General features: G+C 34.7%; 3 protein-coding genes across 7 annotated transcripts in view; 2 read left to right on the forward strand and 1 right to left on the reverse strand.

Annotated features, from left to right (window-relative positions):
• The first annotated feature begins 17199 nt into the window (after positions 1 to 17199).
• On the forward strand, positions 17200 to 50617 carry LOC125659725 (DNA replication complex GINS protein SLD5-like). Its single transcript, XM_048891495.2, has 7 exons — positions 17200 to 17363; positions 21331 to 21477; positions 23851 to 23904; positions 28603 to 28700; positions 31364 to 31452; positions 31772 to 31862; positions 49754 to 50617. Exons 1-7 carry the CDS (start codon positions 17277 to 17279, stop codon positions 49848 to 49850), a joined length of 663 nt encoding a protein of 220 aa, XP_048747452.1. The 5' UTR covers positions 17200 to 17276; the 3' UTR covers positions 49851 to 50617.
• On the reverse strand, positions 39560 to 43523 carry LOC130050069 (uncharacterized). The gene is made up of 2 exons (XM_056148646.1): positions 43038 to 43523; positions 39560 to 42340 (listed from the first exon to the last, which is right to left on the reverse strand). The coding sequence occupies exons 1-2, from the start codon at positions 43264 to 43266 to the stop codon at positions 40674 to 40676; spliced, it is 1896 nt and encodes a 631-aa protein (XP_056004621.1). The 5' UTR covers positions 43267 to 43523; the 3' UTR covers positions 39560 to 40673.
• A 13717-nt stretch (positions 50618 to 64334) lies between the features above and the next one.
• LOC125658125 (protein phosphatase 1 regulatory subunit 3B-like) overlaps positions 64335 to 72089 on the forward strand; it is a 24948-nt gene continuing 17193 nt past the window's right edge. The window contains exons 1-3 of one of the 5 annotated variants that reach the window (XM_056148648.1): positions 64335 to 64473; positions 64894 to 65028; positions 68418 to 68586. In XM_056148648.1, coding sequence (XP_056004623.1) covers positions 68511 to 68586 — 76 coding nt within the window. In that variant the 5' untranslated portion in view covers positions 64335 to 64473; positions 64894 to 65028; positions 68418 to 68510. Of the gene's footprint in view, positions 64474 to 64497; positions 64840 to 64893; positions 65029 to 66396; positions 66431 to 68417; positions 68587 to 72089 lie in introns of those variants that run through there. The other 4 variants (XM_048889243.2, XM_056148649.1, XM_056148647.1 and 1 more) reach the window with 4 other exon arrangements.

Here is a 72089-nt window from a genome sequence, read left to right on the forward strand (position 1 = left end):
ATTAACTCTGAAATATATAACAAGAATATCACATATAATATATATCATGAATTAAAACATATAGTATAAAAATATCAACAAAGAAAACTCATTTGCTCAGCAGTTTACAACCAAGAGTTATTCCCCTTAATAGTGCTTATAAAGATATATTGACTATTGATTACTATATGGTATAAATAATAAATAGATTTATCTTACTCGACTATTGCACTTAATTAATCATAGACTATTAATAAACTAGATAAGAATATTCAGACCTTATCATAATGCAAAGAATATACAAAAAATGCAATGTCATACCTATGTGTGACACAGAGCCAAATTTCTGGTCAGGTCCAGAATATTCTATATGCTGGTAATAAATCTATATAGAAATAATGAAATATCAAATACTTGTGTGAAACTAATGTTACATTACTTATTCACACAAGGAAATCATAAAAAGTAAAAATAGCTGAATACTACTCGAACACTCTGACATTCACACATAACATATTTAAACTACTACATTTGATTCAATCATGATTTATAGTTTTAATATACATTCATACTGATATACATTTTACTCTTTAGTTGTAACTGATAACTCAAAGATAATGTAGAAATGCATATGATCACTCTTACTCAATTACCATCATAGAAAATGCATAAAATCTAACTATTCAGCAAATGTATTAATTCAAAGTAAGCACATGTACTTTGAATTATATATGATCCTAAAAACTCAAAAGAAAGTCATATTTACTTACAGTCGAATTGTACTAGGAAAATCTTCTGGAAAACACTTCTATATTCTTAGAAGACAATTCAAAATGTGAACAATAGTAAAGAGAGGGAACTTAGACAACCAATGAAATTGGAGAGTTCTATATTCTATAAATATTTACATGGTGCTATTACTGACCATTATGATCTCATAATCTATAAATAACTTTAGAGATATTTGCATATACTATTAAGTTGTACATAAAATAAATTAAAAGTAAAGACAACTTTTGTCATGTAGTAATCTTCATAATCTAAATAATGAAATAATATATTTACTTTAGAAAAATATCACCCTGTCACATAAATTACGACATGAATCTTGTTTGATGTTCTATATTTTCTTGTTATCATTGTACGTTCATTGTATGGAAAAGTACCACAGTGCCATCGTCGTCATCTGATTTGATTGACTGATTCGTTGGTTGTATATTGTTTAACGTCCCGCTCGAGAATCTTTCACTCATGTCGTAAACAGTTTCCTCGAAAACCCGTCTTAGGAATTTAACACCCCACCCCCTGTGGTAAATCGTACTTCATGATTATTATGTGGTAAAAAGTAGGAAATGAATCTGGAAAAAGAATGACCTACAAAGTCCCAATCGCACTACAACACCCACCATCTTTCCTAGTCTGTACTAGTAACTTGCATTCTCATATAAATTGGGATCACTTCTAGATGTTTTCTTTGTTGTTTTTAGAAAATATGTGAAAATTTGTATTCATATTTATAGCTTATCCTCACAAACATGAAAAATGGAAGTTTGAAGTTTGCAAACGAAGTAACATTGATTTTGTTAGATGTACAAGATAATATCTATATTTCCAATGCTTTTGCCGTTGATATCTTTAAAAATTGTAATATTAATTTCATCCATTGTCTCAAGAATGCACTGCAGTTGTGAACAGTGCGCGTAGGAATCTTGATAAATATATAGTGCGTCTATTTTGACGGCTAGGAATGCCGATAGAAATGAGAGTAGAGTGTAAATATAAAAGATAATTTAAGTTTACGAACTCACACGAGGGGATGGAATATAAGAAAAAATATGTACATGTAAGGAAATTTTTTCAAGGAAAACAGACACACAAACAATTTTTAAATATCAATAGCCTGTAACGTCATATTCCAGAGGAAGAATCAACAGACCGTAACGTCATATTTCAGAGGAAGAATCAACAGACCGTAACGTCATATTCCAGAGGAAGGATCAATAGACTGTAACGTCATATTCCAGAGGAAGAATCAACAGACCGTAACGTCATATTCCAGAGGAAGGATCAATAATCTGTAACATCATATTCCAGAGGAAGAATCGGTTTACCGAAAATGCTAGCGAGTTTACTTTCTGACTATTTCAGCGTGAAATCTATTAGATTTCAAAGAAATCAAACATTGTTTGAATTTTAGGATTTGAAATGTCTGTCCTAATCCTTGCTCAATTTTGTTTTGATTTTTTTGTTTTTTGACTTCATGTGACTAACTTTAGTGAAGAAGTAAGAAATTCCTCAATACCAGTGACAACACGACTAGAGTCCAGGAACTTAGTTTATAATACTAGTACATGTACCTGTATGTTCGATCATACAAAATAATTGAAATTTCCATGTGCATTGTAAGAGTTATACATAGAGCTTTACATGCTGTGATAAAGAAAGTAGTGATACTCTGCTACTCCACGCTTTTCACTGTAAATCATTGCGATGATGCAATTTGACTAGAATGATGCGATTACAAAACTGAGAACGTTCATAATTCATGTTGTTATCGGGTGAAGATTTGTGTAGATTTGTTTTCCCGCTCATTAAGATTAGATATTGTCCGAATGTCTTCATGCCTTCGGTGACCTTGATGCAAAACCCTGTTTTCATATTCCTCTATGTATGAAAGGTGAAGATAACGAACAGTGATCAATTTCATAACTCGTATTAGCAGTATGAGATAAAGAGTTGGGCAAACACGGACCCTTGGGCACACCAGAGGTGGGATCAGGTGCCTAGGAGGAGTAAGCATCCCTGTCGACCGGTCAAACCCGTCGTAAGCCCTATATCTTGATGAGGTAAACGGAATTATCCGTAGCCAAACTCACTCTGTCAAGAACGGCCTAACAATCGGTATGAAACACGTCAGGTGGCAGGGGACAGTTTCTTTGGTTTTGAAACATGTGGATAGGGGGTATACACCAAAGTCAGATTATGACAGACTAATGAAAAATCACATTTCCATTTTATGTCAATACTTGTATTTCATATTAGTGTAATTAATAAATTATGACCCTAAATTACATGTAATCTATAAATACTGGTGCTGATGCACAAAACATGCTCTGAGCAGGTTCCCCTTTTTTGCTTTGATTTTCCCTCATTTGGGCTAATCCACACCACCCCCACACCATCACAGTACCAAACATGGGGATTTAGACACTGTGCACAATCAAGAACCCTATCTGCCCTTCTCAAAAATCTACCTCTCATATGGGGCCATCCACCTTCCCTCACAGCTACAGACCTTTTGCTAGACCCTGCATGTTTTCACCGGAATTTCTTCAGCAACTGACCACGTGTCTTAGTTTCGTATTTGCACCCATCTATATGCTAGGAATCATGGTGACACCTACATGTTGTATATCAACATTTTTACTAAGCACTCAGCTACATTTGACATGCATCCTAAAATTATTGTATACATTTTTACACATGTAATATCACTTCAAATACGGGGTAATTCCATTTTTTGAAAAAGTTGACCGGGCCTATAGTGCGAAACTGTCCCCTGCTACCTCAGACAGCATTTGACCCAATGATAGGTTGTACTGGCAAACTAGATTGTTATAACGACCATAGAATTTGCAAAATGTTGACTTTAAACGAGACTGTTGAAACTCCTGCATCATCAACTTGTTTGTCAGTAACCTGCCTCGATTTACAAACTGATCATATGCAGAATTTTTCTTTAGAAATATTTGTACGATGATGTCATAAAGCGTAAGAATACACTATGCAACATGACAATTCACAGTCACGGTGTATGTCTAAGCGTAGTGGTTGTAACATCATATGGTGTAGGAATACATATGAATTGATCAAGTACACTAAGATGCTTACTCCTCCTAGGCACCTGATCCCACCTCTGACCAGTACATCCAGGGGTCAGAGTCTGCCCAACTCTTTATTTTGTATTCCTTATAGTAGTTATGAGATTATCTTCATCTTTCATATAACAGAAAGGTTTTTCCCCCCACTTTTCTTAAAAACACTAACTGATTAAAGCACATTTTATGGAGAGTAACACATTAGGTAGATATGAAAATAGTTCTTATTCTTCAAAAAGACTTTTTTACCTACATATTCAGGTGAGTGTGTGTGAACTGTGTCAGACATCTATTATCACCGAGCTATATTGAAGTGATGATAGCATAGATTATCCGTATTGACCCAGAATGTTGTAATGATACAAAATATGCTGCATTTATATATTTATGTATAAGGGCAAATGCATGCGGCATTATACGTCACGGAAACTGAAGGTAACATTCACTAAATATAGCGGAAACATGGATGTGAACTACAAGCAAGAGGACAAGGGATTACAATATTTTTCGAAGTACTACCAGTTGTCGGCTTACAAAAAATCTTGTCCGCTAGATATCATCAAAGAATGTGATTCTCCGAAGATAAAAAGGTCAATTAAAATCGAGAATACTGGACATTCTGGCACTGACGCGGAACAGAAGACGTGTGAACCCAACAAAGTGAGCTCGTCTAAATTCTGCTCAAAAACCAGGATAGCTACCGAGAAATGTGTGACATCACAGAAAAGAAGCCTGACTCAGAGATCGCTGTCTTTGGATGAACCGTGTCGTCTGCTGAAGAGAACGGAATCAGGGACGCAAATACAGTGTTCGAATGGAAATACGCACTATTTGTTAGAGTACAGAAAACGACAGCGACAGATGTCAATTTGAGTGCAAGACAAACACTGTGTAACTCTTTTGCTGTAATGTATATATTCCAAGTTTTGAAATATTATAAGGATGCTGATTACATATGACTTTGCTAATGGAGTGAGTATAAATATTTCAAAACGATGGAATTCCTTGAGATGATGGTTTTGTTTATTTGCAAACGAATAAAAATCATAGTTTGATAGGGATACGAAGATTTTATTTTTTTTCCTTCTGAACTTTCTAGGAGAATAGCCACGAAATTCAATCAAAATAATTTAAATTGGTTTCAACTCCAAGCACTGTATTGATTTCTTAAAATCTTTCTTCGTTCATGGTTTGTGTACCTTCAAGTTACCATGGAAGACAACTTGCAGACGACGATTTTATGCATAAATTGTTTCTAAGATGCACCAACATGGTAGCTTGCCAAATAAGGTTTCTTGAGGCTTCGTTCTGAATTTTAAAAAAAACACCTGAGAGATGTTTTACTACTTGTAGTGATTTATGTACATGTAAAAATGTTATATCTGATTGCTCCTTATGAGCCATGTTGTTACGCTATGTTGTTTACATTGGATTGCTCGTCCCGAGCAATCATTGTTTGTGTATGTAGCATTGCTCCTTCCGAGCAATCATTGTTTGTTTATGTAGCATTGTTCCTTCCGAACAATCATTGTTTGTTTATGTAGCATTGTTCCTTGCGAGCAATGCACATTACCTATATGCATAAGACTTGATGACCATCGAGAGAGTCAGATTCTTAACTGTTGTCGTGATTGTTTGGCGATGGATGTTACCTAGATGTAATGATTATATTTCTGTAGATAAACTTGGAACTTTAACTACGTGTTTTTATTGAACTGAAAGGAGTATTTCCTTGAAGGACTTAATTTATAATTTATGTAATTGAGGAATGGCTTTATCAACTTTGGATTAACAGAATTAATAAGTAATTCTGCGCCGTTTACCGCTCGACGGCGCTACATACTTATTCAAAAGAATATTGAAAATATACCAGAAGAATGTAGGAAAGTTTTTGCATTGTCAGTGAAATGGATAGAAATCAATACTGCGTACAAATATGGTGTTGCTTTTCTGCGAGCTTTTTGGTTTAATGATGCAAATTAAATATAGTTATCGGGTGTATAGTCTAATCAATCTGTCAAAATTTCAACTAAACACAAACTAATTGCCACAGAACTAATTATCACTTACATGGATAATAAAGATATTTATTTGTACAAGTAATAACATATTAAAACTATACAAAAGTACAATTTGAGGAAAATTGAATTTTGGAGGTACATATTGGTTTTTCACTGAAACATCGCGGAAATCTGGAAAAGTCAATAATTATATCAAATCAATTGGTATCCAATTATTCAAAACTCAAATTACAGGATTTTTCTTTCCAGTGATGTTCACTGGACAATAACAGCAACACGACATAACAATGATATAATGCGTCAACCATGTTGCTATCACAAAGACACTAACACCAACACGACATAACAATGATATAATGCATCAACCATGTTGCTATCACAAAGACACTAACACCAACACGACATAACAATGATATAATGCATCAACCATGTTGCTATCACAAAGACACTAACACCAACACGACATAACAATGATATAATGCATCAACCATGTTGCTATCACAAAGACACTAACACCAACACGACATAACAATGATATAATGCGTCAACCATGTTGCTATCACAAAGACACTAACACCAACACGACATAACAATGATATAATGCGTCAACCATGTTGCTATCACAAAGACAATAACAGCAACACGACATAACAATGATATAATGCGTCAACCATGTTGCTATCACAAAGCAAAGTTCGATGTGCAGATGGATGGCAAATCTGAGAGTAAAGAAATCATGTACATGTATTATTTGAGTTAAAGAAATAAGAACAACTTCAATACATCCAAAGATGTGTCATTGTTTGATACTTTCTACCTATTTACACATACTTAAAGGGTACATGTTATTTGAGATGTGACTCTGTACCGTATTTCTTTTTTCATATCCGAAGTGGGAATAATTAAGATGAAACTGTTGTATAAGAAAGGTATGGGTATTGGTAATGTGTCAGCTCGGCTTCTGATGGTGGGTAGCCCAGTTGTTAATTATCACACCGTAGAGGCAGCCAATGCCATTATGGTTCTTTCACGTCTTAATAAAGAAACTCAAGTATCGCCTTTCATTAAAAAAAAACAAAAACAAAAAAAAAACGATTATTCACTTAACAAGAAAACTTGCTATCAGTTCGGGTGTTATCTACTTAGGTAAATCCAGTAAGATGTCTTTGCTCGTGACCAGTCAGTGATTCACCTTTTGGCGTACGGGTATTTCCATAAACGTTTTGAATAATTCAATGTCCGCATTCAGAAAGAGGCGCACTGCCGAACTATCCCCTTAAACTTTGTGTAGAAATGGAAAAATCAAGACATAACGAAAGCAGTCGATATATATTGCATTACATTTAAAAGAGTGAAGTAAGTACCAAGCGCTTTGAGGAAATTGTATCATGAGAAACATGTTAAAAATTCGTGTAGAAGCTAACAATCACAATTTTTCCACTTTCCAATATTTTGGTCTGCAACAGATATATGTAATATGGAAAATATCAAGAGAACAATCTCAGGTTTAGAAATGTACCAAGCTCACATGTATGCAGTATGTGTACAGTGACGATCGAAACCTTATGAAAAACTGTATGGCTTAATTATCAACAGTATTCATGATATTGTACAATTTCAAACAAGATATGATTTAATTATGATATACTAAAGGAATTGACAATAACTTATGACTCAATTCAGACTGTGTCGCTTTGTAACCCTAACCCTAACCCTGTATCGCAAATAATTAGAAAGAAAGGAATTTTATCCAGTTTGGAAATGTTTCATTGCCTTGATAAACACAATTCTCTGACCTACCCGCTCAATGTTTCCGTATAACCAATACAACCTATCATTGGGTCAAATGCTGATTAGCGTGTCTCACACCGATTGTTAGGCCGTTCTTGGCACACTGGTTTTGACTACGGATGACCCCGTTAACCTGATCAAGGCATTGGTCTCACGGCGGGTGTGACCGATCGACAAGGGGATGCTTACTAGGCACCTGATCCCACCTCTGGTATGTCCATGGGTCCGTGTTTGACCAGCTCTTTATTTTGTATTCCTTGTGGGATTTATGAGATTGATCACTGTTCGTTATCTTCGCCTATCTAAACGATTTCCATGTATTTTGTTACCGTATTTAAAGCTATGTAACTGACGGGAATCAGTTAAAGCATGTTATAAGACAGGGGCGTAGCTTACACATTATTTTTAATTGGCATAATATATATATTTTGATGTAAAATATGCAAAACATGAAAAGTTTGATACATTCCTACCCCCATTTCGGTGCTTCTCTCCTCTAAATAAGACCCAATGTTTTATGAAATTACCTACACATGAAAACAATGCTATATTTTTGTAGCTACGCCCCTATTAATCTCGGCTGAGATCCGGCTCGTCTGAATATTTGAACTGACACCTCCACCGAATCTCGGAGCTGTCTTTCATAATTCATGTCTGGAAATTTCCCTTCAGCCTCGGTCAGTTCGCTTCAAATAAGTGATTTGACTGTTAAACTAACTCTCTATTCCCATTCATTTTGCATCGCTTACCGTCTAGGTATGACAATCCCAAAATCAAAATAGCCACTGAATTTTCCGTTCAAATGATGACTCCCATGCATATGGCACAATATTTTATCTCCTGAAATTGAAGAGTTCCTATAGTCTGTTTTATCTAGTTACTGATCCATTGCATCTCCAAATACCTTCTTCGAGCACTTATATATCACTAATTCAAAAAATAATTCCATTTGCAGACTGATATAAATATTTTTTTCTTCAGCTGTTCACAAATTTTTAGTTGAAACAAGTAGATTTATTTAATCATTGTACATATCTCGCATGACATTTGTAATACTTTTAGGAGAGGGACTAGTAAGTTGTTAGAACTTGTTCCCAATCCTTTTGATTTGATTAATAAAATGCACTCACAGCAAAATAACAAATTATAAGAACTCTTCATTTCCGGGAGATAAAATATTGCGCAATGGAAGTCATAATTTGAACGGAAAATTTAGTGAAAGTTTATTTCATGGAATTTACATACTTAGAAGGTACGTAATGCAGCATTAATAGTGATACAGATTTAAGGATGAAATTATTAATTCTTCTTCTGTATATTGTATTTAAAAGATATCCGGTAGATTTGTTTCTTGTAACAAATGTTTCAGAGAGAGAGAGAGAGAGAGAGCACGCACATCACTAGCTAGCTCACCAGAGAGGCAGTAGATTGATTAACGTCCTTCTCGAAAATCTTTAATTCATATGGAGACGTCGCTAATATTTAGGCCTATGCTCGGCACTTATGCCCACTGAGCAGGGAGGTATCTTTATCGTGCCACACCTGCTGTGACATGGGACCTCGGTTTTTGTGGTCTCATCCGAAGGAGTGCTCCATTTAGTCGCCTCTTACGACAAGCAAGGAGGTACTGAGGACCTATTAACCCGCGTCCCACGGGATTAGACAATATGACAGTACTCGTACAAGAGTAAGGTTTCATGAGGAAATCGATGTTAGGAATGAAACAAACCGAAAGGGTACCTGAGCTGGAGTGGATACTGGTAATATCATTGAGAGGTGTTATCGCAGACCATCTGTCCAAGGAAAAGAACCCGAGACTAGGAAACTAAACAGAAGGGGGTCAAAGCCGCAACGTACGATGGGAGTGGTTCGTGGTTGGACTATAGGACCCATTTTAATACAGTTTGCAAACTTAATAAGTGGACAGAAGAGGAGAAAGGTTTATTTCTCGCGGCATCTCTTCGTGGTCAGGCTCAAGTTGTCCTTGGAAATTTACCAGATGATAACACCGATTTTTATTACTTTGTACAGGCTCTAGAAGAACGCTTTGTCCCACCCAATCAAACAGAGTTGTATAGAGTCCAATTAAGGGAGAGGCGGAAAAGAGCAGCAGAGACTATACCATAATTGGGACAAGCTGTCAGAAGATTAACAAATTCTGCGTATCCAAAAAACCCATCTGAAGTAAGGGAATCTCTGGCAATGGAACAATTTCTGGATGTCTTGCCAAATAAGAATTAAACTAGCGCGCCCTAGATATCTGAACGATGACATAAAGCATGCGGTAGAACTAGAGGCATGCCTAAGGGCAGAAGACAAAGTTACAGGGCTTATACCTACACCAGTTAAGGGAAGAGGTAACTACTGGTGAAGATTCTAATGGACTGGATGGCATCAATGGAAAAGAATATGGCAGACATAAACAAGGAAATTCAACAACTCAGTAAGGGCGGAGGGCAGACCTAGTCTTTTAAAGGGTCCCCTCGATCAAGTAAATATATGGATACAATAGAATGCTATGGATGACATACGAAAGGACATTATATAAAGAATTGTCCAGAGAAAAACAAGTGGTTCTATTGCTAAGAAGAGACACATACTGAGAAAAAAGTACAATTATAGGGGTTCAAATGGTCATCTAACTGGGAGAACTGAGTCATGCTCAAACAAGCAGGAATGTTCATTTATGTAATGGTTAATGGTATAAAAGTGAAAATTTTGGTGGACACAGGGGCAACTGTCACCATGTTATCAACAGCGTCAATGAAGGAAGTAAAAAAAAAAAAAAATTGGGAATTACAGGTCCAAGAGCCTGGCATGAAAGTTTTACTGCAATTGATGATGAATTAATATTGGAAGGTAAAGCCAGAATTGAGATGGAAATTGGGAAACATCTTATCAAGACGATAGCTTTGGTAGCTGATCTTCAAGTGGAGGGTATATTTGGATTGTATGAAAGGTGAAGATAACGAACAGTGCTCAATCTCATAACTCCTATAAGCAATACAAAATAGACAGTTGCATGGGCAAACACGGACCCCTGGACACACCAGAGGTGGGATCATGTGCTTAGGAGGAGTAAGCATCCCCTGTTGACCGGTCACACAAGTGAGCCATGTATCTTGATCAGATAAACGGAATTATCAGTAGTCAAAATCAGCGTGCCAAGAACGGCCTATATAATAATCGGTATGAAACAAGTCAGACAGCATTTGACCCCAATGATAGGTTGTATTGGCAAACTAGATTGTTTTAACGATAATGGAATTTACGAAATGCTGACTTTAAAGGAGACTGTTGAAACCCCTGTAACATCGATTTGTTTGTCAGTAGTCTGTCTCGATTTAAAAATTGATCTTACGCAGAACAAGCTCTTGCGTATAGTATCGAATCAGTTGAGAGATATAAACACCATATGCAAGGAATAATGGAATATTACTATATAGGTGTGGAAAGTTGACGATGAAGAAGCTGTTCACAATCATCCCGTTTATAATAAAGTAGAGGTGTTAGTTTGCCGTTAATATTTATTTTCAATAAAATATCTAAGTATGAAGGAGAAGTGGACGACTCTGTGTTGTCTTTTATTTCGAGTTCACAGGGATATATCGAATCGACATATGGACGAAAATTATTATTGTTGATAGATAAAACGTCGTCGATATATCTAAATGTCGCAGTGAAGGACACAGCAAGAAATATTTACTTCTCACGAAGAAGTGTTTGAATAAATGCTGCTACATATGAATGCAAAATCAGGTCAGCTAACAAAGGAACACAATTCGTGCCCATGGAAATTCAAACAGACTGTGGGAAGACCTGATCACCAAAGACTACGAAGATATTGTCAACGAGGAACTCCAGCATATTTTATTTTCAACTTCAGAGTACTTGAGCGTGGAATCAGAGCGATGTTTCACAAAGTAATTTTTTGGATGACTGATCACTAGATATGAATATTTCCATTTAAAATTCTTCTTCTGAAGAATCACTGGATCAGAAACGTTTACATTTACATGAAAGCTTCCTGACATAGTGCAGATTCAAATTTGTTAAAAGCATGTCCCCCCCCCCCTCCCACACACACACAGGGGAGGGGTGATGCCACAATAGCGGATCAAAGTTTTACTTACAAATATATGACTTAGAGAAAATATTTAAAACTCTTCTCAAAAACCATTAGACCAGAGAAGTATACATTTACATGAAAGCTTCCTGACATAGTGCAGATTTAAGTTTGTAAATATTTTGGCCCCGGGGTGTGTTGGGGCCACAATAGGGATCAAAGTTTTACATGCAAATATACAAATCGTTAAATATGGGTCAAGGTGACTCAGGTGAGCGATGTGGCTCATGGGCCTATTGTCTTATAATTGCATTTACATTAATCCCGCAGAAACGAAAACATTAATTCCGCAAAAACGCATATATATACAGTTTGAAAACCCGGATGAACAGACCGCGCTCTTGCACGACCTGTGATGATTTCATTTATCGCGAAACTACGCAGGTTAGAGATTCACATTGTAATCTTATTATTTACGTTATGCTGATTTGGAATCAAACGATGGAGGTTGCTATCAAAGGACATGTACTTCCTTATTGTGATGCTTTATAACCTGGGGTTAGGTATAATCAATTGGAAAACGTCCATAATGACCCCCGTTCATATATTGAATTGGCTGGGGTTCCAAGTGAACTCCATGAACATGTTTGTGTCTCTGCCGCGGTCAAAAGTAGACAACCTCTTCAAACATATCAAACAGTATTGCAATCAAGCTAAATTACAATTCAAGAACTGACAAGTTTAGTCCATGTAGGTCATTGAATTCTATTGGGCATCACCATATGAGGTAAATGCAAGAGATGTAATTCACTTCGAGATTCAGAAACTGAAAGATTACAGACTGAGAAACATTGCACCCACCAGGCCCAGCTAACTAAAGCAATACATTTATCAAGAAAGGGTGTGTGTTAAGCTGTCCAACACACTAAACAAGGAGCAAAGAAGAACACGATCTACATACAAGTACTCTTATCTGAAAGCAGCGAACATAATAGTCAAATAAATGACTTACGAAAAATTGAATATACATACCCATTTGAAAACTTAACGAAATGTGGGTGGATAACGATTTTTGTACCTGAATTTAATTACCAAGGAAGGAAGTTAAACAGTTGAAATATTCAACAAGTTTTAGAGTTTGCATTTCCTCTATTCTGATGAACGGAATTTCACAACATTAAAATTTCAATTCATTTCATTGGCTAAATGTTTCTCACGTTCGACAAAGAGAGTACTAAATAACTTGACATTTGATAGTTTGAACATGTGCATGTTTTGCGTCTCATTCAAGAATTATTCACTCGTATAGAAATATCATCAGCTTCAGATGGAGTGCTACAAATTTCTTGCAAAACAAAACACCCCATAAACTATATTACTGGATTTTTCATATGGTATTTGTCACCCCTATGTACATATTGTACAGTCCTCAAATTGGTTAGTTTTTAATGACGTGTTGACATAAAATACATCTTTTAGCGCGCACAAATTTACTTTTCTAAAAAAATAAATAGATTATGATGTTTCTTATGATGATCCTAGTGATCTTTTCATCTTATGCATACCTCCGTTGTATTGAACATATTTTATTGTACATACATGATATACAAAAGGATCAGAAACAAGTTCAAATAACTTACGAGTTCTTCTCCTTAAAAATATAACAATATAATATTGTAGAAAATTAATGTACAAAAAACATAAATTGAACATCAATTGAATCTTTTGGTTTCATGAATAAACGACTGAACATAAGAAAAAATACACTTGTTTAACTCAGAAGATAAAACATTATTACCCCAAAGTAGAAGGTGAACATCCATAATAACTAGATCATTTAACCCCAGTAAGCTATCCATTAATTTATATCTAGCATTTGAATATTTACTGCAAATAAAGAAGAAATGATAAGCGTCTTCTTTCATACCACAAGAACATAACGGAGAATCAACAATATTGCGTCTATATAGATCGTAATTCAAAATACAGGTGTGTCTAAGTTTGGTATGAATTATATTCAGAAAACGAGTACCATAGGAAAAATATGCCGGTGGTTTGGAATTGTTGATATTTTTGGAGCTAACACTCTTACGAAATTGCTTAACTGAAGTAGCTTGTCTTGATTCTATATCAAGTGAATTCCATTTTGATAAAGCATCAGGTACAAATGATTTCTTATAAAGTTCAAGTCGGCATTTTGGTATTTTATAATTGTCTCCATAACGGAGATTGTACTTGGATGTATTATTTATTTTTCTTGGGATCGTTTCTTGTAGATACTCAGGAACATCATTATTATGAACTCTGAACATGGTAACTAATTTAGCGGTTGTTCGTCTAAAAGACAGAGGCTCTAAGCCAGTTTCTAAATATAAAGAATCTCTAGATGCTAATATAGGAAGGCCAGTAATTATTCGCGCTGCACATAGTTGGACTTTCTATAACAAATCACTATCATATGCATTACAACCATCCCAAACCACTGAGGCATATTCTAAAGCTGGTCTACTTGTTATTGTATTTATATAATGTGACCAACCCAAATCACGTGAAATGAACAACCCTAAATGCTTGTGCACTGGCACATATTCCAACTGACAATTTTGAAAAAATAATTTAGGAGGATCAATATCCTTATTCAATGTAAAAAATACAGCTTTTGTTTTAGAGGGGTTAAATTTTAACAACCATTGTTTAGACCATTCATCTAGAACACGAAGATCATGATTCAACGTAAATTCAATTTCATGTAAGTTCTTAGATGCATATTGAATGGAGTTATCATCAGCAAATAATCTACAAAAAGACAGCATATTTTCAGCAACATCATTAACATAAATTAAAAACAATAGTGGTCCAAGAACAGAACCTTGGGGGTACCCCTGCATTTACACTTGCACTTGAAGACAAATGGTCTTTATACATAATTTTTTGGCTGCGACAAGAAAGATGATCAGAAAACCATTCAAGAATATTACCTTTGATCCCATAAGTTTGTAATTTAAATAGAAGACCTTTGTGCCAAACTCTATCAAAAGCTTTAGATAGATCACAGAAGACCATGCAACAAGATTTACTATCGTCTATGCTTTTTGCAATGTTGTGATAAGTTTCTAATAGTTGAAAAACTGTAGAATGACCTGGTAAAAAACCAGCTTGGTATTTGTAGAATAAGTTGTTTTTATGAAAAATATTATATAAATGTTTAAAAATTATTCTTTCCACAACTTTGCTGACACAGCTTAAAAGGGACACAGGTCTATAATTACTAGGCAAAGAAGGATAATCCTTTTTGAAAAGAAGTAGAACATGTGACTCTTTCCAGAAGTTAGGAAAAGATTTTTCGCGCAGAGATTTATTGAAAAGCATACATAGTGGTTTAGAAATGACATGTGTTGTTGACTTTAGCATCCTATGACTTATACAATCGGGCACAATAGCCTTGTTGACAGGAAGATTGGATATTATATCTATGACCTCTTGTTCTTCAATAAAAATATCAGTAAGGCTGTCATTGCCTAAGTAATTTGAACTGGGCAAAATGTGGTTTGTGTCGGCGATATTTGATATTGAGGAAAAATATTTATTTAATACTTCTGCCTTTTCTCTATCTGAAAAAGCTACCATATTGATACCATCATCGGAAATATATTGGATGGGCGGAATTTCATTGCCGGCTTTAACCTGGAACACGCTTTTATTAAGTTTCCAGTATAATTTGTTATTATTTTTTGAGTAGTCATTCAAATGTGTTTCAATGTTATCATAGTAATTTAAAATAGCGTGCTTTTTCATGTTATTAACTTTATTTCGAACTTTCCTATATTCTTCCCAATGTTCTTCCTTTTTTGACTTTAAAGCTTTATTACGTAATCGGTCTCTAGTCTGTATTGTTTTTCTTAATAAGGAATCGAACCACGGTTTATCATTCGGTCGAATTGTAACTGTCTTTTCAGGAATACATTCCTTCACAAAAGATAAAAAAAATCTCCCAAATTTTTTTTTTTGCTAGTTCTATTGTATGTGCGTCATTGATAATTATTTTCCAATCATATTCTTGTATCAATGTATTTAATTTATCAATATTAGCATTTTTGTATACCCAAACTTTGCGTTTGTAAGCACACTTTAAGTTATATTTTAACGAGACTGAAATATATGTGGCTTTGTGATCACTAATTGAAGATTCTACTTCTATTGTTGGATAATACATCTCGGAGTGGATGATAACGTGGGATATTTATAAAGTCTACGTTGAGATCACCTACAATTATTATATTTTCGCTAATTTCTTGGACTTTCTCAATGGACCACGACAGATTGTTCCAGAATCCACCATCTGAATTAGGAGGATGATATATGCAGCATAAAAAGTAATTACAAGTAAGATTATCAATTTCAATCCAATGCATTCAGTATTAGGGGGCTCAAAATCATAGCGACGATTCCCCTTAAGCATATTTGACAAATAAATCATAACTCCACCTCCAAAGGAATTTCTATCTTTGCGTAAAATGCAATTAAATCCATCCAATATTAAAGCGTCATTAGGAATTGCATTGTCTAAATGAGTCTCAGTAAAACATAGTATGTCAAAGTCATGCACAAAAGTATTTAAATATGCTGTTTTGTTCCTAATGCTTCTTATATTTAAATGAATAATATCTAGAACATTAGTAATACTAGTCTCAGGTCCGGGGTTGACTTCAATATCTCCACACAATAGAAGGATGTATGTAAAAAAAATTGATAATAAGAATTAATATAAAGTGAAAAATTGCCCATAGAAGATAAGCAGTGCACAAAGTTTTTGCATATCAACATTGACAAGGTATATAAGTATTCAAATATAAAGACATGAAAAAAGGCACGTTTAAATACCTCCGTTGTAATTGAAGAATGATTACTGTAAAATATTTTTTGTACCCCATATACTACTAAATATGATATGGGCGAATAATGACAAGCTAAAATTAAAAATTATTTTAAAAATATACAGAATTTATTATCTGACCATATCCATTTTGTTTTCGAGTTGTTACACACATGCAGAGATTGAAAACTTGAAAATATGTACATTTGTGTATGTACAATCAAGCACTGATTTGATAATTATTCCAAAACAGATATAAAAGCTCAGTCAAATTAAACTGTTCAGGTACATGTTAATTTTTTTTTATTGTTACAATTATTGTTAAGGAATCTGCTAAAAACTAAAGAGTTTGTCTTCCATTTCCATTGCAGGCACTTGTGCAATATTTCAAACCAACGCGGCGCTATTTGCCTAAAAACACTATAAAAATGTATGCATCAGATGAGAATGTATTCGTAGTACCGTCATATTTAGCAAGCTGCAATACAGTGTGACCGTGTTTGAGGGCGAAGCAAAACGTATTGGTATTAGTATCTATATCCATAATAGGACAAAAATTCACGTACGACTTAACAAAATCAGAACTCTTTTGTATGTAGAAACCACATTTGTTAATTTAGGCGCGTTAGTTGGAATTTGTTCAGAGACTGAGAAAGTTACTTGTGAAAATGGCAGATATTGATGAAGTTGATGGTGCTAGCGATGAAGAAGTTGAAGCAATGACAGCTGGTGAAGTACTTCAAAAGCTGGAGGAGGTATTTTATTTTGACGCTGACGTCCCGGTCAATACTCCCCAAGTGGTCAATAATGGTCAATTGTGATTTAAACTGTCTATTTTCCTATTTTTGTACATTTCTTGCAAAGATAAAGATAAATTAAGTCTTTTCATTATATGGATCAATTGTTGATTAATATTTTTCATTAGATAATCAAATGTAATTTTATAAGTTTAATATATTTGGTTTGCTGAAACTGACCGAAATATCTTCAGTACCTACCAGAGGGTCACAGTTCTATAGCATAGCTTGACGATTGGAGATAGACCTTTTACTACATGTACATACCTGGACAGATTAAGAATAAAAGGTAGCTGGACATTACCTGAGCACAGGAAGCAGAGTTGACAGGTGTTAATAAGCATAGGCTGGGACCAGAGATGACCAGTGTACCTGTTATTGTTATGAAACATCACAAACACACCCCTTAAATGTTTATTCAGCAGTTAAAATGAAGATTAATGAAACAATACTTATATAGGTAGTTCTCTTGTTAAACTAAGGAATTTGAACAGAAACTTTTACATCTTCCCCAATTCAACAGAGTCATTTGTACATTATTTATTTAATATTATGACTTATAAGTATATTATAAACTGATAGTGCATGTTATGAATTACAGTATTTACCATAATGGTCACTTAAACATTTAAAATAAATAACACAGACAATAATGACCAAATAATCTTCAATCAACCAGTATTAACCGGTTTTAACCAGTATTGACCACCGGCCCGGTCAATACTCATATTGACCACTTTTTTGCCAACCCTGGGTGTAGACCGACCAACTTAACTTGTACTATCTGAAGCTCTCTGCTTCTCAAATACAAATAGTACAAGTCATGTCCTTGGTGAGGGACCAGACTAAAGGGATTCGAATCATACACCCAATGATTGTCAATACATGCCTGTGACATTTCATGTTTTTAGATAATATGGATTACGGTGTGACCGTGTTTGAGGGCGAAGCAAAACGTACTGGTATTAGTATCTATATCCATAATAGGACAAAAAATATCCTGAAATTAACATCTAACAATGGATGAGAGAGCTCTCTATCCAATCATCCTAACACCTTGTTACATTACTTGAGACATTTGATCCGCCTATTCATTGAATGTGGGAATTATTACGCAGTTTATGTAAAAAGTGAATTGTGATGACATATTCAGAATTGATGTTGAGCAAATTTACAAACATAGGTGACATAGTACAATCGCGTTAATCGAGGAGTGATTATACAGTCGTTTGCCTAGTTCCAGATCACATTTTCATTAACGATTGCTAGCGGTATAATCCACGAAAATGATGTAGGTTTCAATCGTCTTGTGAGAAGATCAGTAGTTACTCAAATGAAAAATGGGGGGGGGGGGGGGATTGAAAATTGTTGTAAATATCACCATTTTTTGCATTTTCCATAACTTAGTTCATAGGTCAGTTACGAATCGCGTAGATGTTTGAAACAACTGCAGGCCGATATGAACATTGACTGACCCGATCCGATATTCAATTGGTCCGCAACTTAAAACAGTACGTGTGTTTGTTTATTTCACTTAAGATATACCTAGTTTCTGTAAAAATCAAATCAAATAAGACCACTGGTTTAAATTAATCTTTACATTATTGACGTCATATTGAACAATATGTTAAAAAGCTTCACATTTAGGCATTGCCAACAAAGTTGTCGGTCCTGTTGGCAAGCCCGGTAAAATTTTCGCTGGACCAATCATTTTCTAGAAAATGTCGGTCCAAATGATCGTTTGAAAATATCGGGTGTGATCGAATTATTTTAGAGCTCGGGTTCAAGATTCACAAGTGAAGGTCACTCAAACAACATGGCCACACGGCCGATCAAATATATAAAAGGTTCTCTACCTGGGAAGAAAAGACTGGTCATGGTAGCTCAGTTGTAGACCCTTCGCTTCATAACTGGAAGGTCGTGAGTTTGAGTTCTGCCTGTGCCATGGCCACGTCAAACCTAATATGTAAATATATCCTCGCCAAACGCTTGGCATTTAGCAGTGAGAGTTACAGGTCTTTCGGATATGACCTCTAATGTTGTGACAGGTTTTAAGTTACACATTAAAGAACCCTCACTACTGCAGTCTTGAGTCAAAGTACAAAGCATAGGTCTAAATTTGTGGTGTTTCACCTACAGCTGGTCACGTCTCATTATGAGGGGAAAATTTCTGACGGGACATAAAACAAACAAACAACTTGGTAGGAAAAGAAAAAATGCTGAACCTGGACCACTTAGAGAATTATGAAGCCTTCCGTGTTGTTCTTGAGTTCCAAGATGGTTGGAAAACTGAACATTTTTGGCTGGATATTATGAGTGTGAGACACGTTGCTGTTAAAACAATAAAAGGCATTTTGGTGCAGTTCTTTTTTCTTTGTTCTTTTTATGCAATACAAGGTACTTGTATCTGGTCGGACAAAACTTTATCCGGTCTGACAGAACCTTAACACTGTCAGACCAAATGTCTGACAATGATGTAAAAATTTCAACAACTCTGAGTCAATATTGCAAATTCAAAATTCTCTTAATTATATTAGCATTAATGATTATCTTTCTCTGAGTCTGTTTATGATAAAATGTTATATCTACCCTGGATAGTAATCCTTCACCATTTTCTGTGGAGTTGGTGAGGGTGGCCAGAAGAAAAAAATAATAATGGAATTTGTGACCTTGACGTAAAAGTTTGACCCACTTTTGATAAAAAATTTACCCATATAATGTCTCCGGAATTATTTATGAGTAAGTTTTCATATTCTGTATATAAGTATCTGATGGTAAGGTCCACATACCATAATCAATCAACTTGTTACTGTGGTCTTATCCAGAACAGCAAGATCATGTTAGTCATATTAGTGTTGAGGCATCTCTATGTGAATTTATTTTCAGTTATGTTGTGATCCTTTGGGGCTACAATATGGGGTCAAAGTTTTTCATGGGAGTAAAGATTGATAAAAAAAAAATCTTTTAAGAATCACAACAGCTGAACAATGGCAGGGCCAAGGTGATTCAGGTGAGCGATGTTGCCCGTGGGTTTAATAATGTTGTAATAATGCAATCCATTCACAAACCTAGAATGAATCAAGTTAATCTGAATCATTTTATGTCAAATGTTTTCATAGACATATATTTTCATTTTCTTAAACCGGTTGTGGTAGGTCATGAGTTCGAGCCCTGCTCGTGCCATGGCCGTGTCAAATCTAAGACGTTAAAATAGGTAGTGATTGCTCCTTCGCCAAACACTCGGCGTTTAGATGTGAGAATCACAGGTCTTTTGGATATGAACTTAAAAACGGAGGTCCCGTGTCGTGGCAGGCGTTAACATGATAAGGAACCCTCACTGCTATGGCCCTGAGCGCTATGGAGAGGTCTAAATTTGTGGTACTTCACCTACAGCTGGTGGCGTCTCAATATGAGTGAACAATTCTCAACAGGACATAAAAACAATTCATCATTTACTTAATTTTGGTATAATGAAAACTTGATGATCTGAAATGAATATTGGTGAAAAATACTTCATGTCCTATAATTAGTGATGATATGGGAGTATGACAAAATAGCCTATTAAAAGTTGGAAGGTTTCTGTACAAAATGGTCTTTTACTTTTCTGGTAGATAGGTCATGTGTTCAGTCTGAATCCCTGATTTGGCACCTTGGAACACTGCTCTACAATAGCCTGTATGGTTTGATTACTGACCAATGACTGGCTAAGTCACGAAATCTATTTTACAGGAAATCCTCTAATTGACTAAATTTTCGAAAAAAGTGAAACACTCTGTGTTCGATCTGAAGTGACAGAAAATATTTATCCCAGGTAGGGTGGGGTATTTTCCTCCCTTTTTGACCAATTTTCTTCCGATTTCTAAAAAATTCAGTCGCATCTTTGATTTTACATTCATGTTTATCTAACAGTGTTTTCTTTCTTTAGGCCTGGCTAAATGAGAAATTTTCTCCTGAGCTATTGGAGGCAAAAACAGATTTAGTTGACTGCATGTTAGAACAAATGACAGAAATGGAAGAAAACATCAAGAGAGCAAAGAAAGGGGACTTCAAAGTTGTACTTCATAGAATGGAGGTAAATGTAGAGATTATGATTCAGGGTACTTGGTAGGCCAAACAACATTTATTATAAACAAAGTAAGCATTATTGTGGCTAAATATTGCAAGATAACCTCAATCTGAGTAGGGCATGTCAAATGTTGCAGTATTTGAATTATTCATGAGACTGGAGTCAATGACATGAATTATTCATGAGACTGGAGTCATTGACATGAATTATTCATGAGACTGGAGTCAATGACATGACCTGCAGTATTTGAATTATTCATGAGACTGGAGTCAATGACATGACCTGCAGTGCTGTCAGATACTTCTCCTGTGTAATGGTTATATATATAGAGAAGATCTGATTTTAATTAGATTGAATTCTAACAAGTTATTCCTTTTAATTTTCTAACATCTGTCAGACGGAACATTAAATAAAGGATATCCTGTGTCAAGGATCACAACCCCTTAGCATGCAAAAGATCATTTCCCTGATTTTTTAAGAAGTATAAGGCTCACTGGGGGCCATCAGGGAAACTCAAACACTCACAACCAAACAAATTTCAATTAGTTTACCGCCATAAAATGGCTGAAATATTGCCAAAGCCGCGCAAAACTGTAATAAATCAATCTTAAACAAAACTAACATTTTGTTGAAGCATGACTCCCAATTTTGATTGGCAATAGAACCCACATCATATATGGTTTTTATTTTATCGAGTGTTGAATACAGGAAGTGTATTGCTGCTTTTCCGTGATTGTTTGTTTCATACACCATAAAATCAAAGTGATTTTTAATGCAATTTGATGTTTGTTTTACTTCAACAAACTGTTATGAATGTTTCTTCAATGAAAGAGACCGTTATGAACAGTGTTTGTATTTAAATAATATCTTGTGTGTATTGAATATATTAAAATATTATATGCAGTATTTTACAATGTGAGTTTTGATCTCTGTATCAGTGCATACAATATTTGTAATCCATATTTTTTATTTTCAGCTGATTTTTTAATGTGAGTTTTGGTCACTGTATCACCATGGGTATCAGTGCAATATTGGATTTACACGATATTTATCTATATCGTGTATTTTCAGCTGATTTTTAGTCGAGTTGCAATGAAGTTGAACTCGGCTATTGGTTTGGTTATGCGGGCGGGTTGGTGGGTGGGCGGTTGGGCGTCAACAATTGGTTTCCGGATGATAACTCGACAAGTTTACAATCTAATCAAATGAAACTTTGATATATTGTTGGGTACCAAGTAAGGAAGACTCCTATTGATTTTGGAGAAAATAGGTTAAAGGTCAAGGTCACAGTGACAGAAAATAGAATGAAAATTTCAGAAAAATTTGGTTTCCGGATGATAACTCCGAAAGTTTAAATCTGAATCAAATGAAACTTTGCTATATTGTTATGTATGAGGTCAGGAAAACCCCTATTGATTTTGGAGGAAAAAGGTCAAGGTCACAGTGACCAAATATAGAATGAAAATTTCAGAAAAATTTGGTTTCCGGATGATAACTCCGAAAGTTTAAATCTGAATCAAATGAAACTTTGCTATATTGTTGGGTACCAGGAAAGGAAGACCCCTATCGATTTTTGAGAAAAAAGGTCAAGGTCACAGTGACCGAATATAAAATGAAAATTTCAGAAATATTTGGTTTCTGGATGATAACTCAGAAAGTTTAAATCCGAATCAAATGATATATTAAGATATTGTTGTGTACCAGGTAAGGAAGACTCCTATTGATTTTGGTGAAAATAGGTCAAAGGTCAAGGTCACAGTGACTGAAAATAAATTTAAAATTCCAAAAAAATTTGGCTTCCGGAGGATAACTAAAAAAGTTTAAATCGGAATCAAATGATACTTTAAGATATTGTTGTGTACCAGGTAAGGAAGACCCCTATTGATTTTGGAGAAAATAGGTAAAAGGTCAAGGTCACAGTGACCGAAAATATATTTAAAATTTTCAGGAGGATAACTCGAAAAAAAATTATTTGAATCAAATGAAACTTGGATATATTGTTGGATTCCAGCAAAGCAAGGCCCCTATTGATTTTAGAGAACAAAGGTCAAAGTCACAGTGACCGAATATAGATTGAAAACTTCGGACAAATATGGTTTCTGGACAGTAACTCAAAAAGTTTATAACTGAAATTAGTTCTTCACAATTATAAATACGCCACATCATTCCTGGCTTTACAATGTATCCCATGCAACTCGGCTCATGCACCCCTGGGTGCATATACTGATTTTTAAATGCGAGTTTTGGTCTCTTTACCAGTACAATATTTGATTTATACGATATATCTTTATAGTGTATTTTCAGCTGATGTTTTGATGTGAGTTTTGGTCTCTGTATCAGTACAATATTGGATTTATACGATATTTATTGTATTTTCAGATAGACAGGATAAGATATGTACTCAGCAGCTACCTAAGATGCAGGTTGAAAAAGGTGTGTAAATCATAAATAAAACAATAGGGCTTAAATGAAATATTCATATATGTGTGTTTTCTATTTCGCTCCCCCCAAAATTAGGTAGGCTTGGTAGGTAAAACATTTTATGTTATTAAATCATTAGTTTTTGATATAATTTCAATACATACAGTACACGACACGAGTTTTATGCGTGTTCCACGCAACGCGGTCGAACAAATTTGCCCCAAACACGGTGGACCTTTAAAATTGTCGGCACCTTTGAAGTCCTATTTTTTTCCGCGTGAGCTAGACATTGAAGTCCATGGAGGATCTCCGTGGATGCCACCGCGCATCTCCGTGGATGTCACCTGTACCTCCGTCGATGCCACCGTGTACCTCCGTGTGATAAAACAAAGAAGTAATTTCAGAAATGATTCACTCAAAAGATATTTTTGCTTGGCAAGGATGCGTACCCCCCAACCCATTCATTATTTAGAAATTAGCTATAAATCATTTAATTCTTGTAATTGTTGTTTAATGATACGTTGGTGTTTTCGGTACATATCCGTATGTAGACTTCCCTGCAGACGTTCACACCTTTTTATGAAACGCCCAAATTCTCGACATCCAGTATATAAACACCTGTGTTATTCCCACCGCTCATCGGTATATTGTTTCATGACACGTGCAGCACAATTTCACCAAATAAAAGAAGGGTTATGAACAACGACAATCACATGCCAGTAATTTCAATTTGATAAATAGCAGTTCAAAGAAATGTGTACCATAAGCAATGGTTTATTTTTACGTAAAGTTTTCATTGTAATTAGGAATATGTGATTAAGGTCAGCTATATACAAGTACATGCCAGTAATTTCAATTTGATAAATAACAGCTCAAAGAAATGTGTACCATTAGCAGTGGTTTATTTTTAACATAAGGTTTCCATTGTAATGAGGAATAGGTGATTAAGGTCTGTTTACATTGGAGATGAATTTCATTATGTACTCAAGTGTGATGCAATGTGAGCAAAGAATCAAATTTTTATCACCTAAACAAATAAAAATTCAAAATATCTTTACTTTTAAAATACCTTTAGAAAACTCTGTACTTTCATTAAGAAAATACTAAAAAAAAAATGTGCTCCCCTACCTAGAATGCCCATACTTCACATTTATGATAACACATTTTTTTTTTCTAACTTGATAAATAGTTTATTACACGCTTGTATTATTTACTAAATGTATATATAACATCTTTTTGTCTTTATATGTTTCTATACCATTGCATAATGGTGATGAGATCCAATAAATTGAATTGAGTACATGTAGTCTTGAAATATCACAAAGTATTCAGTTGACAACGATTGAAATAAAAATGTAGACGTTTTCTTGTTTATTCAGTGACTCAAAAACTTGCCCGTCTTCTGAATGAAAGTTGTAAAAGAAACGTACTAGGTTTTGGTCAGTTATAACATATATAATACGTGGGTAAAATTCATCTCATCTCCACTAGCCATGGGTTTTGGGTCAACTGTGCCTTCATGGATGAATAATCTTGGCTAGCAAAGATGGGCGAAAAATGCCTAGATAGTCCGCTTACATAAACATGTATTATGAAGGTTAAATCGAAGAATTATCCAGTAAATCCAATGATGTTGTAGTATAGCTTGTATTTATCTTATTTTTGACTAAGAGGGAGGTAGACAGCTAAGCACGTAACATCGTTTTAGAAGGGAGGGGGGGGGGGGGGGGGGCTCATTCATTAGTCCTAACCCCCGGACCAGCCGAAAAATTTAACATGTAAAGAAAACAATATGAGAAATTAAAACAAAATATCAGAAGGCAAGGGGATGGATAATTAAACTTCCTGTATCTGCATACATTCATGAATATTATAATCAATGATTACCAATGCTCTCTCTCTCTCTCTCTCTCTCTCTCTCTCTCTCTCTCTCTCTCTCTCTCTCGTTTTCAGTATCTAATGCATCTAAATTTTAAAATGATTTCATATAGCAATTAAAGATTTTAATAATCGATAGCGTATATGAATAAGAGCATATAATCGTTAAGTCATTTCTGTTTAATATATTGATATAAGTCTTTTTTTCATGAACTAGTTGCATTTGACATCGAGGTTTTACATCCTTAGATATTTATTACAGGCACGTAGAATCGGAGAGGGTGTAATATGAAAGCTTGAAAGTCAAGGATTTAGCCTTGTGGCGACCTACCCACTGCGCGATTTAAGAAATTGAAGTCGAAAGAGGGAATTGAGACGGTTTCAGACTACTATCCTCCCACCCCACACACACACACACACACATGTACACAATTTAAGGTTTTTGTAATCGGATCATTTTTTGTTGTTAACTTATTGCTTGTCAAGAATTTTACACAACTTAATCGGCAACATATCCCTTCTGATACATTGAAAAATATAAGTAATGTTAGCACGGGGCTCTATAAAGTTCAATCTGCAGTTTGGTCACACTTCGTCATTCAATAACTTATTTGAAATTAAAAAAAAATGTTTGTTGGGTTAGCGGTACTGTGATGTATGACTATAACAATGACCTGTGTATAACTTGTACATTCCATACGAATTTGAAGGGGTTTTCGCCTCAGTAGAACAATGGGGGTCAGCTAATCCGTGTATTTGAAATCAACAGAAGTGCTTGGCTTCTTGCGGAAAGTGTGAAATATATTGGGTCGGCACAAGATACCCATAATCTTAGACTAGATTTGATATCGGCACCGACCCAATATATTTCACACTTTTCATAAGAAGTCAAAACCCAAACTAGCTAACCGTAATTTAGTTATACTGTGACAATGACCCTAGGAATTTGCATGGTATATACTTATACAAAAATCATTGCATTATGCAGACACTCCCGATGAACATTTTTTATATGAAAATCTCTATCAAAGTACATTGAACATAAGTCTTGGTCAAATGTAATTAACTCGGGATTTTAAGAATAAATCACTCAATGGTTTGTATTTTTGCTTCTCTTAATTATACCCCCCGCAACAAGTTGTGGGGGGGGGGGGGGTATACTGGAATCGGGTTGTCCGTCTGTCTGTCCGTCCGTCTGTCCGTCTGTAGACGCAATGGTTTCCGGGCTCTAAAGCATTATCCTTTCCACCTACCGTCACCATATCATACATATGGACTACCCATGGGATGAAGATGTTCCCTATCGATTTTGGGGTCAAAAGGTCAAAGGTCATGCGCACTGGACAGCGAAGTAGCAATATGGTTTCCGGGCTCTAAAGCGTTATCCTTTCCACCTACCGTCACCATATCATACATATGGACTACCCATGGGATGAAGATGTTCCCTATCGATTTTGGGGTCAAAAGGTCAAAGGTCACGTGCACTGGACAGCGAAGTAGCAATATGGTTTCCGGACTCTAAAGCGTTATCCTTTCCACCCACAGTCACCATATCATACATATGGACTACCCATGGGATGAAGATGTTCCCTATCGATTTTGGGGTCAAAAGGTCAAAGGTCACGTGCACTGGACAGCGAAGTAGCAATATGGTTTGGTTTGTCATGCCATTTGATTTTTACACTCAGAAAAGAGGTAGTTTATACCTATTACCAACACCCTTTGGGAGATTGGGGTAAGCGGGGGGTATTCTTAGTGAGCATTGCTCACAGTACCTCTTGTTATGTAATAAATTAATTCCAATTTGTTAATCATCGACAATCTCCAATTTCTATATTTTTGTCAAGATGCATATTAACACAATATGATGGAAGTAATTATGTTAAGCAGCGCATTTGTCAGAGAGAGAGAGAGAGAGAGGTAATTATTGAATATCCCTATTACATGTTGTACATGTATGCTTTTCATTTACTGAATATACTAATTCGGGATATTGACATTGTTTCTTTTCTTAAAATTCCACCCTTATCATGATTATTTAGCCTGCGGCACATTTTCACATCTCCCGCAAGGCGCCCGTGGCCAGAACAAAGCTCCTAGAAGCTGTGTGTATTCGCAAATAACACACACCGTGGAACACGGAGGACATGGTGTATCTCCGTGGATTTTCCACCGTGGTCTTTCCACGATGAGGTGTATAAAACTCGTGTCATGTACTGTATGTACACTGTACATTACAAATACTGTTCACACAGGTCAGTAGTAGATAAAATGTAAATCAGAGAAGCTTGAATGCAAAATGAAAAAAAAATCCAAATTCAGGATTTTAATTTTCTCTTATATACATGTACAATGTATATCATCAATGAACTATTTAGGGTCGGCAACAAAATGTTAGGTAGGGTTGGGAACCGGAAACAAACATATATTTTATTTTGGCTGCTGATCAATCTCTATGTTTGTTTTATTGTGTTAAATCTAAAGCAAACTAGCATGGCGTTGCGTCATGTCCTATTTGGCTGGCAACATGTCCTTTTTTCTCTATGAATTTTTTAAAAATATCTGTCGATATAAACAATTAATCTTTATTTCACAAGGTTGATTGAAAAGTTTAAAATTAAGGCAGCAGGTATTAACTTTTAAAGAGGCTAAATGATTATTCTATTACTATCATAGTATGATACAATGAAAGTGCCCCGAAATTGTCTTGCCGCGACGAAAAGTGCTCTTTTGAACATCTGATATATGTGCCCTCTGTAGATCCTAGATTTAACACTAGTTTTATGTTTGTGTTATTGATTGACACCTGACATTCAGAGGATTGTTCTACAGATAGAAAAGTACACGATTCACACTTTGGAGCAGGAGAGCAACAGACAGGATGATGATGTTTGTCGTCTCTCACCAGAGGAGTTCACATTCGCAAAAGAGTATGTTTTCTCTCTTTCAACAATTGGTCTTATAATTATCCATGGAACTTTTTGATTCTCAAAAAATTATTTCCCTTTCATGTACTTCATTAAAATACTGACCTGATACCCAAGCCAAATTTTTACAAGCAGATTCTGCCTGGCCGTGAAGTCTGTGTACCCTTGTCTAGGGCTCTCTCTCTTTTTTTATAGCTCACCTGAAAGTGTGCTTTTCTGATCGAAATTTGCCCATTGTTGTTGACGTCGTAAACTTTTCACATTTTCATCTTCTCCAGAACCAATGGGCCAATTCCAACCAAACTTGGCACAAAGCATCCATGGGAAAAGGGCTTTCACATTTGTTGAAATGAAGGGCTATGTCCCCTTCAAAGGGGAGATAATCACAAAAATGTAAAAATAGGGTGTGGTCATTTGAAAATCTTCTTCTCAAGAACCACTTGGCCAGAAAGGGCTTTCTAGTTTGTTCAAATGAAGGGCCATGCCCTCTTGAAAGGGGAGATAATCGGAAAAATAGGTTGGAGTCATTTAAAAGTCTTCTCAAGAATCATTGGGCCAGAAGAGCTGATATTCATATGACAGCTTCCTGACATAGTGCAGATTCAAATTTGTTAAAATCTTGGCCTTCGGGGTAGGATGGGGCCACAGTAGGGGATCAAAGTTTTACATACACATATATATTGAAAATCTTTAAAAATATTCTTCTCAAGAACCACTGGGCAAGAAAAGTTAACATTACATGAAAGCTTCCTGAGATAGTGCAGATTTAAGTTTGTTAAAATCATGCTCCCTGGGGGTATTTTAGGGCCATAATAGGGGATCAAAGTTATACACTGTACATACAAATATATTGGGAAAATCTTTAAAAAGAATTCTTCTCAAGAACCACTTGGGAAAACTTGTCCGGTTATGAATATATTCTATATTGCGCTGGCTAACTTCAGACTTTTAATCTCGGAAAGTGTGGGAAAACTTGTCCGGTTATGAATATATTCTATATTGCACTGGCTACCTTCAGACTTTTAATCTCGGAAGGTGTGGGAAAACTTGTCCGATTATGAATATATTGTATATTGCACTGGCTACCTTCAGACTTTTAATCTCGGAAGGTGTGGGAAAACTTGTCCGGTTATGAATATATTGTATATTGCACTGGCTACCTTCAGACTTTTAATCTCGGAAGGTGTGGGAAAACTTGTCCGGTTATGAATATATTCTATATTGTACTGGCTACCTTCAGACTTTTAATCTACGAAAGTTTGGGAAAACTTGTCCGGTTATGAATATATTCTATATTGCACTGGCTACCTTCAGACTTTTAATCTCAGAAGGTGTGGGAAAACTTGTCCGGTTATGAATATATTCTATATTGCACTGGCTACCTTCAGACTTTTAATCTATGAAGGTATGGGAAAACTTGTCCAGTTATGAATATATTCTATATTACACTGATTAACTTCAGCTACAGCTGAACATAAACATAATGACGTTTTGTTTGTTCAAGTTGTTGAAAGCAGACTATGTCAAGTTTCATGGAAAAAGAGGTAATCAAATGTGAATAATTACATCTAAATGAAAATTGACAGATACTTAAATAGGTTATTTGAACACACGTAAAATTCACATACTATAACAATTTTCCTGTGATTTTTATACCCCCCGCAACAAGTTGTGGGGGGGGGGGGGTATACTGGAATCGGGTTGTCTGTCCGTCCTTCTGTAGACGCAATGGTTTCCGGGCTCTAAAGCATTATCCTTTCCACCTACCATCACCATATCATGTATATGGACTACCCATGGGATGAAGATGTTCCCTATTGATTTTGGGGTCAAAAGGTCAAGCGAACTGGACATCGAAGTAGCAATATGGTTTCCGGGCTCTAAAGCATTATCCTTTCCACCTACAGTCACCATATCATACATATGGACTACCCATGGGATGAAGATGTTCCCTATCGATTTTGGGGTCAAAAGGTCAAAGGTCACGTGCACTGGACATCGAAGTAGCAATATGGTTTCCATTGAAATTCTTTAACGGCTTTTTTCATCGCATGGAGATGCTGTGTTCCTAGATAATCCATTTCTCCCTACAAACGAGAATGCCCAAGGTTTGTCATGCCATTTGTTTATTACACTCAGAAAAGAGGTAGTTTATACCTATTACCAACACCCTTTGGGAGATTGGGGTAAGCGGGGGGTATTCTTAGTGAGCATTGCTCACAGTACCTCTTGTTTTTTTTCTTCATTTTTATGATGCTTCCGCTAAATTGATATGTATTCAGTAAATTTTGGTGTATTGTGATGTCATATATTTCAAAGCAATATATGTAATTGGTAATAGAGCTTAAATGATACTCGCAATGCACCATCCATGAATTCAAAGCAAGAGAACCTAGCATAATTCATGAGGTATTCTTAAAAACTTAAGAACAAATTTTAGGTGAGAAAATCATGATATTTCTGGAGTAACAGCTACATTTTCCCAGAGCACTTTGGGTAATTCCCCTCATTTTTTAGCTGACGAAATTTTTTTTACATGACTCACATGTAATCGTAGGAGTGAGCTCATCGTGTTGCACATCACGACACAAGCTTTGCTCGCTATTACATGTATTATAGTTGGTTTTTACTTAAGAAATAAGTATTTTGTTTACAATTTTATGTAGATATGCAGCCACTCTGGAAACACATATGAAGAATTTGGGTCTTCGACACATGCCTCCTAATTTGCAGACAATGGATCCTAAACAAACAAGTAAAGTTACAATATTCTTGTTTAGTTGCTTTTAAAAGAATTACCATAAAAAGTGAGTTCTTCAACAGTTAGCAGAATTAAAAATATTTGAAAATTTCTTTCCAATCTAATTTTGTGAAGTTGTATTTTTTACCTCAAGTTTTAAAGACAAATTTCAATACATTCCTTCATTCCAAGTAATTTCCTTTATAAGGTAATTCCCCATACCACATCAAATAATGTTAGAAACATTATTTACGTGTTACGAACGTTATTACACATTCAACGAACCAGAACTTCCTTAAGAAATCCTTTAAAAGATGAACTGCTCTTTTTACAGCGATCCGTCCAAACCTAGACAGCTATGTTTTCCTGAGAGTAAATGAAAACACTGACGGAGTTTTAGTGGAGGAAGAAACACTAGACACAGGGTAAATAGCCTCCTCAAGTTAACCTCTTATAATATGCATGCAATGGATTATAATTTCTTTGATAACTCTGCAAGGAAATACAAAAAGGTGATAAAAATGTCTGTGACCTATTTTAATGCTAGTGACTTAGTAATAAAAATTGTAGTTCATTGTTATTTTTTATATGCCCTCCTAAGGCAGGGAGAGGGCTAAAATAGGCTGTGCCTGCTGCCCAGTCCTATTCATTTTTTAATAAAATATTGTTTTTAAGAAAAGACAGGACATATCATGTTATAGTATTCAATCTGTAGGCTTTATCGTATTGATTTCATCACTTAAATACTAGTAGACCTGGAATTCTCAATCCCTGTCAGCTGATGCATTGTGGGTATAGGGTATGTCACACTTTAAATTAGAGGTTTAATACAGTGATTTGATTAAAATGAGTTGATCAAATGTGGCAGCACCCTATCTGTATTATAACTGGACAATTATTTAGCATAGAATCATCAAACTTGGTTAATTAATGCGTCTTTAAGTAGAAGGTGTCACTGTGTCGCACCCAACATTATAATGCCACCGTGACCTCAAATTAAGATGATATGGCCATGTCCCTTTTTGGGCTCATGTAGAGTTGAGTTCTAGAATCAACAAACTAAATGTCATTTGGTGCTTCTCTAGAGAAATGTAAATTACAGGCAACTCTCAGTAAAACGCCACTATTTGAATTTATGGCGTTATAACGAATTTTGCGATGAATTGAATTTCTGCCATCTTGTGGAGAAAGTGTTTAATAATGTTCTTATATATGTAAGAGTTATCTTCCCTTTACTTAGAATATTTATTTAATATTCAATAATGTAGAAATATATCATAAAAATTATTTTCAAATTATCTAACATGATTGAAAGAATTCTATCTATGGCAAGGCTTCATTATAAACAATAAAGGTATAGAAGACACATTTTGTTCCAAAGTTATTTAAAAACCTTTTTCGGTGTCAGTATTTAGCACACAGCATGGCCGTTTTCTGGTAGGTGAGTCATCATTATCCGGACAAGGATTGACAAGAATTCCATCCTATGCAGGCAAAATATCACCCATTGTCCCCCTTTTTATGAACTCTTCCCATAAAACAGTAAAATAATTGGCAATATCCTATTGTGAACATTTCGGATTGTTTCCGTGGTCATGGTGGTATGTAATAATATTCTTTGAAATTCAACAGAAACCTCTTTCTTTTTCTATGATTTAAAACAATAAGACTACAGTTTATTATGTCTCTCTCTTTCAGGGGGGACATATTGTTTTTGTACTTTCCATCTGTCCATCTCATCCATCCGTCCATCTGTCTGTCACAAAATCTTGTGAACGCTTCTCCTCCTATATGGCTTTTCAGATAGACTTGAAACTTTGTACAATGCTTCATTGCCATTTGTAGATGTGCATGTTGTCGGGTTAGGAGGATCCAATTATTTTCCTAGAAATTATAGTGGATCTAAGAGGATTGGAGGATGTTGAAATAGCTTGTGAACGCTTCTCCTCCTATATGGCCTATCCTATAGACTTGAAATTTTGTTTGATACTTCAATGCCATTTGCAAATGTGCATCTTGCAGGGATAGGAGGATCCAATTGTTTTCCCTAAAGTTATAGTGGATCTAAGGGGTAGAGGGTGTAAAATAGTTAGTGAACACTTCTCCTATGTGATTTATTGGAGTTTATATTGTTTATGTTCCTGCTCACGCTTTCTCCTCCATACCATGCAGTTCATTAAAGGGAGGAGGTTTCATTTGGAGCACTACCAATTTGGGGAGACATTTGTTTTTCATAAAAACAATCTCTAGTATGAAGTAATTTTCTTGTGCATTTAATACAGCAATTAATGGGATCCTGTCTGCCCAGGTGTTCGCCACAGATCGATAATGACCAATTTTTCACTTCACTGACGTGCACCAGTGGCAGTTTATCAAGATAATTAACACTTTAAAATGGACATCTGTAATAAAAACACTGTGGCAAATGGTGATAACGAATTTGGAGTTTTAAGAAAAAAATTATGTAATGAGAAAAATGTGGCATCATAACGAAAATAGCGATGAATTCGAGAGTTAACTGTACGTATATAGTTTAAACTTGAATTTGAAGGGGGGGGGGGGAACTATGTTTTAAGGGAGGTAATCCCTGCAAATGAAAGAGAGTATCAATATAATTAAAAATCATTACATCAAGAAATACACATTGTTTTCATACAATATAGCTAAAGAACATATAACTAATTAGTGTGATTCCAGCAATATTGTACTTCAAAACTTCAAAGACGCAAGAAGCACATCATACATTCCATTATTTTGTCTTATCGGAGTAGTGATCCAAGTTATGGTGCTTCAGGGAGTTCAGGTCATTTTGATAAGGCTCAAATTGCATCTATGTAATTAAAGATAATTAATGAGTATAATGTAAGAAGGCTGTGGACACGATTTGTCACTCCTTTAGTTATGGGGAATTTCTTTGTACAACCCAAAATTGTTAAGTAGGTAATTCATACCATGTGAAAGAAATCATCAAAATACATGTATTAAAATGAAAATATGTTTTGGAATATCATTTCTGTAGTTATTTGAAAAATTCAAGAGGTATATTGACAAGTTAATTGGTGCACCAAGGTTGACATGATTTTGTCTTATGCATATTTGTCTGTAATAGATATCTAATGGGTGTATCATGTGCACTTTTATTTTCAAAGCGAGGTCCCCCAGCTTTTTTGGTCATTGGTTAGGATGGAGCCCAATTAGTGGATCAAATTTTTTCAAAAGACTTAACTTTATTTTTAAAAAATTTATTCTCAAGAGCAGCATGCAAGGTCCAGATTAATCATATCGTTATGTAACACTCTACATCATGGCCAGTTATCGGACGATAAAGGTGCATAATTATGATCTTGGCCAATAATTTCCAAAATACATGTAACTGCTTGATTGTTTTCAAATATAAACCTGTCTTGGACTCTCATTTCAATCTTACAAACGTTCCATCACTTAGTGTCTGACATTTCATTGGTGTCGTCTGTATTATTTGAATTGACTCCAGGGCTTTAAAACTGTGTTACATAAGCGTTTGAATTACATGAGGTGCTTTAAAACTGTGTCACGTAAACATTTAAATTACACAAGGTGCTTTAAAACTGTGTCGCATAAACGTTTGAATTACACGAGGTGCTTCTGAAATGATAGATTTTCTGATACTAATTGGTACTACCAAAGTCATGAGTGACAACCATGTTTGGCTTGGGTAGGATCATGATATGGGTTCAAAAATATTCTTGAGAATAAATAGGGTAAGAATCTTTTTGGCCCTAAAATTGAAGATTCGGGGAGCATATAGTTTTTAGTTTGTCTTCAAAAACTTAAACCTTGGCCATAACTTTTGAATGATTTGTGCTAGGACTTTCATATTTCACACCCGTTTTTCATGTGACAAGACCTTTCTTTTGGTACCAAATGTTTTAATCTCGTCACCTTCACCTTGGAGTTTGACCTACTTTTGAAAAACTTAACTTTGCCATAACATTTGAATGCTTAGTGATGTGTTTTTCATATTTCATTGTATTCATTGTGACAAAACTTTTCTTTTGGTACTAGAATTTATGGTAACATCAGTGTTTTACTGTTTTACGTATCTTGTTTAGATAAAATCTTCTGAGGTTGACTCAGATGAGCATTGTGGCTCATGAGCCTCTTGTTATTACATGTAAGAAAGAAAGTTTTTATTTACATATTGTGTTTGATTTGAGAAGAGTAAAGGCTTTACAATATGCTGTGATTTTATGTATTTTTGTGGTAATAGAATATGGTTTTGCAAAAAATAATTTTGTTTGCATATTTTATGAATAGTTAACCTTTGTTCAATCATCATATGTATAAACTACTTAATCATCATATGTATAAACTACTTAATCATCATATGTATAAACTACTTAATCATCATATGTATAAACTACTCAATCATCATATGTATAAACTACTCAATCATCATAAGTATAAACTACTTAATCATCATATGTATAAACTACTTAATCATCATATGTATAAACTACTTAATCATATGTATAAACTACTCAATCATATGTATAAACTACTTAATCATCATATGTATAAACTACTTAATCATCAGATGTATAAACTACTTAATCATATGTATAAACTACTTAATCATCATATGTATAAACTACTTAATCATCATATGTATAAACTACTTAATCATCATATGTATAAACTACTTAATCATATGTATAAACTACTCAATCATCATATGTATAAACTACTTAATCACCATATGTATAAACTACTTAATCATCATATGTATAAACTACTTAATCGTATGTATAAACTACTTAATCATCATATGTATAAACTACTTAATCATATGTATAAACTACTCAATCATCATGTATAAACTACTCAATCATCATATGTATAAACTACTTAATCATCATATGTATAAACTACTTAATCATATGTATAAACTACTTAATCATATGTATAAACTACTCAATCATCATAAGTATAAACTACTTAATCATATGTATAAACTACTTAATCATCATATGTATAAACTACTTAATCATCATATGTATAAACTACTTAATCATCATATGTATAAACTACTTAATCATCATATGTATAAACTACTTCATCATCATAAGTATAAACTACTTAATCATCATAAGTATAAACTACTTAATCATCATATGTATAAACTACTTAATCATCATATGTATAAACTACTTAATCATATGTATAAACTACTTAATATTCATATGTATAAACTACTTAATATTCATATGTATAAACTACTTAATCATCATATGTATAAACTACTTAATCATCAGATGTATAAACTACTTAATCATATGTATAAAGTACTCAATCATCATGTGTATAAACTACTTAATCATATGTATAAACTACTTAATCATCATATGTATAAACTACTTAATCATCATATGTATAAACTACTTAATATTCATATGTATAAACTACTTAATCATCATATGTATAAACTACTTAATCATCATATGTATAAACTACTTAATCATCATATGTATAAACTACTTAATCATCATATGTATAAACTACTTAATCATCATATGTATAAACTACTTAATCATCATATGTATAAACTACTTAATCATCATAAGTATAAACTACTTAATCATATGTATAAACTACTCAATCATATGTATAAACTACTTAATCATCATGTGTATAAACTACTTAATCATCATAAGTATAAACTACTTAATCATCATATGTATAAACTACTTAATCATCATATGTATAAACTACTTAATCATCATAAGTATAAACTACTTAATCATCATGTGTATAAACTACTCAATCATCATATGTATAAACTACTCAATCATATGTATAAACTACTTAATCATCATAAGTATAAACTACTTAATCATCATGTGTATAAACTATTCAATCATCATATGTATAAACTACTTAATCATATGTATAAACTACTTAATCATAAGTATAAACTACTTAATCATAAGTATAAACTACTTAATCATATGTATAAACTACTTAATCATATGTATAAACTACTTAATCATAAGTATAAACTACTTAATCATCATATGTATAAACTACTTAATAATCATGTGTATAAACTACTCAATCATCATGTGTATAAACTACTCAATCATATGTATAAACTACTTAATCATATGTAAAAACTACTTAATCATATGTATAAACTACTTAATCATAAGTATAAACTACTCAATCATCATATGTATAAACTACTTAATCATCATATGTATAAACTACTTAATCATCATATGTATAAACTACTTAATCATCATATGTATAAACTACTTAATCATCATATGTATAAACTACTCAATCATATGTATAAACTACTTAATCATCATATGTATAAACTACTTAATCATAAGTATAAACTACTCAATCATCATGTGTATAAACTACTTAATCATCATAAGTATAAACTACTCAATCATATGTATAAACTACTTAATCATATGTATAAACTACTTAATCATATGTATAAACTACTTAATCATCATAAGTATAAACTACTTAATCATCATATGTATAAACTACTCAATCATCATATGTATAAACTACTCAATCATCATATGTATAAACTACTTAATCATCATATGTATAAACTACTTAATCATCATATGTATAAACTACTTAATCATCATATGTATAAACTACTTAATCACCATATGTATAAACTACTTAATCATCATATGTATAAACTACTTAATCATCATATGTATAAACTACTTAATCACCATATGTATAAACTACTTAATATTCATATGTATAAACTACTTAATCATCATATGTATAAACTACTTAATCATCATATGTATAAACTACTCAATCATCATATGTATAAACTACTTAATCATCATATGTATAAACTACTTAATTGAACACTCCGGTGGTAGTCCCTAACTAACCATATTGGGTGCCCACTCTCTTGGCCCCTTTGGCCTTTTAGCTGATAGAGAACACATACTGAGCTTTTTTATATTTATTAGAATAACCAGACATATTTCATAACATGAAACGATCGAACTAAAATGGACATAGTGCACACAGGGTGAATTGGCAGCTACGGCCGCATGTTACATGTACATGTACAAAGTAAAAAATTGCAGGTCTAAAGGGATATCCGGAGTACCGACCATAGGTATTAGGGCAAACCGGTGGCCTCGTGTGAGCACGAGAGCCGACGTCCCAGACTGCGACATCAAGGGACCGAAAACGGGCCCGCCCGATCTGCTTTACCCTGTTCCACCAAATAGCCCCCCGGTGAGTCATACCAGTACCTCCCCCTGGTATTCCGGAACTGGGGTCTCCCCTCCCAGTTAAGGAGGTGGAGAGGACACCAAGACTGCAGTCCTGGGTGCCCCAATTAACTTGAATCAAAACTTTTTCACGTGAACCACTATACACAGCTTTCTACTTCATATGAGCCAGTACTTGCTCATATGAGCCACATTAGTCCCTCTGTCTTTGTATGACAGATGGGCAGGGAACAACAGGCCAGATCGGACGGACACATTCTTGTATTATATCCCCCCAGACCTGCCACAGACATCGATATGATGTACCTCCAATAACCATGAAAAACCACTACCCCCCCCCCCCCCCCCCTAAAATGCCAGACCCAGTTAAACAGGTTGAGGGTAACAATTGCCTAGTTGATTGATGAATATGTGAAAAGCTGCCCTGATGTTGTTTAGGAAAAAGTCGTTGCCCATATCCGAAAGGTGTGTTCCATCAAATCTAAATAAGCACACGTTTCTTGCTGAGATGTTGTGATGGTTAATGACCAACCCCCCCAAATCTAACACGAACTTAAGAATTCTTTTGTTAACCTTTATACGTTTTTTGTTAATCTTACCACCTAGTTTGCCAGGAACCCCATGCCAGTATAGGCGGGGCAAGATGGAGGACCATACTAATGTAGTTTGTGGGATTAGGGCATTATATCTGAGAAATGAACACTTTATTTCCTCTACCAACTTTTTGCCAGTTAGGCCTGGGGTGACCAAGTCGTTTGAACCTAGATGTATCACCATGAATCTAGGTGCAGGATACTTCCTCAGGAGGTCCATCACCAAGGGGTCCAATTGTTGCCACTGCATCCCCCGTCTTCCATGCCAATGAATGTGGGCTGGCAAGTCAAGGTTTTTTCCGCCTGTGCGGTTTGATGTCGACTGACCTGCCCAAAATGGGATTGAAGACCCGAGGATCCATATTGAACAATCTGAAATATCTTTGGTTTGGTTACTTATTTGTTATGTATTGATGGCAAGGGTGTCATTACTTAAATTGTGTGTCCTGTAGTGGTCCGAGGGCTGCGAAGCGGCATTACATGCGGATGTATTTCTGAAAGGCTAAAGACTTCCATCTCCCAAATGTTTGTATTTGCTGGTCGGAAAAACCCTGTAGAGCCAAGTCAGTGGCCCGACCGATTCGAAAACTATGGGTACCAAAATGACCTGGTGTACCGATAGCCTGAATTGCTTTCTGCAGTACTGCATTAAATTGGAATCTAGTCAAAGGCATAGCATTACTGTGGATGAACAGACAGTGAGTGTCTGAGGTGTGTGGCCTTATTGCTAGGAAATTGCGCATACTGTGGACTGGGCATGCGATCGAGTGGGGCTGACTCCGAATGAATATAGTGGTTTTTTTGCCCGTTTGGTCGGTTTTGGAATGAGGTATAGTGAATGTGACATGTTTGCTTTCCTCCCCCAGAGTAACATGTTGAAATTGAATGCAATGAGAATATCGGCTATTGCAGGAGTTTGCCAGAGTGAATTCGCCTACTCGGAGTAAACCAAAATAGGCCAGTGAGAAGGCGCTAGCAAAGAGTGTAGATTCGAAAGAGGATGTGCACACAAAAGGTAAATACGCTAGCAATTTTTCTAGAATGGGTAGGGTAATCGGGTACCGAGTATCTGGGGCTGTGTTGCCACGTGCCAACCCTTGTAGAGCTTTTGCGACTAAGAAGGAGGCAGTTGGATCTGATACCTGCCTTACTTTATGAAAATATGCCAATGCGCGTATGTATAACTGAACTGTATTTGGGGACATATGTTGTAACGACAAATATGCGATAAAGTTTAAAATTATATCTAAAGGTAACGGCCAGGAAATGGCAATGCCAAAAATCTGGGCAAATGCATGGAATTTCTTCAGTGCCGAATTGTAAGCTTTGTTGGAGTTCTCAGACAGGGCGTTGTTGATGAGGCGTTGTGATTCTACCTTTAGATATCCCATATTTGGTTGGGTAGCTGGGTTGGCCACTGGTCGGCGTGGGGGGCGAGATGTCGAAATCTTCTCCACTGCGAACGAGAAATACTATCTGCTATAACGTTGCGTTTGGAGGGTATGTATTGCGCCTGGATTGTAATGTTGTGTTGTAGTGTGATGAGAACCAATTTTCGAACAATTTTCATGACCCTGTGAGATTTTGAAGTAGCGGAATTAATAACCTGGACTACAGCAGAATTATCTATGTGGAAAAGAATACGTTTGTTAGCCAATTGTGGCGACCATAGCACGATTGCTACATATACCGGGAAAAGCTCAAGGAATGTCATGTCCCTAACTATGTCCGAAAGACTCCAGCTGTGCGGCCAGCTTGCATGAGCCCAGCTACCTGCAAAGTAAATGCCAAACCCCCCTTTTGTTCCCCCAGCGCTATCTGTGTATAATTGCAAGTACGAATCCGATGTCAATGTCGGAGAGGAAATGACCGAAATGCCGTTGAAGTTTGCTAGGAATTGTTCCCATACTCTAAGGTCTTCCTTGATGGAAGAATTGATTCTGATCTTATGGTGTGTTTTGGTAGTGCCCATAGTAGCATCAATTAAACGTCTGCAGAAGGCTCTCCCTGGTGCTACCGTTTTACATGCAAAATTTAGCAGCCCAATGAGTGACTGAAAAGATTTAAGAGTAGCTTTTTTACTGTGAAGGAAGACATGAATGCACTGTTTGAGCAAAAGTAGCTTGTCCTGTGGGAGTCGCATGATCATATTCACTGTGTCTAGTTCTATACCTAAGAAAATAAGGGTTGTAGTTGGGTTTGTAGTTTTTTCGAGAGCAATGGGTACACCTATATCTTGGCAAATGTGTTTGAATTCTGAGAGAGTAGCCTGACACTTGTTTGAATTTGCGGAGCCCATGAACAGGAAGTCATCAAGATAGTGTAAAATGGATGGATTACGTGTCCTATTTTGGACTATCCAATGTAATGCCGAAGCAAATCTTTCCCAGGTTGCACAGCTGACTGATGCCCCAAATGGTAGCATTTTATCGTAATAGTATTTGTTCTGAAACTTGAAACCTAACAGTTCGAAATCTGAGGGAGCAACAGGTATTAGACGAAATGCCGATTTAATGTCTGATTTGGCTAAGTAGGTTCCAGGGCCCAAGAAGGATATGATGGCAGCGGCATCGTCAATGGATGCGTAATGAACAGAACAAACTGCTGGGTCAATGAAATCATTAATAGAGTCATACTCAGGGAAGGATAGGTGGTGTATTAACCGAAAATCCCCATCCTTTTTGGGTACTAAGCCTAAAGGTGAAACTTGTAGCGAGTGGAAGGGGGGTGAATCGAAAGGCCCCCCGACTCGCTGGAGCAGTACTTCTTTCTGAATTTTTTGTTGAGCTAGTTGAGGATTTAGTACTATGCTTTTTAGATTATTGGAATCCCTTGGGCGCCTTGGCCCTTGATAATGTAAACTAAAACCAGATTGAAAGCCTCTAATGAGAAAAGGTTGATCACGATAATTGTGTAGGTAATGGGCAAGTTGGTCGACATTGATGGGGGTTTTCCCAAGTGTATACAACGATTGGTAATTATTTTGTTGCCCGGCACTTTGATGCTGGATGATCTCCACCACACCCTTTGCATCTGTGGCTGAACCTACAATTTGGTGCAAACTTACAATTTATACCAGCGTTAAACAACTTGCAAAATAAGGTGTTGACCTGTGTTTTATATTGGGGATAATTGCCGGGAGACTCGCGATGCATGTTCGGGGCCGCGGAGTTTTTTCCCGAGGGTTGTGAAGGATGAGTACCGTTTGTGATATACAAGAGCCATAGCTCGGAGTTAATGATTCCCCACGAAGACTGTGGGTCAGCTTGTTTTCTCAAGCGAAACTGCTCTTCATAGCGGAACCACCCCGATGACCTGGACGCGGCCAGTCTGATATCTCGCATATATTTAAGTAACTCTTGGGCTCTAGTTCTGTATTTTTCTAGCATGATACTGGTGAAAATAATGAAAGCCGATGACCATTTTTCAATTGACAGGAAGGAATTATGTTTAGGCTTGACGAGGCACATGGCACCATTTCGGATTTCGATTTGGCCCTGAGTTTCAAGATGGCCGTCCAGTTCCCGCGCTGACCTAAGCAGTAAGGAAATGTCGATAAATTTTCCCTCCCAAATTTGATTTTTGAGTTTTTCCGGGACATGAAAGCTGACAGGATCGAAATAGCTATTGATTACCGAGGGTTGATACTCCGTGACTGAGAAATTGGGTCCCGCGAAGTCGACAGCCGGCGGGAAAATGTCAATGGGGGGAATAAGACATTGATGGTTTACGTCAAACTCACCTGACGGATTAGCCTGCAAGTCCTGAATGGCATGAGTGTCGTCAGTCTCTGATTGTGTGGTTCCCCCCGCTGCATTTACAACAGCGGATGCCGTAGGTATGGGCCTCGAGGAGTCGGTGGCCACGCTGTTTGGCCTACGTCTTCTCCCACGTCCCCGGGCTGGGGACACGAATTGACGGTTTCTTTCCACCTCTGAAAGTCTTGTCACCCTGGTTCGCACGGGTGGCATGATGGTGGCAAATAAGGATGGAGAAGTAGTCGATAATATAGATTGCACTTCGTCTAGTGAAAATTCGTGACTTGTCTGCTTGTAGACGGAAACGGAAGAGGCAAGTATTGGTCCGTTTGGTTAAGTCGTACTTGGTGTGCGTTATACGAATACGTCGTACCACGGTAAAGCCACCAAGGTGATAACACAAAAGTAATATAAGCAAAAGAACTTCGGTCAATTAAGCTGGATTGTTTGATATTGAATTCAAATAATCTTCATTAATCATATGTATAAACTACTCAATCATCATATGTATAAACTACTTAATCATCATATGTATAAACTACTTAATATTCATATGTATAAACTACTTAATCACCATATGTATAAACTACTTAATATTCATATGTATAAACTACTTAATCACCATATGTATAAACTACTTAATCACCATATGTATAAACTACTTAATCATCATATGTATAAACTACTTAATCATCATATGTATAAACTACTTAATATTCATATGTATAAACTACTTAATATTCATATGTATAAACTACTTAATCATCATATGTATAAACTACTTAATCATATGTATAAACTACTTAATCATCATATGTATAAACTACTTAATCATCATATGTATAAAGTACTCAATCATATGTATAAACTACTTAATCATCATATGTATAAACTACTTAATCATCAGATGTATAAACTACTTAATCATCAGATGTATAAACTACTTAATCATATGTATAAAGTACTCAATCATCATGTGTATAAACTACTTAATCATATGTATAAACTACTTAATCATCATATGTATAAACTACTTAATCATCATATGTATAAACTACTTAATCATCATATGTATAAACTACTTAATCATCATAAGTATAAACTACTTAATCATCATATGTATAAAGTACTCAATCATCATGTGTATAAACTACTTAATCATATGTATAAACTACTTAATATTCATATGTATAAACTACTTAATCATCATATGTATAAACTACTTAATCATCAGATGTATAAACTACTTAATCATATGTATAAAGTACTCAATCATCATGTGTATAAACTACTTAATCATATGTATAAACTACTTAATCATCATATGTATAAACTACTTAATCATCATATGTATAAACTACTTAATATTCATATGTATAAACTACTTAATCATCATATGTATAAACTACTTAAGCATCATATGTATAAACTACTTAATCATCATATGTATAAACTACTTAATCACCATATGTATAAACTACTCAATCATCATAAGTATAAACTACTCAATCATCATATGTATAAACTACTTAATCATCATAAGTATAAACTACTTAATCATCATAAGTATAAACTACTCAATCATATGTATAAACTACTTAATATTCATATGTATCAACTACTTAATATTCATATGTATAAACTACTTAATCATCATAGGTATAAACTACTTAATCATCATATGTATAAACTACTTAATCATCATATGTATAAACTACTTAATCATCATAAGTATAAACTACTCAATCATCATATGTATAAACTACTTAATCATCATATGTATAAACTACTTAATCATATGTATAAACTACTTAATCATCATATGTATAAACTACTCAATCATCATATGTATAAACTACTTAATCATATGTATAAACTACTTAATCATCATATGTATAAACTACTCAATCATCATATGTATAAACTACTCAATCATCATATGTATAAACTACTTAATCATCATATGTATAAACTACTTAATCATCATATGTATAAACTACTTAATCATCATATGTATAAACTACTTAATCATATGTATAAACTACTTAATCATCATATGTATAAACTACTCAATCATCATATGTATAAACTACTTAATCATCATATGTATAAACTACTTAATCATCATATGTATAAACTACTTAATCATCATATGTATAAACTACTTAATCATCATATGTATAAACTACTTAATCATATGTATAAACTACTTAATCATCATATGTATAAACTACTTAATCATCATAAGTATAAACTACTCAATCATCATATGTATAAACTACTTAATCATCATAAGTATAAACTACTCAATCATCATAAGTATAAACTACTTAATCATCATATGTATAAACTACTTAATCATCATAAGTATAAACTACTCAATCATCATATGTATAAACTACTTAATCATTATATGTATAAACTACTCAATCATCATATGTATAAACTACTTAATCATCATATGTATAAACTACTTAATCATCATATGTATAAACTACTTAATCATCATATGTATAAACTACTCAATCATTATATGTATAAACTACTTAATCATATGTATAAACTACTTAATCATCATATGTATAAACTACTTAATCATCATAAGTATAAACTACTCAATCATCATATGTATAAACTACTTAATCATCATATGTATAAACTACTTAATCACCATATGTATAAACTACTTAATCATCATATGTATAAACTACTCAATCATCATATGTATAAACTACTTAATCATCATATGTATAAACTACTTAATCATCAGATGTATAAACTACTTAATCATAGGTATAAAGTACTCAATCATCATGTGTATAAACTACTTAATCATATGTATAAACTACTCAATCATCATATGTATAAACTACTTAATATTCATATGTATAAACTACTTAATATTCATATGTATAAACTACTTAATCACCATATGTATAAACTACTTAATCATCATAAGTATAAACTACTTAATCATATGTATAAACTACCTAATCATCATATGTATAAACTACTTAATCATCATATGTATAAACTACTTAATCATCATATGTATAAACTACTTAATCATCATAAGTATAAACTACTCAATCATCATATGTATAAACTACTCAATCATCATATGTATAAACTACTTAATCATATGTATAAACTACTTAATCATCATATGTATAAACTACTTAATCATCATATGTATAAACTACTCAATCATCATATGTATAAACTACTTAATCATCATATGTATAAACTACTTAATCATCATATGTATAAACTACTTAATCATCATATGTATAAACTACTTAATCATCATAAGTATAAACTACTCAATCATCATATGTATAAACTACTTAATCATTATATGTATAAACTACTTAATCATATGTATAAACTACTTAATCATCATATGTATAAACTACTTAATCATCATATGTATAAACTACTTAATCATCATATGTATAAACTACTTAATCATCATATGTATAAACTACTTAATCATCATAAGTATAAACTACTCAATCATCATATGTATAAACTACTTAATCATCATAAGTATAAACTACTCAATCATCATAAGTATAAACTACTTAATCATCATATGTATAAACTACTTAATCATCATAAGTATAAACTACTCAATCATCATATGTATAAACTACTTAATCATTATATGTATAAACTACTCAATCATCATATGTATAAACTACTTAATCATCATATGTATAAACTACTTAATCATCATATGTATAAACTACTTAATCATCATATGTATAAACTACTCAATCATTATATGTATAAACTACTTAATCATATGTATAAACTACTTAATCATCATATGTATAAACTACTTAATCATCATATGTATAAACTACTTAATCATCATAAGTATAAACTACTCAATCATCATATGTATAAACTACTTAATCATCATATGTATAAACTACTTAATCACCATATGTATAAACTACTTAATCATCATATGTATAAACTACTCAATCATCATATGTATAAACTACTTAATCATCATATGTATAAACTACTTAATCATCAGATGTATAAACTACTTAATCATAGGTATAAAGTACTCAATCATCATGTGTATAAACTACTTAATCATATGTATAAACTACTCAATCATCATATGTATAAACTACTTAATATTCATATGTATAAACTACTTAATATTCATATGTATAAACTACTTAATCACCATATGTATAAACTACTTAATCATCATAAGTATAAACTACTTAATCATATGTATAAACTACCTAATCATCATATGTATAAACTACTTAATCATCATATGTATAAACTACTTAATCATCATATGTATAAACTACTTAATCATCATAAGTATAAACTACTCAATCATCATATGTATAAACTACTCAATCATCATATGTATAAACTACTTAATCATATGTATAAACTACTTAATCATCATATGTATAAACTACTTAATCATCATATGTATAAACTACTTAATCATCATATGTATAAACTACTTAATCATCATATGTATAAACTACTTAATCATCATAAGTATAAACTACTCAATCATCATATGTATAAACTACTTAATCATTATATGTATAAACTACTTAATCATATGTATAAACTACTTAATCATCATATGTATAAACTACTTAATCATCATATGTATAAACTACTTAATCATCATAAGTATAAACTACTCAATCATCATATGTATAAACTACTTAATCATCATATGTATAAACTACTTAATCATATGTATAAACTACTTAATCACCATATGTATAAACTACTTAATCATATGTATAAACTACTCAATCATCATATGTATAAACTACTCAATCATATGTATAAACTACTTAATCACCATATGTATAAACTACTTAATATTCATATGTATAAACTACTTAATCATCATATGTATAAACTACTTAATCATCATATGTATAAACTACTTAATCATCATATGTATAAACTACTTAATCATCATATGTATAAACTACTCAATCATCATATGTATAAACTACTTAATCATATGTATAAACTACTTAATCATCATATGTATAAACTACTTAATCATCATAAGTATAAACTACTCAATCATCATATGTATAAACTACTTAATCATCATATGTATAAACTACTTAATCATCATATGTATAAACTACTTAATCATCATATGTATAAACTACTTAATCATATGTATAAACTACTTAATCATCATATGTATAAACTACTTAATCATCATAAGTATAAACTACTCAATCATCATATGTATAAACTACTTAATCATCATATGTATAAACTACTTAATCATCATATGTATAAACTACTTAATCACCATATGTATAAACTACTTAATCATCATATGTATAAACTACTTAATATTCATATGTATAAACTACTTAATCATCATATGTATAAACTACTTAATCATCAGATGTATAAACTACTTAATCATATGTATAAACTACTTAATCATCATATGTATAAACTACTTAATCACCATATGTATAAACTACTTAATATTCATATGTATAAACTACTTAATCATCATATGTATAAACTACTTAATCACCATATGTATAAACTACTCAATCATCATATGTATAATCTACTTAATCATCATATGTATAAACTACTTAATCATCATATGTATAAACTACTTAATCACTATATGTATAAACTACTTAATCATCATATGTATAAACTACTTAATCATCAGATGTATAAACTACTTAATCATATGTATAAAGTACTCAATCATCATGTGTATAAACTACTTAATATTCATATGTATAAACTACTTAATATTCATATGTATAAACTACTTAATCATCATATGTATAAACTACTTAATCATCAGATGTATAAACTACTTAATCATATGTATAAAGTACTCAATCATCATGTGTATAAACTACTTAATCATATGTATAAACTACTCAATCATCATATGTATAAACTACTTAATATTCATATGTATAAACTACTTAATATTCATATGTATAAACTACTTAATCACCCTATGTATAAACTACTTAATCATCATATGTATAAACTACTTAATCATATGTATAAACTACTCAATCATCATATGTATAAACTACTTAATCATCAGATGTATAAACTACTTAATCATCATAAGTATAAACTACTTAATCATCATATGTATAAACTACTTAATCATATGTATAAAGTACTCAATCATCAGATGTATAAACTACTTAATCATCATAAGTATAAACTACTTAATCATCATATGTATAAACTACTTAATCATATGTATAAAGTACTCAATCATCATGTGTATAAACTACTCAATCATCATATGTATAAACTACTTAATCATCATATGTATAAACTACTCAATCATATGTATAAACTACTCAATCATCATATGTATAAACTACATAATCATCATATGTACAAACTGCTATTTGTGTTCTTGCTCAATGATGAAAACAATGAAAATTGGTGTGCAGGCAGCAGTACATGGCATAGTGATGACAATAAAGTGCTTGCTCATGAATATGATATAATTATAGGTGTATGTAGTCATTGAATATGTGATTAAATGTGTAAGTAGATATTGAATATAATATCAAAGGTGTAAATAGTTAATGTGATATTAAAGGTGTAGATGGACAGTAATCTACCATCATACCAATTGTACATAGTCATCAATCTCTTCTTTTATTTACAGGGAAGAAATTGTGGATTTACAAAAGGGGGACCAGCACATAATGCGATACAAACCCCTCTCGGCGTTAGTGACATCAGGAGCTGTAACTTTGATATGACAAAAATACTGAGTGACTGTAAATCGTGGTCAGTACTGTAAATCGTGGTCAGTACTGCTATGTGTCAGTAGTGAACAGTGGAACATGATTGTATACTACAAAGGGGTGCGACTTGCTTTCTAATATTGTATGGAAAGGTGTGCAACTCCTGCAATCTTCTTATCGACATGCCCGGCAGTTGTGCTTTTTATGGGACATGATGCATTGATAGGACATTCTCCTTTTGATTTTCCGGGTGCTTTGCTGTGTGGCAAGTTCTCTGGGGCAGGGGTATGTTTTAACGTGGCTAGTGTCCAAAAAAATGTAATCTATGAAGTCTTCAAATGAAAAAAAAGAAATTGAACTCTTACAGGACATTTAAATTGAATGAGTTGGAGGCTAGGGTCTAGACCTTGGCTGGTTTCATTGAAACAAAGTACACATTACACATTGACACCATTATATTTTTTTTACGCAGTTTGTAAACCTAGATCTTTATCAGAATGACTCAGGTTGTCTTTGTGTTTTGAATGTTCGATTCAGTTTTCTTGTGTCAGCATATTTTAGATTTAATTGTACATATGTTATACGTGATCGTATGATTTCAGTTTGGAAATTACTTCACACATTGTGAAAGAAATAAGGAGGGTGACAATGTCGAGATTGATATATAATTCAAGAGAAAGTAATGTAAAATGAAAAAATAAAATGCATGAAATTACATTGTATGTTTTTATCAATTAAGAGTTCATTGCAATCTCGGTGCTGTATAAAATATTTCAAATGCAGTGTGTATCTTCGACTTTTATGACCCTCTTAAATTTACGTGAAATTAATGTATCTCATCTCCATTCTCATTGCATGACGCTCAGGTCTGTAGCAAGGGGGGGGGGGGGTCTTTATCGTGACGCCTACCGTGTGGGGGAACCTCCGGTCGTTTTCAAGTTCATATCCCAAAGACTCCTGCCTTTCACATCCAGTAACAGGTGCTTCTATAGCAAAGAAAGTATGTTTTACGTCCCTTCGAGACTTTTTCCCTCCTATTGAGACGTCACCAGTTGTACATTGCAGGTGAAGCACCACAAATTTAGACCTGTGCTTAGCGCGGACGGCCGTAGCAGAACCAACGATTTTAAGGTACATATGTAGCTCACCACTAAAGCTTATACGCTGTATGACACCACGTCACAAGATGGCGATTTAAATGTTTTGTGAAATGATTTGTATCATTGATTTGTTTGTCTATCATTGTAGCTCAGTGGTTAAAGCATTGGGCTGGTGAATCGGAGATCTCGAGTTCAAATCCTCAAGTCTTTTGTTCATATGTGTTGAAATAATTTTTTTTATCCAAATTTGTAAAAAAAAAAAATTGGCATATATACTTATCATCATATCTTTTATAATTAAGTCAATTCATACTGATTTGAGAAACTATTTCTGCGTGTAGTGAGCCACCTTAAGGTCATATCCGAAAGAATCGTGTCATTCTCACTTCTAAAGGCCGTGCGTTTGGCAAAGGAGCAATCACTACTTATGTATACGTCTTAGGATTGACGCGGCCATGGCCCGAGCGGGGAAAGTCATTAAGGAGGTACTCTACATAGTCATAATGGCAGACTTCCTTTTAAAACATGGATGTAAATATTAAATATTGAAGCAATATTTGTCTATTCATTACAATATTCATCACCTAGCTGAGTAGGTTAGCGCGTCGACTATAAAAGAAAGAAAAAAAGCGCGTCGATTGCTGAACTAGATCGCAGGTTCGAGTCCAGTTGGGGTTTTAAATTCCTTTCAGATTGCGTTCTACTACAACTGCATTTTTAGACTAAATAAAATAAATTTGAAAGTTTTCAATTTCAAAATATTGTACATATCCTTCACTTTTCATCCATATCAAATTTCTCTGGTGTAGCATACCTCCTGAAGGGGCACTGGGATCGGGAGTTTACTAAACAAGTGCTCTGGCCACTAGGCTTTGTTCAAACAGTGATCCATGGGGGATATGGGTTAGGCCAATAATTGATTTAACGTACAATATATAGGAACTTTAAGAGATGAATGTGCAATCATCATTGTGTTGTATGGGTTAAAATCATTCAAACTGGCTGTGTTGCAAGAGGGGGGGGGGGGGGGGGGTCGTTTCTAAAAGTGCGTATGACTTAGTCCGGACGAAATCGAGAATCGGACTAAGTTGCCTTTCACGAAAATGGGCTTGAATCTACGCCTGCTTATGGATAGGCGTACGTCCGTAGTCTGTACATAACTTCTGAGAAGCGAAGAATGATACGATGAGAGAAAACGCACAATGTACAGAGATAAGTCACATTAGAGAAATTATCAATGAGGTTGAAAAATCAACATCATGACCTACCCCCAGGAACCATAAATTCAGGTACACTGTTAGTAATTATAATTTACTGGAAATATCAAATACACCGGCAGAACCACTAAGGATAGATTTTGGCTTGTACTACAAATTGAAATCATGACTTCAAAATATTATGTATAGTTCAAAATCAAGGACACTATATAGATCTACATTTCTTTAGGGGGGGGGGGGTAATTGAGAATTTGTACATAAACCACTCGTTCGATGATGAAATCATACTAGGTGCTTTATAAAGTTTTTGATGCAGCAATCTACCATGACAGAAGCGCTAGTTATACTGTGGCCGGATGGCCAGGATGACGTTTCACCAAATTACGACCATGCCCATTCATGTCGTGTGAGAAGTGGATTTGCGTCAAATGTGGCTGAACTTTGAACTGTAGTGTATACAACAATCAAATGAAATAGGAAGAGAATCTATTACATGTACCATGTCATGTATTATACCGACCGTGGCCGAACGTCAATTGAATTCAGATACAATTGTACTTTTAACGCCTAGTACAACCCCTAAGAAAACGAACGGCAGAGACCAATTTACACGACATTTTCTGTGTTGAGTGTTTAAGCAAGTGGTTGGGTAATGACTGAATGGTGTATATCATTCAAACCAGGATCTCTTGCGTCACCTGATAGGCTATGCATTTTTTAAGAATTATATGTATAAGGAAAAATATGAGCCATTTTCTTGCCCCTCCTCACGGACATCTCCACAGTATGTATGTAATTCTATTAATCTATTCTTGAAGGAGTTTACCCATACTCGAAATTATTTAATTGATATTAGAAGATCGATTTTTTTATTAATGCTCCACCTACATGTACCATTAAAAAATATAAAATGGCGTGTTGTTGTATATAAATGTGTACAAAGGCCCAATATACCACTACTCGCATTTAGTAGAGTGCCCTTGGCATGATTCGTGCATGCACATCCACAATCCCATTCGATCTAAAGCGAATTACCAAGGGCGACACGTGTAGAACGTTTAAAGAGGTCACACTTAAATATATGAATGAATAGCATGTAAATTTACAGACGGGGAGTGACCTAAAGACCCAGGGATCTGTGAAGGAAAAATCACGCGACTGGATTCATTAGATCGAGTCGATATAGGCCTAGGCTAATCCTGAATGACTCGAACGTGAACAAAGTCATGAATAGATACATGTAGATAGTAGATATATATTTTATGTAGTCGTAAGTATTCGAAACAGTCTCTAATAAATTTCACAGTAATTTACGTTACTTTCATTTTCTCTCTAGACGACTGGGACAATCTCTTAATAGCTGCACGCGCATGTAATATATAATTGATATGATATACATGTACATATATCATTAATTTTTAAGAAATTGTGGTGATTTTTAATGGTGATGTTGGATTGAATGCTGAATTATTTTTTGCAAATCTTTGCCCGGGTTGCACAACGTACAATCCGGCTTATAGAATGGCGGGCGAGGGGGCGTCCCTGTATTATAGGTACCTACTTTGTGTCATCAACTCCTCTCAAACTTTGTACGGCTGTTATGGACACATTGAAGATGTGCATGCATCTTTTTGAAAGTGATGAGGCATTTTTTGAAAAACTTGCATGTAGTTGAACTTTGTCACTTTTAAGCATGTCTTGAATGGACGGTACCTATTTTTTGTAATCAACGCCTCTTACAGCATTTATTTGACACTAGACCTTGTACAGCTGTTATTGAAGCATTGAAGATGTGCATGTGTCTTTTGGAAGTGATCGGACATTCTTCGAATGTAGTTGAACTTTGTCATTTTTTAAGCATGGTAACCAACTCCTAAAGCAACCCAGTCATTTCTGTTTTTGAATCGAATTTTGGATAGATGAGCAGGTCTTGATGGATAAGGAGAAACTTATTCCTTTGGTTGTAGGTACATCTCGGTGACACGAGTGACAACTTATCCTCAGGCATTGAAACTTGATATATCTCCTGATGGGCAGTTGTGATCCACAGACAGCTGACAAGCATTTAAATTTTGTTCAATATATTTTTGATTTCAAAAGAAAATTTTTATGTCTCCAAGATCGAAGATATACTTTATCATCACTGGTTTGCATGCCCTTAATTTGAACCTTTGTCTTGACAATCAAATTATACAAGATAGAAACTTCAAAACATACTAGACGAATGGCTTCACTATCAGCAGTTAACCAGCAAAACAACCATATATATGAATAAACACGACTGATGAAGGCTGGTGAAACGGCTGAAATATTTCGAAAAGTGTTTTAATGTTTTTTTAGTATTCTTACAAAATAGAGACTTTGGATTTATATATATATACATATATATATATACACACACACACACACACATATATATATACATACATACATATGTATACATATATACACTGAATTGTAATGTACAGTTTGTAAATGAAAGTGTTTGTTTCTTTAATCTTTCTCTTTTGTTGGTAATTTGATTTCACTGCTTGATTTAGTCTTACCATATGATATACACATGTGGGAAACCTTGATCCCGATCCAGAAGAAACACGGTAGGTTTTGATGAAATGCGCCATGGCCAGGTGTTTTGTTTTGTCATGTGTAGTGAGTCACTTTGGGTTGCGACAGCTGGTGTTTCTTAGTCATATACAAAAGAGGATACATAACAGAATTATATTTTATCATTGTGATCAAATATACATTTCTCTACTGTAATATGGAGAGCGGCATAAAAAGAGAGTAATTGTTCTTGTTACTTTCGTATTTCGGCAACAAGTTGCATTTACAGTGCATCAATAGTGGTGGTTCAGTGGTTCATTTACAGTGCATCAATAGTGGTGGTTCAGTGGTTCGCTTTGTGACTATAAGAGGTCATAGGTTCAAGCCTTGGCCGCGTCCAATCTAAAACGTACTGCGATATGTGACAGATCTGTATTTTAATCAGATTGCCAATCGCATAAATACCATACAGCGGCTGTGGTAGAGTGTTCGCTTCGTAACCGGAAGGTGGTGAGTTGCAACCCCCGCTCGTGCCATGGTCGCGTCAAACGTCAACCAAGCCCTGTGTCGCGACGGGCGTTGGCACGTTAAAGAACACCCACTGTTACGACCTGAGCGCCAAGTACAGGTCTCCATTTGTGGTACTTCACCTACAACTGGTGATGTCTAGATGTCGGTGAAAAGTAAAACAAACAATCATAAATATCATACAGCATACAAAATTGAACTTAGGGATTCACAGACCCCTGGAAACACCAAGGGTGAGATCAGGTGCTTTGGAGACACCCGCCGTGAGTCCTATATCTTGATTAGGTAAACAGGGTAATCAGTAGTCGAAACCAGTGTGTAACAAACAATCTTACATTTGCTATGAAACACGTTAGACAGCATTTGATCTAATGAAGGGTTATACGTGTATTTGCGAATTACATATCTAGAACATTATAACGACAATATAATTTGGGAAATACTGATTTTAAACGAGACTTGAAACCCCTGCAACATCAATTTTATTTGCCTGTAGCCTACCTGATTAAAAAATTGATCATACATGAAGCATGCTCTCGCGTATCGAATCAGTCGAGAGAAATGAACTCCATATCCTGGTGATAATGGAATATTGCTTCAAAAAGATTAGAAGTTGAAATGGAAAAGCTAACGCTATCCCACAAAGTTGAGTTGTTAGTTAACGTTTGTGTTCAATAAGATATCCAAATATAAAGGAAATATGGAAGACTGGTGTCTTTTATTTCAGTTTACTGGGATACAGTATATCAAATCGAAATACATTAATAGATGAAACGTTGATGTTTCTAAATGTCGAGTTGAAGGCCACAGAAATGATTTTTTTTTTCTTCTCATGTAGAAATTTTTGGATAAATTCTCCTATCATATGAATACAAAATCAGATCAGCTAAGAAATGAGCACTAATTGTGCTTGTAATGGGAAATGGTGCAATCTTTAAAAACCCCACATCCCAGTGTGTATAATTATTCTGATCAAGAAATGCTCTACCAAAAAGCAAAAATGCATTTTAGAAAATCTTTAACCCTGCAGAGCGTTAAGTGAGAATATATGTGTGATTATGAAGAGCATGAAAATTGTTAAATCCATGACCCCCTGGGCCAGGGGTTCAGATTCTAAGATGGGGTCCAAATGGGTATTGTTCATTGTGAACATTTTTTGTATACAATGTTATGAAAAGCATATAGCTCTCCACTAAAATTGTAAATTTCCATACCCCTGCCTCCGAGCCTCAGGGGTTCAAGTTTTAGGTCGGGGCAAAATGGGTTTATAAAGTCAATTTTGAAATGCATTTAATCTTAAGAAATATTTTATTTACTTTTGTGAATTCCTAATTGACCTCTGGATTTAGGAAGCAGCAATCAAATGGTGAAAACATGTGCTGTTGCTGTTGGACATTTAATAAAAAACTGATTCTGGAAAGCTAAGGCATTTTCTTTTAATTAAAAAAAAAAGGATTAACACCCAGTTTGATTGAGCTGTTCATTGAAGAGTGGTCTCATTTTAAAACATGTAGGGTCTCTAATTTCTATAGAAATACATACAAACTTAGTGTGCTTACGTTTTTGAATATTAGTATTTTGACAGCAACATAGCGTATGATGCAAAATACCTTACTCTGGTAAAACAGTTTTTGTTTGTTCAAAAGGTTAGCGTAACAATTGATAACATTCTAGAACTCTACAAACAGTAATAGCTGAAGCTGGTTTTCTTTCCTTGCGGAAAATGATTTTCAAATTTGAATATGTTTGGCCCTTTTGTAAATAACCATAATTAAGGGTCGATGAAGACTTAAACAAACGCTTTATTTGCATACATGTAAATATGCTTAGCTTGAAATACACATAAACCGTTTGCAATATTGAATTATCAACATCTATCTTTGTTTGAAGCCGCTTTCAAATGATTAGCAGCTAAAATTGGATAAAACATCTTTATTCTGGCCATTTATACAGAATTAAAAACAAACATATGATTTGGGGGGGGGGGGGGGGGTTGGTTGGGGGTACTCGTCTCAGTAGCACTGGTGGTTTACAGGCCTTCTGTCTATTAAGTTTGTATTTATTTAAGAGCTGGTAAGATATGCCTCTTGTGGTTGGGTTTGGGGGGGGGGGGGGTCACTCGTCTTAGTAGCTCTGGTACTTCTATTAAGTTTGTATTTATTTTAGAGCTGATAAGATATGCCTCTTTTGCTATTTTAAATTGAATTATTTATGCATTAGAGAATTTATACATCTGAAATACACAACGTGATATATGCATGATTGTATTATTTTCATGCGTTTCCGCTATGTTATTTAAGTGGATATGATTTTATCAATCAGAAAGATGAACAGAAGTACGTGCTTAACCTCTGTAATGCTACATTACAAAATTTATTGTAAACATATACTGTGTGACAATTGTACAACTGTAATGAATATTTGTGGAATTACCCACAACATTAGTTACATTAACACATATACTCTCTGTAAGCCTCTCTCCCATTGTATCAATGAAAACCTCAGCATAGAGTTATGTGATGTAAACAACCAATGCTGGCTTGTGACCTTGATGAAGTTGTTACCTTGTATAATGTCACTTACAGGTTGATTATGCCATTTGGTTTCTTTTAAAGAAAATTTGAAAAAGTCAAATGTGTTTGTTTTAATGCATTTTCCGTACAAGAGTACCAATTACGGGTAAGGTAGTTCCTAATCATTTAAAAAAGTTAGCGAGATGATCGTGTTCTGTGTATTTGATATACTAAGTGCAATGTACTAATTTCCTTTCAGTTATATATGATCGGTGTGTTCAACATCCGGGCATTGAGTTAGCGGGCACTATCACGTTGTCTTACAGGTCAACGACAAGTTAAGGACAATCAGCAATACAACGCAGATGTCAAGAGTGTTTCATAAATACATCTATGATATAGCTTTCACGGAGTCATTTGTTAATTATGGGCATTCACTGTCTCTCTTATGCCAAGGATACAATTAACTCTAATTAGTAGCATGCACATGTCCTAGCTGCACGGCTCCCAGTACGTACACTGTTAAGTGGCCGCTCCAGACGTCTTGCCAAAGTTGTTAAATCCACTGATGCATGCATAGGATATTGACCGATCAAAGTAACCCCGAGTTCTCATGATAAGTATATTGTGTATTACTTTATCTACAGTCCCAAAAATTAAAATTGTCATGCTATCCACCCACCCCTATTTTATTCTCTCTCTCTCTCTCTCTCTCTCTCTCTCTCTCTCTCTCTCTCTCTCTCTCTCTCCAATATCAAAACGGAGTTATCCTTAGCCAAACTCACTCTGCGAAGAACGGCATAACAATCGGTATGAAACAGGTCAAACAGCATTTGACCCAATGATAGGTTATATGGGCAAACTAGATCGTTATAACTACCATGGTTGTAGAATTTGCGAAATGCTTACTTTAAACGAGCTTGTTAAAACCCCTGTAACATCGACTTGTTTGTCAGTAGCCTACCTCAATTTAAAAACTTATCATACGCAGAACAAGCGCTTGTGTATCGAATCGGTTGAGAGATATATAACCACCATATGTAAGTGATAATGGAATATTGCGACATAAATATAGGAAGTTGACGATGGAGAAGTTGAAATCATCCCGTTTGTCATATAGTTGAGTTGTCAGTTTGCCGTTAATGTCTACTTTCAATAAAATATCTAAGTATGAAGCCTTAGTGGACGACTCTGTGGTGTCTTTTATCTCGAGTTCACAGGGACATATCGCATCGACATATGATTGAAAATTATCATTGTTAATAGATAATTGAAGTGAGAATCTCGGATCTTTCGGATGTGACCTTAAAAAACGAAGGTATTGGCAGGTTAAAGAACCCTTACTACTACGGTTTTGATCGCTAAGCATAGGTATTAATTTGTGGTACTCCATTTACAATTGGTGACGTCTCCATGAGTGAAAAATTATCAAAGGGGCGTAAAACAAACGAAACCGCAAAGAAACAAGAGATGTTTGTAAAACACATATGCCCCCCATGGTGCAAAATTGAAAAGGGTTATACACACACACATCATTTAATTGAGAGTAGTATCATCAATTCAAAATATTGAGCAGACAATATCTTCCTATGTCAAGAGTGGATTGACCATGTGACCTAAAAATCAATAGGTACAACTCCTGAAGATGTACCAGTGTACCAAGTTTGATGTCTGTCAAGCAAAGGGTTCTCAATATATTGAACGGACAGTATATTCCTATGTCCAATTTGACCCTTGACTTTTGACCATGTGACCTTAAAATAATTAGTAGTCATCTTCTCCTGAAGATGTACCAGTGTACCAAGTTTAATGTCTGTCAAGCAAAGGGTTCTCAAGATATGGATCAGACAGTATAATCCAATGTCCAGTTTGACCCTTGACCTCTGACCAATTGATCTGAAAATCAATAGGGGTCGTCTTCTCCTGAAGACGTACCAGTGTGCCAAGTTTACTGTCTGTCAAGCAAAGGGTTCTCAAGATATTGAACGGACAGTATATTCCTATGTCCAGGTTGACCCTTGACCTTTAAACATGTGACCTCAAAATAAATAAGGGTCATCAACTCCTGAAGATGTACCAGTGTACCAAGTTTGATGTCTATCAAGAAAAGGGTTCTCAAGATATTGAACGGACAGTATATTCCTGTCTAGTGTGACCCTTGACCTTTGACCATGTGACCTCAAAATCAATAGTGGTCGTCTTCTCCTGAAGACGTATCAGTGTACCAAGTTTGATATCTGTCAAGAAAAGGGTTCTCAAGATACTGAGCAGACAGTATATTCCCATGTCAAATTTGACCTTTGACCATGTGACCTCAAAATCAATAGGAGTCATCTTCTTCTGAAGATGTACCGGCGTACCAAGTTTGATGTCTGTCAAGCAAAGGGTTCTCAAGATATTGAGCGGACATTATATTCCTATGTCCAGAGTAGATTGACCCTTGATTTTTGACCTGAAAAACAATAGGGATCCTCTTCTACTCATAACTAACCCACATATGAAATATCATTATCATCAAGTGAATGGTTCTCAAGATATTGAGCGGACAACACATGGTCTACAGACCGACCGACCGACAGTTGCAAAACAATATGCCCCCTCTTTTTCAAAGGGGGGCATAAAAACATACAAAGGACACGTATCTTTTGCTGTGAGGGGACGAGAAAGCCGATTTATCAGAAACGTAAGTATCATAGAATTTTATTTTTATCAACCGCTGTTAAGGAGAAATTTCAAACGTACTGTGCCATAACATATGCGAGGAGTGGTGTAAATTAAATGTGGATTCTAAAAAAAAATATCTAAAGAACTTTTAGTATTTGAAATCGCAAAACCTTTTTCAACTCAACAACATCAAATCGTACGACTTTTCAACATTTTACACGAACATTCCTCTCGATAAATTAACTAGACTTTTTGACATCAGAAGAGAATGCTTTTTCAACAAAAATGGAAAAAGATTAATATTCGTACATGTATCTAGTGATCAGTCATCCAAAATATTACTTTGTTAAACACCACTCCGATTCCACGCACAAGTACTTTGGGTGGAAATAAAAAATATGCTGGAGTTTCTCATTAACAATATATTCGTAGTCTTTGATGATTAGATCTTCCGACAGTCTGTTGGAATTCCCATGGGCACGGATTGTGCTCCTTTATTACATGTAGCTGGCCTGTTTTTCTATTATTATGAAGCAGAGTTTATTCAAAAGCTTCTACATGAGAAGAAAAAAACTATCTTGCTGTGGCCTTCAACTCGACATTTAGATACATCGACAACGTTTTATTTATTAACAATAATCATCTTCATTCATATGTCGTATCGATATGTCCCTGTGAACTCGAGATAAAAGACACCACAGAGTCGTCCATTTAGGCTTCATAATTTGAGGGTCCTCTAAATCTGCTTCGTGCTTAGATATTTTATTGAAAATAGATAATAACGGCAAACTAACAACTCAACTTTACGACAAACGGGATAATTTCAGCTCCTCTGCTGTTTCAACAGTTTCGTTTAAAGTCAGCATTTCTCAAATTCTACGGTCGTTATAACGATCAAGTTTGTCTATACAACTTTGGGTCAAATGCTGTTTGACGCGTTTCATATTGATTGTTAGGTTGTTCTTGGCACACTAATTTAACTACGGATAACTCCGTTTACCTTATGAAGATATAAGGCACACGATGGGTGTGACCGGTCAATAGGGGATTCTTACTCCTCCTAGGCATCTGATCTGACCTCTGGTGTGTCCAGGGGTCCGTGTTTGCCCAACTCTATTTTGTATTGCTTATAGGAGTTACGGGATTGGCTACTGTTCGTTATCTTCACCTTTCATTAGTCTACTTATTTTTCTTTCCACTTATATCTAGAGTTATGTATGTTATTAATAAGTATGTAATACACGAAATCCAACATTCCACATCATAAAGCTTGTAGATTATAATCATGTTGTGGTTTAGGTCGGCTTGGCATTGGCTGTATCGTGGAAAGGGAAATGTTTCTGTACACATTTATTTTCTATTGTGAAAATAAATCAACAATTCATCATTCACTTTAGAAATAATAGCATTTTATGTATTGTACGGTGTGGAAACCGGGTCCTGTGTTCACACACAGAGTTGATTTAACCCACCTCCAGATGTCTGATACATACTAACCATAGTCCTCTGCGTCTCCGCACACAGACACTTTGGTATGTGTGCAAATGACCTCTGGTGGAAGTTTGCGGTTAGATAGTCTGGATCAGTGCAGAGTGAGGGTAGAGCGGGTCAAATAGCACCAAGTCTTCTTATTACAGGTGTAAAACACACCATAGCTGAATTTTGAATTATTCAGATAATACAATGTTCATTGAAATAGCATTGTAGAAACTTAAAATGTAATAAACTTAATTATTTACATTTTGCGTTATTACATTTTGTGTCGAGTTGATCGCAGAGTGTAATAATGAAAGATGTGATGAATATTAATTAACGATATCGTTATTTTAATAATTGTCATTAAGCGCAATCGTTTGCATCGATTTCAACGTATCTTAATGAAACAACGCAAAATGGTATAGATATATAAAATCTTCTGAGCGCCAAATTGGCATAAACTCAAATAATATAATGGAAGGTGGAATTGATGCATGTTGTATATGAATTGAACTCACGATCTCCCTGTTACGAAGCGAACACTCTCCCACTGAGCTACCACGACCAGTTTGTGCACGTGTCAAATACATGTAAGAAATATAATTCTGACAAGTCGGCATGATTTTTTTTATCGACTTGTCAGATAGTAAGTAAAGTTAATTTTATTTAAAGTCGGCACTGTGTACAAGTAACAAATGCTTATGTCGACTTGGCTGATCGTGATGTTGACTTTTCAGATATTAAGATGGAAAGTAAATGCCAGCAAATAACATGTAGCATATTAGATTTTAAAAGATAATGAGAAAATATATAACAAGGATTTATTCCAGACAGACAATTCGACGTAATAATCAGACAAATCTACATAATTGTATCTGACAGGTTGATATAATTATCTGATAAGTGGTGGTGGAAGTAAGAAATACTTTTGCACATTCTTTGACTTCACTCGGACAATGCGCTGTGCATGTTACGTCACTTTCCGCTGATGATGGCGAATGCAAGGATTAAACACCATATTAATTATTAGACAATGTATCTTGTATTTTCACATCTTTTAAAAAAGTTATCAATGGAAGACAGATTTGTACATACATCAACTGCACGTACTGAAGACCGGCAATATTTGATAATCGGTGGAGGAAAAACAGCGAAAGTAAATGGAGTCAACGAATCGTTTCCAATTACGTTTATAAAAGCGATTAAAAGTACATATCATAAAGTTTATGATTTGAATAACATGTAAATAGGTATTGCGCAAAATTCCACAAATTATTTGGTTATTCGCACGACCACTGGAGTGCATTCCCTCCGTGGTTAGTGAAAGGAAGCTCGGTTGTGGCTTCCCATCGGATTACTTTTCTAGAAGTTGTACTTAATTTATTTTTTAATTTTCTTATGGAAATGCAAAAGTGAATTCTATCATGTTCGGGTATTTATGTAATTATCACGAATGTTGGTATATAATCACTATGCTTGTAACGGTCAGAGCCTTCAGCGTGTAATGCTAGGATAATTGTTCAACAGGTTCAACGAAACATTGATTAATAACCTCGAATTCAGCGTCAAAGAAAAAAGTGTATTGAAATAAACCTTACAATAATGATAATAAAACAAGCAAAGTACAATTTTACGAAAAACGAAAACATTGGCATGCCCTAGCTGTGTTAACCCATATATGTCTAAATTAATTCTTGAAGTTGAACCAAAACAATAATTACTTGTTTTCTCAAAAAAAGCAGAGCGAAGCATTTTCACATTATAATATTGATTACCCAACCAAAAATAGCTTTTATCAAGCAACGGTATTTATAAATGGCCCAAGGCCGATTTGTTTTTGCGTCTTGGCAATAACATTGAATAATTGGGTCACATTTATGCACGTTTACATTGTTTATTTTATATCGTGTAATATTTCGTCACATCTTCAACATTTTTCAATATAATATCTGCAATCCATAAAGTTTGTATGATTTCTCTTTTAAAAAAGCCAAATGAGGGGGTCATTTAAGGACAGACACCTTTTAGGATTAAGGTCAACTCGGCTGAGAAGTGTATATTTGTACACGATCACTTGATAACCTCAGCAAGTAAAACTTTGTTTGCAAATATATTGATCTGGTGTAGTACATACGCTGCTCTGAGTGGTCCTTTCATTTGAGGTTATCAGAAGGTGACTTACCTGTTGGGAAATGTTCGATAAAATGGACAGGTATATGAATTGAAACTATGAATCAAAGTTTCATTCACACCCTCCGTGTACGCACTGCATATACACAGGGATAAATATATCTTCAGGAGGAAAAAATCATTAATTTGCAATAGAGATTGCAATTAAAATGAATCTAGACAAAACATATGTAAATTAAGAAATCGCCTTGACACAAATTTCCTTAAAAGCTCAGAAGTGCGTAGTTATTTTATTCTTTTGAAACGATCGATGAATTGCGTTGTACTAATGCATTTTTGTATCCGTGCAAGATAACTTTATAGGTTCTGCAGCGGTAGGAAATCAGTTAATGGTTGCATGTGTTCGTTCGTGCTGTGAGCTATCTTATTTTATGTATAGGGATGTGTGTTGTATGCATTATTAAAGGTAAAGGGTACATTTCTTTGTTTTTTGCAAAATATATCATTCTTTGGAAATGATATATTTAGTCCTTAACAAATCTTTTCCAAAGCCATATACATGCACAACAGCAGCAAATTTATTTTCCTTTGAATTGTTTATTATTTTGATTTTGAGAATTGGTCTGAGAATATTATAGATTTCTCATCATTTCCTCAAGCGTTCAAAATGTTGACAGCGCGTTTTAGTCGCTGCGAGAATGATTCGGAAAGTATATAGTACAATGTCAGCAGATAGATGGTTAACATTCGAGCTCAGCACAATTCAATGGTTGATTGTTTGGTGACAAGAATATAAGTATGCGTGTAAACTACAATGTACAGTGTATTACTAGTAGGTTTATTTTCAAAGTAAGAATGCATTAATTAGGAGCAATTTTCTCCTCAGCAATTTATTCAACAATGTAAACAACATGGAAATAGTTGCCTGATCTGTTTTCCCTCACGTAGGCATATTCAAGTAGAGCAGACGATGAGACGGTTCCACCTCAGCTGATTTCCGTGTTGGAGAAATCTACGTAAGGTACGCCTTTATCATTAACAGAGTCCGATTATTTTCAATTTACCCAGGGATATATTTTTCTTTCCATTTTTTTTTTTTATATTTTTAATAAAATTTTCATCAGAGATCTGCATATCTTCGCATATGATTTTTGCAACAAAGAGTTTTGCAGTGTATAATTTTGTAGCAATTTCAAATATCAATAGCATGCTGCTAGTTTTTAAATAATACTAATGATATAGATAAAAGTATCATAAAAATCTTTTCTCCCAAAACTCATAAGGACCAACAGGTACATATGCGGATCAACTAACAGAATCGTTAAATATCTACAAGATTGAATCAATTGATAAATCATTTGCGTAAAATAGCTATTTTTGAGGTAAAGCAAATTTTTTGTTTTAGCTATCGGTTTTTGATTTCATGCCTTGTGTATTAGCTAATGTAATGTAAACTTAGCAGATTTTAGGTGACGTTTAGCACACTCACAGGTGTATTTATTTTCTCTACCTTAAATACGCTAAAATTTTACTACAGGCTGTGTATGTGCCCCTGCAGTAATATTAGTTGTCATTTTTAACACTCGGTTAGAGAATAATGCATGTATTTTGATAATTTTGCATATTTGTTCTGGAAAGAGTTGATATCACACAGTCAAAATAATTTAAATAAAGAAGCAGGAAAATATGCAGTTCCAAAATATATTCAATATTTGTATTCACTTGAGGATGGATGTTAAAATTCAGAAAGCGATAGAAATTTGAATATATTTTAGAACTGCATATTTCCCTGCTTTTTTATTTAATTTTATATATATGATTGATTGTATCTTGCTTAACGTCTCGCTCGAGAATTTTTCACTCATATATGGAGACGTCACCAGGACCGGTGAAGGGCTTCAAATTTAGGCCTATGCTCGGCGCTTACGTCCATTGAGCAGTGAGGGTTCTTTAGCGTGCCACACCTACTCAGGCCACTGGGACACGGGACAACCGTTTTTAAGGTCATTTCCGAGGACCCGTGACATTCACACCTGATGCCGAGCGTTTGGCGATGGAACTGTCACTACCTGTTTTAACGACTTAGATCTGTCGCGGCCGGTACTCGAACAATTATATATATATATTGATCTTTGATACTCTCAGTCTCTGTTAGAAATAAATAATCTAATATATCGATGTGTTTTTATGAACCTGAAACGAATTGAAATGATCTTTTGAAATCCTATTTGGCAATTCTGTACTAATACCCGGAATCTTGGAATTTGTTCGTGTGATCGCTACAGCTACATTCATGACAATCATACTGATCCCAGATACGTGTTTCGGAATGTATCCTTTGAGAAGGTCTTCTCATATTGGAAGAGATACATTCTCACGTAAGCATTGCTCTTGATAAAGGACACGTTGCCCAGCATCACAAGGTAGGACTATTAAAAAGCGCATGCTATTTAGTGGTCTTAATAACATAAAATATTATAAATGTACGTTGTACATTGTACGAGTGACAGAATATGTCGATATTCGGTGTGGGATATTCCTGCTGAGACAGAATATGTCGATATTCGGTGTGGGATATTCCTGCTGAGACAGAATATGTCGATATTCGGTGTGGGATATTCCTGCTGAGACAGAATATGTCGATATTCGGTGTGGGATATTCCTGCTGAGACAGAATATGTCGATATTCGGTGTGGGATATTCCTGCTGAGACCCGATATTCGGTGTGGGATATTCCTGCTGAGACAGAATATGTCGATATTCGGTGTGGGATATTCCTGCTGAGACAGAATATGTCAATATTCGGTGTGGGATATTCCTGCTGAGAAAAAATATGCTAGTACAGTAGTTATACCTGTAATGAAAAAGAGCTGGAGAATGTGGCCATTCCAGAACTGAACTTCCGGTACAGACAAAGTGATGATAATGTGACAATGAAAATGATTCTTCGCAAGCAGACCCAGAATAAATCAAAAAATTGCATGCCGAATCAATTTACCGAGTTTTATTGCGACAATATCATAAGGCACCATTGTCGCTGTTCGTGATTATACTAGACAAAGCTCTCTCAAACAAAAGCATCTCTCGAAGCCACGCCCACAGTTCCACAGGTAATAATCGACGATTGTTGTCGTATTCAAAATGACAATTACTGGTATAATGAGAAGGGTTTTTTTCTTCTGAAAATTGCAAAAAGCTATTTTATAAACTCCTTTACTCAAATATCTGCAACACATACATGTATATTTATTTAGTCTAGAGGAACACAGATATAGTGCTCGCGGAGGGTGTGACCGGTCGACGGGGAATGCTTACTCCCCCTAGGCACCTGATCCCACCTCTGATATATCCAGGGGTCCATGTTTGCCCAACTCTCTATTTTGTATTGCTTATATAGCAGTTATGAGATTGATCACTGTTCGTTATCTGCATTTTTCATAGAGTTATAGATTTTGCAAGGTTACGTGGTAATCGCGTGCGTTTCATGTATTGTAGGTGTTTTGTTTATTATTTAAATTGACAATGATTGAATATAGACTTATACTACATATTATGAAATAGTTTCCAAATTTGTTAACTGGACAAAATATGTATATTACTTGAAACTTTTGTAAAGTCAGTAATCTTAAAAGTAAATGAATGTCACCATAAATATGAATTTGTATGCATCGAATACGACAGAAATTAAGCCACTTTGAAAACACACACAGAGAATAGCATTCATTCATTAAATTAATATATATTATGAACTGAAAAGGCTCATAATATGAATTATAGTTTACATGCATTTTCTATTTAAAATGAAAAAGATCTCGAACTATCAAATAACAGTCAAATATATTATTATCATCAAGACAACCTTACCAAATAACAAATATATTATTATCATCAAGACAACCTTACCAAATAACAAATATATTATTACCATCAAGACAACTTTACAAAATAACAGTCAAATATATTATTATCATCAAGATAACCTTTAGTTACCAAATATATTATTATCATCAAGACAACCTTACCAAAAAGCGCAATATAACCACATTTAATGTTTCTGAAGGAATTAAAGTTTTATGTGCGCTGAGTACATAGTGTAGCAGCCAGGAAATAAAATTGCTTTCTATGATGTATAGGTATGTCTATGGTCATTAATTCAGTATGTTTAAAGCTGAAACGCTTTGTATGAGGCGTTCATAAATCTCTATTTCACATTGCATTATTTGAATCAATTTACTCTCCTTGAATCTGTTTTGAAGAAAAGCAAAAAGAAAAAAAGAAAGAGGAACAAACAACACACGAATGCATCAATATCATGCCTTGATCTTGCCAAGTAGCATTAAATAATCCATGTAATTGCCTTAAAAGCCATGGTTAACGTAACAATGCGGTACATGTTTTCTCTCTATTCAGTGTCGTCACCTTGAAAGACGGCGTCGACAAACTGCTGAGTGTATCAGATATAAACTGTAGAGGAACCATCAGCTGATGTTCTAGACAACTAGAATGGCGTGTAGTAACTTCGACAGCACCAGTATATCAGACGACGAGATGGAGGTCTGCGAGACCGTTGGGGCTTGCAGTGAGTATATATGTACACCTACAGTTATCCACTTTAATCATGCTTTAAATTATACTATATATTGTCGTATGTTGAGAAAGATATGTGCACATTTATCGTTTCTTCTACACATCTAGATAAGGGGGCACCAAGCTTCATGTCGGATTTAACAAGCTGATAATACTAGTATTACATTTACCATGACCAAACAAGCTCTGCGTAACAAAGCGAGATGGTCAAATTGACATCAAGTTCTCCAGAACTTAACCTGCTGATCGCTATTGCCATCAAGTTCTCTCCCATGGGGATCCTGTCGATTAGAATAGGTCCTTAGTGCGGGCAGTCCTTCGGGTGAAACCACAGAAAACGAGACCCCGTGTCACAGCAGGTGTGGCACGATAAAGATCCCTTCCTGCTCAAAGGCTGAAAGCACCAAGCTTTGCAGCCCTTCACCACCAATGCCGGTGTCTATATAGTAGTGAAAATTCTCGTGTTAAACAATACTAGTATACAACCAACAAGCCTACAAGTTCTCTAGAACTAAACCAGCTGGACACAACTATACCGTAAGTCAGTTAGTGAGTAGCACCAAAGCCTTCAAGTATTCCAGAACATCCCCCCCCCCCACACACTCCCTTTCAGAAGGTAAAATGGGCACCAAAACTGTAAGACTTGCAAAACCAAGTTTTTATTAGTACCCATAAAATCTAAACCTGTTCCAAGATCAATCCACTTTGATTAATATCGATAGATTGAAGGGGAAAGGCAAGCCCGATGCTATGAAAACACTCCCCAATATCCCTCGGGTCTGCATTGATATGACCCATTCCTTCCAAACTACCCCACCCTATTGAATCTGTACATAATAGTGTACTGTACCAATCAATTCATCGAGGAAAATAAGGTTGCCCAAATTTAAAGAGTTGCTAAATTGAAACCTATAAGGTATATTTTAGGCATATTTTTTCAAATTCTAATACGTCTTCGTTCGCTAATACATGTACATATCACTTAAGTTAATAGTGGAATTATTCATTTAGTGATAAGTAATGAGTTTTAATACACCTTTGACCGTGTGCCATTAAACCGGGATATTTCCTCTCGCTTCTGTATTCAAATTAGACAGATTTCATACCATTATACATATTGATTTCTTTTATTTGAATTAGCATGGCATTCAAGTGAATTATTATGCAACTCATTTTAATGTGTTTTCTGTTTATTTGTTGTATTTTCAAACCACGGTCTGTTTGCATTTGAATAATCTAGAAAGAAACCCAAGGAATGATGCAAGGTCTTGATAAAAGAGTAAATGTGCGTAATGCATTGAGTGGATCAATTTAATATTGACTGGGAATTAGAGGCTTAGATCACTTTGATATTGATTGGGAATTAGAGGTTTGGATAACTCTGATATTGACTGGGAATTAGAGGTTTAGATCACTTTGATATTGACCGGGAATTAGAGGTTTGGATCACTCTTATATTGACTGGGAATTAGAGGTTTAGATCACTCTGATATTGACTGGGAATTATCAATGGGAATTAGAGGTGTGGATCACTTTGATATTGACTAGGAATTAGAGTTGTGTATCACTTTGATATTGACTGGTAATTAGAGGTGTGGATCACTTTGATATTGACTGGGAATTAGAGGTGTGGATGACTTTGATATTGACTGGGAATTAGAGTTGTGGATGACTTTGATATTGACTGGGAATTAGAGGTGTGGATCACTTTGATATTGACTAGGAATTAGAGTTGTGGATGACTTTGATATTGACTGGGAATTAGAGGTGTGGATGACTTTGATATTGACTGGAAATTAGAGGTGTGGATGACTTTGATATTGACTGGGACTTAGAGGTGTGGATGACTTTGATATTGACTAGGAATTAGAGGTGTGGATGACTTTGATATTGACTGGGAATTAGAGGTGTGGATCACTTTGATATTGACTAGGAATTAGAGGTTTGAATGACCCTGATATTGACTGGGAATTAGAGGTGTGGATCACTTTGATATTGACTAGGAATTAGAGGTTTGAATGACCCTGATATTGACTGGGAGTTGGAGGTGTGGATGACTTTGATATTGACTGGGAATTAGAGTTGTGGATGACTTTGATATTGACTGGAAATTAGAGGTGTGGATGACTTTGATATTGACTGGGAATTAGAGGTGTGGATGACTTTGATATTGACTGGGAATTAGAGGTGTGGATGACTTTGATATTGACTGGGAATTAGAGGTGTGGTTTACTTTGATATTGACTGGGAATTAGAGTTGTGGATCACTTTGATATTGACTAGGAATTAGAGGTGTGGATCACTTTGATATTGACTGGGAATTAGAGGTGTGGATGACTTTGATATTGACTGGGAATTAGAGGTGTGGATGACTTTGATATTGACTGGGAATTAGAGGTGTGGATCACTTTGATATTGACTGGGAATTAGAGGTGTGGTTTACTTTGATATTGACTGGGAATTAGAGTTGTGGATCACTTTGATATTGACTGGAAATTAGAGGGTGGATGACTTTGATATTGACTGGGAATTAGAGGTGTTGATGACTTTGATATTGACTGGGAATTAGAGGTGTGGATGACTTTGATATTGACTGGGAATTAGAGGTGTGGTTTACTTTGATATTGACTGGGAATTAGAGTTGTGGATGACTTTGATATTGACTGGGAATTAGAGGTGTGGATGACTTTGATATTGACTGGGAATTAGAGGTGTGGATCACTTTGATATTGACTAGGAATTAGAGGTTTGAATGACTCTGATATTGACTGGGAATTAGAGGTTTGAATGACCCTGATATTGACTGGGAATACTTCTCATTACCAGCTCGTTAGAGTTATCGCGCTTTGATGACTCTTGTGCGTCATTGGTAAGAAAATGCACAAGTCTCGCGAGCAAGCGCGAGATTACTGGGACATAGACGGGGGGGGGGGGGTGTTGTGTTCGTGTACGATTACCAAGTCCATGCCATATGAACCTGTCCTAATTGTATGATAAGATAGAATGTCTTCATAGTCTGACAGACTTTAAAAACATATTAATCACATTAATTACAAGAAAGGTTCTTGTGTTGGATGTGCATATAGGTTTTTACCTTCACAGTTCGTCTTGCGATTGATGCTTTATATCGGTCAGATTTGGCAGATTTAGTACCTGCACTCCCTCACATAGTTTAATAAGTTCGTCTGTTTTCTTGTAAGAATAATCAATTCCTAAATTTGACTTTAGAATTTTAATCAGTGTTGTGGTTTGCAGTCGGTTATATATAATATGTATTCGATACCATAATTTATATTATGTATGCCTAAGTAATGTTTACGTATGTTGTCCCGGTAGCACGACTTTACGCGCCTTTAATTTGAAGAGTTCCACTAATGGAAATGATAAGTATTAGAGGTGTGGATCACTTTGATATTGACTGGGAATTAGAGGTTTATTGTGGTAAAGAATATCGTTTCACGTCTGGGATTCGTCCTACAGCTGTACCATGAGACA

The sequence above is a fragment of the Ostrea edulis genome, chromosome 9 (assembly GCF_947568905.1).
Source record: "Ostrea edulis chromosome 9, xbOstEdul1.1, whole genome shotgun sequence".
NCBI classification, from domain to species: Eukaryota; Metazoa; Mollusca; class Bivalvia; order Ostreida; family Ostreidae; genus Ostrea; species Ostrea edulis.

Coding starts and splice junctions, on each gene's coding strand:
- LOC125659725 (XM_048891495.2), top strand. CDS start 17,277: ATGGCAGATATTGATGAAGTTGATGGTGCTAGCGATGAAGAAGTTGAA. Junction 28,701..31,363: donor GAGTTCACATTCGCAAAAGA/GTATGTTTTCTC, acceptor AATTTTATGTAG/ATATGCAGCCACTCTGGAAA. Junction 31,863..49,753: donor GAAGAAACACTAGACACAGG/GTAAATAGCCTC, acceptor TTTTATTTACAG/GGAAGAAATTGTGGATTTAC.
- LOC130050069 (XM_056148646.1), bottom strand. CDS start 43,266: ATGCCACCCGTGCGAACCAGGGTGACAAGACTTTCAGAGGTGGAAAGA. Junction 42,341..43,037: donor CTTGCAGGCTAATCCGTCAG/GTGAGTTTGACG, acceptor ACCAAATTGTAG/GTTCAGCCACAGATGCAAAG.